The sequence below is a fragment of the Oncorhynchus nerka genome, unplaced genomic scaffold, assembly GCF_034236695.1.
Source record: "Oncorhynchus nerka isolate Pitt River unplaced genomic scaffold, Oner_Uvic_2.0 unplaced_scaffold_1059, whole genome shotgun sequence".
In the NCBI taxonomy this organism is placed as follows: Eukaryota; Metazoa; Chordata; class Actinopteri; order Salmoniformes; family Salmonidae; genus Oncorhynchus; species Oncorhynchus nerka.
In genome coordinates, this window is record NW_027040253.1 from 25055 (window position 1) to 96130 (window position 71076).

The 71076-nt window shown below is 46.1% G+C and overlaps 1 protein-coding gene across 1 annotated transcript; it reads left to right on the forward strand.

Moving 5' to 3' along the window:
- The first annotated feature begins 24787 nt into the window (after window positions 1-24787).
- On the forward strand, window positions 24788-60610 carry LOC115115683 (FH1/FH2 domain-containing protein 3-like). Its single transcript, XM_065016272.1, is given in 24 exon segments — window positions 24788-24934; window positions 27250-27361; window positions 28519-28613; window positions 28833-28976; window positions 29220-29476; window positions 36289-36426; window positions 36428-36454; window positions 36638-36772; window positions 37539-37589; window positions 38749-38954; window positions 39932-40531; window positions 40812-41523; window positions 41525-41548; window positions 41550-41742; window positions 44340-44498; window positions 47570-47752; window positions 48380-48499; window positions 49631-49792; window positions 50391-50581; window positions 51427-51619; window positions 55630-55652; window positions 55654-55823; window positions 56373-56540; window positions 57002-60610. Coding segments are annotated over 24 exon segments (4227 nt in total). The 5' UTR covers window positions 24788-24853; the 3' UTR covers window positions 57085-60610.
- The last annotated feature ends 10466 nt before the right edge of the window (window positions 60611-71076 follow it).

Sequence of the window (71076 nt, forward strand, 5' to 3'; positions counted from 1 at the left end):
CAGTTGGGGGTGGTAATCCACATAAAGGCAGCTGGGGATGGTAATCCACATAAAGGCAGTTGGGGATGGTAATCCACATAAAGGCAGTTGGGGGTTAGTAATCCACATGAAGGCAGTTGGGGGTGGTAATCCACATAAAGGCAGTTGGGGGTGGCAATCCACATAAAGGCAGTTGGGGATGGTAATCCACATAAAGGCAGTTGTGGGTGGTAATCCACATAAAGGCAGTTGGGGGTGGCAATCCACATAAAGGCAGTTGTGGGTGGTAATCCACATAAAGGCAGTTGTGGGTGGTAATCCACATAAAGGCAGTTGTGGGTGGTAATCCACATAAAGGCAGTTGGGGGTGGCAATCCACATAAAGGCAGTTGGGGATGGTAATCCACATAAAGCCAGTTGTGAGTGGTAATCCATATAAATGCAGTTGGGGGTGGTAATCCACATAAAGGCAGTTGGGGGTGGTAATCCACATAAATGCAGTTGGGGGTGGCAATCCACATAAAGGCAGTTGGGGATGGTAATCCACATAAAGGCAGTTGTGGGTGGTAATCCACATAAAGGCAGTTGGGGGAGGTAATCCACATAAAGGCAGTTGGGGTGGTAATCCACATAAAGGCAGTTGGGGGTGGTAATCCACATAAATTCAGTTGTATATGAACTACAGCAAAGATTAAAGCAGCACGGCGGGCTGTCTAGCTCCCACCTGTCCTTTCTCTGGATTGGTGGATGAATCTCATTATTCCTTTTGGAATATTCAATGAGGGTTCTTGACGTCAACCACCTGTATTCAATGGAGATAGATGCTATGCTACTAGCCTCATGCCATGAATATGCATTGCCATCTCTAGATAACTCCGATATAAAGTGTTTTTTCTCGAAGTTGCTGGAATGTCATCTGTCCTACAGTACTTATACCAGTACACCCATAACAACTTAAGCATTAAAAAACTTATATTTGATCAAATAAACCTCACATAGCAAATAAGCCATACATTTTTTTGTTGACCAAATTCGAGTCTCTCATTGACCTCCATACAAAAAAACTTTTTGGGTGGAAGAAACCATAAAAAACACCACCTGCTAGAGGGGGACAGATTTTCCACCGAGTTGGACCTCTCTTCCTCTCTGTCTATAGTCTCCCCCACCTCCCCTTTGTCAGACCCCCCACGCTCCCTTCCCCTCAACCCCACACACCAGCAGACAGCCAGCATCTGAACCCAATTCAACCTCGCCTGGCTGTTGACCTATATATTCTGACTGCTAATATGTTATTTTATTGTTATTTTATGGTTACAAATTTATTTTAATCTATTTGTTACTTTTCTTACTTGTTAACTGCATTGTTGGGTACGGGCTCGTTAAGTAAGCATTTCACGGTAAAGTCTAACATTTGATTTGACTTGTTGTAGAACATTGTTTTCAACTCTACATGTGGCAAATAAAATAACATTTGATTTGATTTGCTGCTGCAGACAATTCGGGGGCTGCGCAGCACAAGGCCAGAACATTGTTTTCAACCTCTAGTGTATTTCAATAAGACAAGGGGCTGCTGCAGACTAGTTTATTCAAGGGGGCTGCTGCAGACTAGTTTATTCAAGGGGGCTGCTGCAGACTAGTTTCTTCAAGGGGGCTGCTGCAGACTAGTTTATTGAATGTCTTCCATACAGTACGTAGACACATTTTGGCCGCTGATCATAGTATCTGAACTAATCATACTTGGAGAAAGATATACTTTATTTTGATATCAAGTTGATTTTACCGCCCCTCATGTCAGATAGTCTCTCACTTTTGTGTTTTTGTGATTCATGTGCTAAATGAAGAGGAAAACAACTTGACCAGGTAAACAGGCAGTCGGGCAACTGCACGGCATATTAGCAGTAGGTTGTTGTACTCTCCATGCTGCCTAGCAGTCGACTGTTTCCTGGGTAGGATATCAGCATATGGCGGTCGATCCAGAGCCAATCACACCACTTTTCTCAGAAGAGCTGTAAGAATTTACCATAGCTCATCTTTCAGTTCATTTTACAAGGATAGTGCATTTCATGCCATTTCTATTCTCCAATGACTTCAAATTTGGAATGGGCCAAGTACTGTACATCAGTTAGGCGCACTCCAGCAGCTCAAATGTCTTAGCCTTACTCATTTACTTTCCATTACCAGACAACTTTCCAATGCAGGACTTACTTCAATAGAGAGAGAATGCTTATCATAGTCCCAATGATTCCCTTTGCCTGTGTGTTGAACCGCAGTAACGTTGAGGTGTGTGCTAGAGCCTGGCTGTCTGTTCAGACAGCACCCTCTGCCTGTTGTACAGCACCTCTCAGTAAGACCCTGAGACGGCCAGACCTGGCTCAACAGAGCTCTGGAACAGTTTCCACGGTTTCCATCCTTCACTTCATGCTGTTAGTTCATTTTGTTTGTTTGCTTGTTTGTGTGTCTTTTGGGGATATACAGACTGATTGAATTTGTGCCTGTATAGACCTAACCGTAAATTACCATAAAATACTGGCAGGGCGTCTGAGAATGGGGAGCATGCACTCCCCCTAGCTCCCTGTTGATTTATACTGTAGGTGTTGGCAGCTAGCTAGATTTGTGCTAGCTTTGTGTAACCTCTGTGCTAGCTTTGTGTTAGCTCTGTGTTAACTATGTGTTAGCTCTGTGCTAGCTTTGTGTTAGGTCTGTGCTAGTTTTGTGTTAGCTCTGTGCTAGCTTTGTGTTGGGTCTGTGCTCTCCTTTTCGTAGCTCTGTGCTAGCTTTCCGTTAGCTCTGTGCTAGCTCTGAACTGGCTGAGGCAACATGGCTATAATGGCTTCAGTGATCAGTAGGAGGGCTGCTGATTGACTAAATCTAATGAAGAGGTCCCAGTGAATTTATGGCACTGGAGCAGAACATTTAAAGGGGATTTAATTGGTCCAAGTAATAAAGCTGTCTCATTACAAGGAGAGATTCTAAATTCAAACCCAATCGGAGAAGGAGACGAGGGAGAGAAAGAGGGATAGCAGACATGCAGCAAAGGGAAATCTGTCCTCTCAAATGTCCACTAACTTACTGGGCCCAGTAGGGAAAAACCTCACACATCATCTAGAGTAAAAAGAGCCCAAGTGGAAGGCAGTCTTGGTATTTCTCTCAGCCAGCCTTCACTCCCAGATAGCCTAGTATAAGAAACCCTCAGCTCTGTAACTGTAATAAAAACCCTGGCTTAAGCACTTCTGGCAAAGCCTGCGTTCTCCGGTATGGGCCGGGACATTGCAGAGCCGTGAGTGCAGTGTACAATGCAGGGTTAATGAAGAGCAGAATCAGATAAGAGACTGTTACAAGTTGTATTGTAATGGATAACGATTTGGCCAGAAACCCAAAAAGCCCTTCTAAAATAAATGTTGCTTGCTGACAGACAGTTTGAAAGTTTGGCTGACCCAGTTTTTGGTGAAATGTGAAATGTAAATGAATCCAAGCAGCCAAAGAGGGGTTGACTGGAGGGTGGGAGGGGGAAGAAGGATTTTTTGTGGGAGGATTGGTTGAGGGGGGGAGGGGGGGCTCTGCGCAGTAAGAGTGGACTTTTCAAGTCAGGCCCCTCACGTTTATTGTCGTCACCTTAACCCTGGAATGGATCTTACCTCTTCTCTGGTGGTAGAGAGGCACTTCCTGGACATTCCTGGGGCTTTGGAGTGTAATTGCTGCGGTTAAAGGAGTGGGAGAAGCCTGAAAACTAGGCTTCCTCCAGACCTCAGTGGCTAGACTCCCCCTGCCTCTGGATCTCTCTCTCTCTCTCTCTCTCTCTCTCTCAAGGCCAGAGCTGTGGTTCTCAGGGACCAACCCAACTTTCTCTCTTTCTCTCTCTCCTTGTCTCTCTCTCATCACAGGGACCAACCCAACTCTCTCTCTTTCTCTCTCTCCTTGTCTCTCTCTCTCGTCATAGGGACCAACCCAACTCTCTCTCTTTCTCTCTCTCTCCTTGTCTCTCTCTCTCACGTCACAGGGACCAACCCAAGTGTCTGTCTCTGTCTCCTTTCTTATACCCTTATCATACTATTGTGCCGACCCAAACCGTCCTGGATGGCTTATTGAAACCCCACCTCTTTCAGGAATACCTAGGATAGGATAAAGTAATCCTTCTCACCCCCTTGAAAGATTTAGATGCACTATTGTAAAGTGGCTGTTCCACTGGATGTCTTAAGGTGAACGCACCAATTTGTAAGTCGCTCTGGATAAGAGCGTCTGCTAAATGACTTAAATGTAAATGTAAATGTTATTCACTATTGTGCCGACCCAAACCGTACTGGATGGATTATTCACTATTGTGCCGACCCAAACCGTACTGGATGGCTTATTCACTATTGTGCCGACCCAAACCGTACTGGATGGCTTATTCACTATTGTGCCGACCCAAACCGTACTGGATGGCTTATTCACTATTGTGCCGACCCAAACCGTACTGGATGGCTTATTCACTATTGTGCCGACCCAAACCGTACTGGATGGCTTATTCACTATTGTGCCGACCCAAACCGTACTGGATGGCTTATTCACTATTGTGCCGACCCAAACCGTACTGGATGGCTTATTCACTATTGTGCCGACCCAAACCGTACTGGATGGCTTATTCACTATTGTGCCGACCCAAACCGTACTGGATGGCTTATTCACTATTGTGCCGACCCAAACCGTACTGGATGGATTATTCACTATTGTGCCGACCCAAACCGTACTGGATGGCTTATTCACTATTGTGCCGACCCAAACCGTACTGGATGGCTTATTCACTATTGTGCCGACCCAAACCGTACTGGATGGCTTATTCACTATTGTGCCGACCCAAACCGTACCGGATGGCTTATTCACTATTGTGCCGACCCAAACCGTACTGGATGGCTTATTCACTATTGTGCCGACCCAAACCGTACTGGATGGCTTATTCACTATTGTGCCGACCCAAACCGTACTGGATGGCTTATTCACTATTGTGCCGACCCAAACCGTACTGGATGGCTTATTCACTATTGTGCCGACCCAAACCGTCCTGGATGGCTTATTCACTATTGTGCCGACCCAAACCGTACTGGATGGCTTATTCACTATTGTGCCGACCCAAACCGTACTGGATGGCTTATTCACTATTGTGCCGACCCAAACCGTACTGGATGGCTTATTCACTATTGTGCCGACCCAAACCGTACTGGATGGCTTATTTTATTTCCTTTCTAGCACGGTTCCAGCACAATGGTTAAAGTGTAACCAGGCTAGTGCAGTATAGCTCGACTTGGCTCGCCTTAGTAGTCTCCTTCCCCCCCTCTGGCTCTGTGCTTCTCCTACAGGTCAATGCACCTCAAGCACCGGCAGTCACAGCCTCTGAGAGAGACTAAGTTGATTGAAAGATCTATAGTGAGAGACTGAAGACCAGATGCCAGGGCTTGCTCATTGAACACTTCCCCAAAAAAATCTGTTCCATTCCGGGTACACATAATGTAAACATTTTTTTCACTCTCTCTCTCTTTCCCCAACGCCTTCCATCCATTTAAATTCTAATCACAGCTCTTTGAAGGCATGCTGTTGTCTGCCAGCCTCTCATTACTTGATCATCCACATGCAGGGAGGGCAGGCCGGGGGACCGAACTGAACTGAGCAATGTTATTGTTGTCCTTTGTGTGAGGCGCTGCAGAACTATAGACCTGCTCTTGATTACTAGCGATGAAGGCCCACATTTTTGGCATGACATCAGTGTCTGAGGCAGGCAGGCAGAAGGAAGGGAAGGAGCCTTGGTCTGTACAGGCTCAGGCCTCACATGCTCTTCTAATTACTCTCTCCTGGAGTTATTGATGGGTGTCTGCTTCAGTATTACAGAACAAAGACCAGACTCTGGATCAGAGGTTCACCTCTACAGCTCCACTCTGCTCCTCATGTCTGGATCAGGAGGTTCACCTCTATAGCTCCACTCTGTTCCTCATGTCTGGATCAGGAGGTTCACCTCTACAGCTCCACTCTGCTCCTCATGTCTGGATCAGAGGTTCACCTCTACAGCTCCACTCTGCTCCTCATGTCTGGATCAGGAGGTTCACCTCTATAGCTCCACTCTGTTCCACTCTGCTCCTCATGTCTGGACCAGGAGGTTCACCTCTATAGCTCCACTCTGCTCCTCATGTCTGGATCAGGAGGTTCACCTCTATAGCTCCACTCTGCTCCTCATGTCTGGATCAGGAGGTTCACCTCTATAGCTCCACTCTGCTCCTCATGTCTGGATCAGGAGATTCACCTCTATAGCTCCACTCTGCTCCTCATGTCTGGATCAGGAGGTTCACCTCTATAGCTCCACTCTGCTCCTCATGTCTGGACCAGGAGGTTCACCTCTATAGCTCCACTCTGCTCCTCATGTCTGGATCAGGAGGTTCACCTCTAAAGCTCCACTCTGCTCCTCATGTCTGGACTAGGAGGTTCACCTCTATAGCTCCACTCTGCTCCTCATGTCTGGACCAGGAGGTTCACCTCTATAGCTCCACTCTGCTCCTCATGTCTGGATCAGGAGGTTCACCTCTATAGCTCCACTCTGCTCCTCATGTCTGGATCAGGAGGTTCACCTCTATAGCTCCACTCTGCACCTCATGTCTGGATCAGGAGGTTCACCTCTATAGCTCCACTCTGCTCCTCATGTCTGGATCAGGAGATTCACCTCTATAGCTCCACTCTGCTCCTCATGTCTGGATCAGGAGGTTCACCTCTATAGCTCCACTCTGCTCCTCATGTCTGGATCAGGAGGTTCACCTCTATAGCTCCACTCTGCTCCTCATGTCTGGATCAGGAGGTTCACCTCTAAAGCTCCACTCTGCTCCTCATGTCTGGATCAGGAGGTTCACCTCTATAGCTCTACTCTGCTCCTCATGTCTGGACCAGGAGGTTCACCTCTATAGCTCCACTCTGCTCCTCATGTCTGGATCAGGAGGTTCACCTCTATAGCTCCACTCTGCTCTTCATGTCTGGATCAGGAGGTTCACCTCTATAGCTCCACTCTGCTCCTCATGTCTGGATCAGGAGGTTCACCTCTATAGCTCCACTCTGCTCCTCATGTCTGGATCAGGAGGTTCACCTCTATAGCTCCACTCTGCTCCTCATGTCTGGATCAGGAGGTTCACCTCTATAGCTCCACTCTGCTCCTCATGTCTGGATCAGGAGGTTCACCTCTATAGCTCCACTTTGCTCCTCATGTCTGGATCAGGAGGTTCACCTCTATAGCTCCACTCTGCTCCTCATGTCTGGATCAGGAGGTTCACCTCTATAGCTCCACTCTTCTCCTCATGTCTGGATCAGGAGGTTCACCTCTATAGCTCCACTCTGCTCCTCATGTCTGGATCAGGAGGTTCACCTCTATAGCTCCACTCTGCTCCTCATGTCTGGATCAGGAGGTTCACCTCCACAGCTCCACTCTTCTCCTCATGTCTGGATCAGGAGGTTCACCTCTATAGCTCCACTCTGCTCCTCATGTCTGGATCAGGAGGTTCACCTCTATAGCTCCACTCTGCTCCTCATGTCTGGATCAGGAGGTTCACCTCTACAGCTCCACTCTGCTCCTCATGTCTGGATCAGGAGGTTCACCTCTATAGCTCCACTCTGCTCCTCATGTCTGGATCAGGAGGTTCACCTCTATAGCTCCACTCTGCTCCTCATGTCTGGACTAGGAGGTTCACCTCTATATCTCCACTCTGCTCCTCATGTCTGGACCAGGAGGTTCACCTCTACAGCTCCACTCTGCTCCTCATGTCTGGATCAGGAGGTTCACCTCTACAGCTCCACTCTGCTCCTCATGCCGGTAACGATCACACAGTACACGTTACAGTACAATACGCAGGGCCAGTGATGTTGAACGCTCAGCAGGACATAACGTTATGGAACGTTCAGATAGAAATACATTATATAGAACATGTCTTTCTAACATGTAGAATAAGTTATCAGGTCCGCTCTATTCTTGACATTTCTATCTGCAATGTTCCACATTTGCTTTTTAAGTTGCGTGGGAGTTGACCTGGAATGGGAAGTGGGCCATTATGAAATGATTATGATCACAACAACAATAGCCACCACAGCTGCAATATGCAAGCAACTTTTTTTGTGGTATCTTTTCCAGGCCTGTTTCATGGGTAATTGATTCACAATGATGTGGAAATAATGTTCAGTTGCTGGGACTTCTCAGGTGATTGCTGATTTGATGTTTCCTAAAACCATTTCCCAGCAGTCTCTTAATGTAGCTGCTACACCTAGATTAGTCCTTTACATGATGTTTTCTCCATGAATCTTTCAGCTTTTCTACTGATTGTTGCTACTCTGAAACATCAATAAGGTGTGTACTGTCATTAAAGACCACATTAATGTTCTGTATCCACAGGCGTAAAGAGCCTCATTAGAGACCAGTCACTTCTAAACTAGCTGTCGTTAATGGACATTCCTGTGAATGTACTGGTAGTTCAGTCGATGGGTACTGTGTTCTGGTCTGCACAGGTGTGCTGCACAGATAAGACATTTAGAATAACATTGTGGGTCAAAGGTCAGCTACCAACTTAAAATACCCATGTGGCCTAAGAGGAACCAAGCTAAGGTCATGACCATTATCAATCATTTGAAGTCAATGTGTGGTTATCTTCGTAGGCTTTAGAGCTCTTGTGTTTGCTTTGCAGTGGGACCCATTACGTTCATTGGAGGGATCGGTGGTTAGAACTGGAAGACGGATGGAACCAGTTTCCTCGTTGAGAACACAACCATGCAACATATGTAACCTGACACCAAATTCTTGGTATGGAGAGAGAGAAATCAAAGTTTGACATGTTTCGCATCGTTGGGCGGCTCGTTCATTCTCACTTTATAATCCACTTCTCACAAGCCGCACAGATCCCTTGTGACAACACATACTGTAGGAATTCGTTACAAAGTCACGCTGGTTGAACAGCTGTATATTAACTCATTACTCTCGTCACTCCTCTGTCAGCACCACTGTCATAGCAGAGAGGGTGAGTCGCAGGAGAGGGCGGCAGGTCCTCGCTTCAGTCTCCTCTAACCCGGGAGGGTTAATCACGTTTTAGTAAGCACACTCTGATGTGGTCTGCTTTGATACGGCAGGCACTCTGTCTGTCTGTGTGTCTGTGTGTCTGTCCGTCTGTCTGTCTGTCTGTCTGTCTGTCTGTCTGTCTGTCTGTCTGTCTGTCTGTCTGTCTGTCTGTCTGTCTGTCTGTCTGTCTGTCTGTCTGTCTGTCTGTCTGTCCGTCCGTACATTTGCTCACTCTTCTGGCTTTGACACACTTCTGAAAATACAACCCTCTTCTACACACACACACACACACACACACACACACACACACACACACACACACACACACACACACACACACACTTCTATTGTTCCAGTGGAGAGAGAGGTGGAGTGTGAGGAATGTTCTATCCTGACATGTTGTGAGTAAATAGGCCTGATTGGTTAGCAGCAGCAACAGTGGATGGACAGAGAGACAGACAGACAGACAGACTGACAGACAGACAGACTGCGTGTAAAATGGAACCCTATTCCCTACATACCGCACTACTAGGGCCCAAAGGGCTCTAGTCAAGAGTAGTGCACTATGCAGGGCATAGGGTGCCATTTGGGACATAGCCAAAGAGACAAACAGTACAGCTGCACCTGGGAATCTTGGACCCAAACGGAGCAGGCAGCACATTCATCATGTGTCCTACCCCCACGCATGGGATGGGATAGACAGACTGGGAAACATACAACAGTAGCCACCTGGGTCTGGTCTGCAGACCTCTCCTTGTAGTTCCACTGAAACAGTTTCCGTTTTGACTCCTCACAATGACAAACTGGCACACAGCACTGTGCTCTGAGGCAGACCTGGGTTCAAATAGTCTTTATTTTTTCTCTTTCTGATACTCTGCTCCAGTGACATGGACTATGGAAAAGTACTTGCGGATGAATATGAAAATCTGAGTATTCCAAAATGATTTTACATTGATCAGAAATAAATGTCCCGAAACACACATGCATGACAAGTATTCTTCCTCATTTGAACTTTCTCTTTCATGGCTTTCCAGAATGTTCTCCTCTGTCAGCAACCAGACTCACACAGACTGACAGACAGACACAACTAGTTGTCCTGCCTTAGATGCATGATGTATGTTTATACTGGGTGTTTTCACCCCCTGTTTATCTTCTATCTCAACATACAGTTACAGAGAGAGCAACTGGTGCTCTGCCCGGTAGAGTGGTGTAAAGTGGTGCTGGTCCCGGTGGTGTGGAGTGGTATAAAGTGGTGCTGGTCCCGGTGGTGTGGAGTGGTGTAAAGTGGTGCTGGTCCCGGTGGTGTGGAGTGGTGTAAAGTGGTGCTGGTCCCGGTGGTGTGGAGTGGTGTAAAGTGGTGCTGGTCCCGGTGTTCTGTAGTGGTGTAAAGTGGTGTTGGTCCCGGTGGTGTGGAGTGGTGTAAAGTGGTGCTGGTCACAGTGTTCTGTAGTGGTGTAAAGTGGTGCTGGTCCCGGTGGTGAGGAGTGGTGTAAAGTGGTGCTGGTCCCGGTGGTCTGTAGTGGTGTAAAGTGGTGCTGGCCCCAGTGGTGTGGAGTGGTGTAAAGTGGTGCTGGTCACGGTGTTCTGTAGTGGTGTAAAGTGGTGCTGGTCCCAGTGTTCTGTAGTGGTGTAAAGCGGTGCTGGTCCCGGTGGTCTTTAGTGGTGGAAAGTGGTGCTGGTCCCAGTGGTGTAAAGTGATGCTGGTCCCAGTGGTCTGTAGTGGTGTAAAGTGGTGCTGGTCCCGGTGTTCTGTAGTGGTGTAAAGTGGTGCTGGTCCCGGTGTTCTGTAGTGGTGTAAAGTGGTGCTGGTCCCGGTGTTCTGTAGTGGTGTAAAGTGATGCTGGTCCCGGTGGTCTGTAGTGGTGTAAAGTGGTGCTGGTCCCGGTGTTCTGTAGTGGTGTAAAGTGGTGCTGGTCCCGGTGTTCTGTAGTGGTGTAAAGTGATGCTGGTCCCGGTGGTCTGTAGTGGTGTAAAGTGGTGCTGGTCCCGGTGGTCTGTAGTGGTGTAAAGTGGTGCTGGTCCCGGTGTTCTGTAGTGGTGTAAAGTGGTGCTGGTCCCGGTGTTCTGTAGTGGTGTAAAGTGATGCTGGTCCCGGTGGTCTGTAGTGGTGTAAAGTGGTGCTGGTCCCGGTGTTCTGTAGTGGTGTAAAGTGGTGCTGGTCCCGGTGTTCTGTAGTGGTGTAAAGTAATGCTGGTCCCAGTGGTCTGTAGTGGTGTAAAGTGGTGCTGGTCCCGGTGGTGTGTAGTGGTGCAAAGTGGTGCTGGCCCCGGTGGTGGATAGTGGTGTAAAGCGGTGCTGGCCCCAGTGGTGTGGAGTGATGTAAAGTGGTGCTGGTCCCGGTGGTCTGTAGTGGTGTAAAGTGGTGCTGGTCCCGGTGGTCTTTAGTGGTATAAAGTGGTGCTGGTCCCGGTGGTGTAAAGTGGTGCTGAAACTTAAGAAGGGGAAGCATCGACATAGCGCACATAGATCTACTGCTTCTTAGACTCATTTCTATGTGAATTTGTCAGGGTCGCCCCAAAAAGTTACACACTGCAGCTTCAAATATTAACTCACAGAGCATTTCACTCTTAGCCTATAACAAACCAAACCCCTAAAAAAGGGAAGCTTTTTTGTGCTTTGCTCCATCTGATCCTATCCACGGCTATTTGTTACCCTCTTTTCTCATCCTTTCCCCCCTTTTCTGTTTCCCTCCTCAACGTACGGAAGCCCAGGGTGCATTTTTAGTGCCCTCCCATAGAGGTCCCTCAGCTCCTGTTATGACCCTTATTTATGTATCCTGTTACAAATGGAAGTCGTGTCAGGGTCCGGTGAGCAAGGCTGCTCAAATATTTCCCTTTCAGTTGTGACTGTCTGACAAATTGAGGGATGACTGGACTGGACAGACACTTCTTCTTCACTGAATGTTGTGTTTTGTTTGAGGCCCATGTCTGTCTGAAAACTCTGGACCTGCTTGGTTGATTTACTGCAAAGTGGGGGTAGAGTAATGTCTCTGTCCCTGACCACTCTCTCACACCAGCTGTGTGTGTGTGTGTGTGTGTGTGTGTGTGTGTGTGTGTGTGTGTGTGTGTGTGTGTGTGTGTGTGCGCGTGCGCGCGTGTGCGTGTGTGTGTAAGAGTCAACTCTCATACCCAAGGTCCTGAGCTTAGTGACAAGCTTGGAGGGCACTATGGTGTTAAAACCTGAGCTGTAATCGACGCAACGGTTAACACGCTTGAAGGTTTTACTCACGTTAGCTACAGAGATCGGGAGCCCGCAGTACTCATGAGCAGCGGGGGCACGCGTTGACGGCTCCGTGTTGCTTTTCTCAAAGCGGGTGAAAAAGGTGTTTAGCTTGTCTGGGAGTGAGGCGTCAGTGTCTCGGACTTGGCTGGTTTAGCCTTTATAATCTGCGATTTTCTGAGGTCCCTGCCTAATGCATCTCATGTCTGAGCCGTTGAATTGCGACCCTGTACTGTCTTTTCTTTCTCTGAGTCATTACAATAAATCAAACCGCAGCAAATGAGCAGTTCACCTTCAACATCCATGAGGCCACTCTACTAAAAAAGGTGAGAGAGGAAAAAGGGAAATAAATGGAGGTAATCCAGTGGATGTTGTGAGAGGCACTGGTTACGTCCCAAACGGCACCCTATTCCATAATTAGTGCTTTACATTTTTCCAGGGCCCATAGGGCGCAAGGTTTTAAACTAGCTCTTCACTGTAAAAACCTGCCCTCCACAGACAGCACTGTAGTGTCAAGTAGTAAATACCAAACTAGTGCTACCGAGGCCTGCACCAGCGCCCACTCCAACCTCCAAGAAACTGGGAGAGACCAAAGAACGAGGGTAGGAGAGAAGGAAGGAGAGAGATGTTTAGTATTCATTATCATTGCTTTCATATCTGAAGCCCAGATCCATTGTAATATAGACTATATTATAGCATTCTGGTGTGGAATAGAGAGGACAAGACTGTATGTCTCTGTGTCAACTATGACATGGCAATATCATATTAGAGTTGGGGCTGTGGGCAAGGCCATCATAGTCATCATTTACATCACATTCAAGAGAGAGAGAGAGAGAGAGAGAGAGAGAGAGAGAGAGCAGAGACAGGTTGCGAGCACTCTAGCACGTCATACCATACGTGCCAAAAATTAACAAGTGACCAGAAAGGGATTCTGTGCTCTGTCTGGTTAACCAGACAAAAATATGCGTTTTTAAATAATTTCACATTTATTAAAATAAACCTTGTTTAGTATTATACAGTATATCCTGAATAGCCGCAATGTAAATTAAACAATAATGAGGGTTCCAATGACGACCAATCATATAGGAAGACCTACAGGTATATAGCTATAACTACAACTAGACACTGAGTGTACAAAACATTAGGAACACCTGCTTTTTCCATGACATAGACTAACCAGGTGATTCCAGGTGAAAGATATGATCCCTTATTGATGTCACCTGTTAAATCCACTTCAAGCAGTGTAGCTGAAGGGGAGGAGGCAGGTAAAAAACAAACATTTAAGCCTGAAGACAATTGAGACATGGATTGTGTATGTTTTCCATTCAGAGTTTGAATGGGCAAGACAAAAGATGAACGGGGTATGGTAGTAGGTGCCAGGCTTACCGATTTGAGTGTTTCAAGAGCTGCAACACTGCTGGGTTTTTCATGCTCAACAGTTTCCCATGTGGATCAAGAATGGTCCATCACCCAAAGGACATCCAGCCAACATGACACAACTGTGGGATGCATTGTAGTCAACATGGACCAGCATCCCCGTGGAAAGCTTTCGACACCGTGTAGTCCATGCCCAACTAATTGAGGCTGTTCTGAGGAGCAAAAGGGGGTGCAACTCAATATTAGGTAGATGTTCATAAGGTTTTGTACTCTCGTTAGCCAGGACTATTGACTGTGAATTAAGGTTGGTTCTACGGAAGCAGCTTCATATTTCATATGCTAGGCTCCCCATTATATAACAGGGCACCTCTGGGAGTGTGTGAATATTTTTGTGTGTGTGTTTTTGTTACATTTACATTTACATTTAAGTCATTTAGCAGACGCTCTTATCCAGAGCGACTTACAAATTGGTGCATTCACCTTATGACATCCAGTGGAACAGTAGTGCATCTAAATCTTTTAAGGGGGGGTGAGAGGGATTACTTTATCCTATCCTAGGTATTCCTTAAAGAGGTGGGGTTTCAGGTGTCTCCGGAAGGTGGTGATTGACTCCGCTGTCCTGGCGTCGTGAGGGAGTTTGTTCCACCATTGGGGGGCCAGAGCAGCGAACAGTTTTGACTGGGCTGAGCGGGAACTGTACTTCCTCAGTGGTAGGGAGGCGAGCAGGCCAGAGGTGGATGAACGCAGTGCCCTTGTTTGGGTGTAGGGCCTGATCAGAGCCTGGAGGTACTGAGGTGCCGTTCCCCTCACAGCTCCGTAGGCAAGCACCATGGTCTTGTAGCGGATGCGAGCTTCAACTGGAAGCCAGTGGAGAGAGCGGAGGAGCGGGGTGACGTGAGAGAACTTGGGAAGGTTGAACACCAGACGGGCTGCGGCGTTCTGGATGAGTTGTAGGGGTTTAATGGCACAGGCAGGGAGCCCAGCCAACAGCGAGTTGCAGTAATCCAGACGGGAGATGACGAGTGCCTGGATTAGGACCTGCGCCGCTTCCTGTGTGAGGCAGGGTCGTACTCTGCGGATGTTGTAGAGCATGAACCTACAGGAACGGGCCTGTTGATTGTGTGATTGTATTGATTGTGTGATTAGTGATTCATTAAAATACAAATAAAAATACAAACATTAAAATCAACCCTGTTACGTGAACTGAACTTGTGTTTTTGTTTTGTGAAATTATTCCTTCAAAATGTTTTAACAATAAATAAAACAATTGTGATGCTTGCACACAATTCGTTTTTATTTCACCTTTATTTATTTTGCCCTACCTGCTACACAACACGCTTCCATTCTCTACCTGCCACACAACACGCTTCCATTCTCTACCTGCCACACGCTTCCATTCCCTACCTGCCACACGCTTCCATTCTCTACCTGCCACACAACACGCTTCCATTCCCTACCTGCCACACAACACGCTTCCATTCTCTACCTGCCACACAACACGCTTCCATTCTCTACCTGCCACACGCTTCCATTCCCTACCTGCCACACAACACGCTTCCATTCTCTACCTGCCACACAACACGCTTCCATTCTCTACCTGCCACACAACACGCTTCCATTCCCTACCTGCCACACAACACGCTTCCATTCTCTACCTGCCACACAACACGCTTCCATTCTCTACCTGCCACACAACACGCTTCCATTTCCTACCTGCCACAAAACACGCTTCCATTCTGTACCTGCCACACGCTTCCATTCCCTACCTGCCACACAACACGCTTCCATTCCCTACCTGCCACACAACACGCTTCCATTCTCTACCTGCCACACAACACGCTTCCATTCTCTACCTGCCACACGCTTCCATTCCCTACCTGCCACACAACACGCTTCCATTCTCTACCTGCCACACAACACGCTTCCATTCTCTACCTGCCACACAACACGCTTCCATTCCCTACCTGCCACACAACACGCTTCCATTCTCTACCTGCCACACAACACGCTTCCATTCTCTACCTGCCACACAACACGCTTCCATTTCCTACCTGCCACAAAACACGCTTCCATTCTGTACCTGCCACACGCTTCCATTCCCTACCTGCCACACAACACGCTTCCATTCCCTACCTGCCACACAACACGCTTCCATTCCCTACCTGCAACACAACACGCTTCCATTCTCTACCTGCCACACAACACGCTTCCATTCCCTACCTGCCACACAACACGCTTCCATTCCCTACCTGCCACACAACACGCTTCCATTCCCTACCTGCCACACGCTTCCATTCTCTACCTGCAACACGCTTCCATTCCCTACCTGTCACACAACACGCTTCCATTCCCTACCTGCCACACAACACGCTTCCATTCCCTACCTGCCACACGGTTCCATTCCCTACCTGCCACACAACACGCTTCCATTCTCTACCTGCCACACAACACGCTTCCATTCCCTACCTGCCACACGCTTCCATTCCCTACCTGCCACACGCTTCCATTCCCTACCTGCAACACAACACGCTTCCATTCCCTACCTGCCACACAACACGCTTCCATTGCCTACCTGCCACACAACACGCTTCCATTCTCTACCTGCAACACGCTTCCATTCTCTACCTGCCACACAACACGCTTCCATTCTCTACCTGCCACACAAAACGCTTCCATTCTCTACCTGCCACACAACACGCTTCCATTCTCTACCTGCCACACAACACGCTTCCATTCTCTACCTGCCACACGCTTCCATTCCCTACCTGCCACACAACACACTTCCATTCTCTACCTGCCACACAACACGCTTCCATTCCCTACCTGCCACACGCTTCCATTCTCTACCTGCAACACGCTTCCATTCCCTACCTGTCACACAACACGCTTCCATTCCCTACCTGTCACACAACACGCTTCCATTCCCTACCTGCCACACAACACGCTTCCATTCCCTACCTGCCACACAACACGCTTCCATTCCCTACCTGCCACACAACACGCTTCCATTTCCTACCTGCCACACAACACGCTTCCATTCCCTACCTGCCACACAACACGCTTCCATTCTCTACCTGCCACACAACACGCTTCCATTCCCTACCTGCCACACAACACGCTTCCATTCCCTACCTGCCACACAACACGCTTCCATTCCCTACCTGCCACACAACACGCTTCCATTCTCTACCTGCCACACAACACGCTTCCATTCCCTACCTGCCACACAACACGCTTCCATTCCCTACCTGCCACACAACACGCTTCCATTCACTACCTGCCACACGCTTCCATTCTCTACCTGCCACACAACACGCTTCCATTCTCTACCTGCCACACAACACGCTTCCATTCTCTACCTGCCACACAACACGCTTCCATTCTCTACCTGCCACACAACACGCTTCCATTCCCTACCTGCCACACGCTTCCATTCCCTACCTGCCACACAACACGCTTCCATTGTCTACCTGCCACACGCTTCCATTCCCTACCTGCCACACGCTTCCATTCCCTACCTGTCACACAACACGCTTCCATTCCCTACCTGTCACACAACACGCTTCCATTCCCTACCTGCCACACAACACGCTTCCATTCCCTACCTGCCACACAACACACTTCCATTCTCTACCTGCCACACAACACGCTTCCATTCCCTACCTGCCACACAACACGCTTCCATTCTCTACCTGCCACACAACACGCTTCCATTCTCTACCTGCCACACAACACGCTTCCATTCCCTACCTGCCACACAACACGCTTCCATTCCCTACCTGCCACACAACACGCTTCCATTCTCTACCTGCCACACGCTTCCATTCTCTACCTGCCACACGCTTCCATTCCCTACCTGCCACACAACACGCTTCCATTCCCTACCTGCCACACAACACGCTTCCATTCTCTACCTGCCACACAACACGCTTCCATTCTCTACCTGCCACACAACACGCTTCCATTCTCTACCTGCCACACAACACGCTTCCATTCTCTACCTGCCACACAACACGCTTCCATTCTCTACCTGCCACACAACACGCTTCCATTCTCTACCTGCAACACGCTTCCATTCTCTACCTGCCACACAACACGCTTCCATTCTCTACCTGCCACACAACACGCTTCCATTCCCTACCTGCAACACGCTTCCATTCCCTACCTGCAACACGCTTCCATTCCCTACCTGCCACACAACACGCTTCCATTCCCTACCTGCCACACAACACGCTTCCATTCCCTACCTGCAACACGCTTCCATTCCCTACCTGCCACACAACACGCTTCCATTCTCTACCTGCCACACAACACGCTTCCATTCCCTACCTGCAACACGCTTCCATTCTCTACCTGCCACACAACACGCTTCCTTTCTCTACCTGCCACACAACACGCTTCCATTCCCTACCTGCCACACAACACTCTTCCATTCTCTACCTGCCACACAACACGCTTCCATTCTCTACCTGCCACACAACACGCTTCCATTCTCTACCTGCCACACAACACGCTTCCATTCTCTACCTGCCACACAACACGCTTCCATTCTCTACCTGCCACACAACACGCTTCCATTCCCTACCTGCAACACGCTTCCATTCTCTACCTGCCACACAACATGCTTCCATTCTCTACCTGCCACACAACACGCTTCCATTCCCTACCTGCCACACAACACGCTTCCATTCCCTACCTGCCACACAACATGCTTCCATTCTCTACCTGCCACACAACATGCTTCCATTCCCTACCTGCCACACAACATGCTTCCATTCTCTACCTGCCACACGCTTCCATTCTCTACCTGCCACACAACACGCCCATTCCCTACCTGCAACACAACACGCTTCCATTCCCTACCTGCCACACGCCCATTCTCTACCTGCAACACGCTTCCATTCCCTACCTGTCACACAACACGCTTCCATTCCCTACCTGCCACACAACACGCTTCCATTCCCTACCTGCAACACGCTTCCATTCCCTACCTGCCACACAACACGCTTCCATTCTCTACCTGCCACACAACACGCTTCCTTTTTCTACCTGCCACACAACACGCTTCCATTCCCTACCTGCCACACAACACTCTTCCATTCTCTACCTGCCACACAACACGCTTCCATTCTCTACCTGCCACACAACACGCTTCCATTCTCTACCTGCCACACAACACGCTTCCATTCTCTACCTGCCACACAACACGCTTCCATTCTCTACCTGCCACACAACACGCTTCCATTCCCTACCTGCAACACGCTTCCATTCTCTACCTGCCACACAACATGCTTCCATTCTCTACCTGCCACACAACACGCTTCCATTCTCTACCTGCCACACAACACGCTTCCATTCTCTACCTGCCACACAACACGCTTCCATTCCCTACCTGCAACACGCTTCCATTCCCTACCTGCAACACGCTTCCATTCTCTACCTGCCACACAACACGCTTCCATTCTCTACCTGCCACACAACACGCTTCCATTCTCTACCTGCCACACAACACGCTTCCATTCTCTACCTGCCACACAACACGCTTCCATTCTCTACCTGCCACACAACACGCTTCCATTCTCTACCTGCCACACAACACGCTTCCATTCTCTACCTGCCACACAACACGCTTCCATTCCCTACCTGCAACACGCTTCCATTCTCTACCTGCCACACAACATGCTTCCATTCTCTACCTGCCACACAACACGCTTCCATTCCCTACCTGCCACACAACACGCTTCCATTCCCTACCTGCCACACAACATGCTTCCATTCTCTACCTGCCACACAACATGCTTCCATTCCCTACCTGCCACACAACATGCTTCCATTCTCTACCTGCCACACGCTTCCATTCTCTACCTGCCACACACCACGCTTCCATTCCCTACCTGCAACACAACACGCTTCCATTCCCTACCTGCCACACGCTTCCATTCTCTACCTGCAACACGCTTCCATTCCCTACCTGTCACACAACACGCTTCCATTCCCTACCTGCCACACAACACGCTTCCATTCCCTACCTGCAACACGCTTCCATTCCCTACCTGCCACACAACACGCTTCCATTCTCTACCTGCCACACAACACGCTTCCTTTTTCTACCTGCCACACAACACGCTTCCATTCCCTACCTGCCACACAACACTCTTCCATTCTCTACCTGCCACACAACACGCTTCCATTCTCTACCTGCCACACAACACGCTTCCATTCTCTACCTGCCACACAACACGCTTCCATTCTCTACCTGCCACACAACACGCTTCCATTCCCTACCTGCAACACGCTTCCATTCTCTACCTGCCACACAACACGCTTCCATTCTCTACCTGCCACACAACACGCTTCCATTCTCTACCTGCCACACAACACGCTTCCATTCTCTACCTGCCACACAACACGCTTCCATTCCCTACCTGCAACACGCTTCCATTCCCTACCTGCAACACGCTTCCATTCTCTACCTGCCACACAACACGCTTCCATTCTCTACCTGCCACACAACACGCTTCCATTCTCTACCTGCCACACAACACGCTTCCATTCCCTACCTGCAACACGCTTCCATTCTCTACCTGCCACACAACATGCTTCCATTCTCTACCTGCCACACAACACGCTTCCATTCCCTACCTGCCACACAACATGCTTCCATTCTCTACCTGCCACACAACATGCTTCCATTCCCTACCTGCCACACAACATGCTTCCATTCCCTACCTGCCACACAACATGCTTCCATTCTCTACCTGCCACACGCTTCCATTCTCTACCTGCCACACAACACGCTTCCATTCCCTACCTGCAACACAACACGCTTCCATTCCCTACCTGCCACACGCTTCCATTCTCTACCTGCAACACGCTTCCATTCCCTACCTGTCACACAACACGCTTCCATTCCCTACCTGCCACACAACACGCTTCCATTCCCTACCTGCCACACGCTTCCATTCCCTACCTGCCACACGCTTCCATTCCCTACCTGCCACACAACATGCTTCCATTCTCTACCTGCCACACAACATGCTTCCATTCCCTACCTGCCACACAACACGCTTCCATTCTCTACCTGCCACACAACACGCTTCCATTCTCTACCTGCCACACAACACGCTTCCATTCCCTACCTGCCACACGCTTCCATTCTCTACCTGCAACACGCTCCATTCCTACCTGTCACACAACACGCTTCCATTCCCTACCTGCCACACAACACGCCCATTCCCTACCTGCCACACGCTTCCATTCCCTACCTGCCACACAACACGCCCATTCCCTACCTGCCACACAACACGCCCATTCTCTACCTGCCACACAACACGCTCCATTCTCTACCTGCCACACAACACGCTTCCATTCCCTACCTGCCACACAACACGCTTCCATTCCCTACCTGCAACACGCTTCCATTCTCTACCTGCCACACAACATGCTTCCATTCTCTACCTGCCACACAACACGCATGTTTCTATGTCAGTGTGTGTGTGTGTGTGTGTGTGTGTGTGTGTGTGTGTGTGTGTGTGTGTGTGTGTGTGTGTGTGTGTGTGTGTGTGTGTGTGTGTGTGTGTGTAAGAGTCAACTCTCAACAACAACAACAGGGCATCATTATTATAAGGTGATATTTGATGATGGTGATGATGATGGTGTACTACAATCTGGTACAACACGGTCAGTATGTGGTGGAAGCCTGTCAATCTCTCCCACAGATAAACCATCTCCACAGGTTGTCTTATCCAAGCATGGCTGGAATGTGTCTTATCTAAGCCTGGCTAGAATATGTCTTATCTAAATGGCTGGAATGTGTCTTATCTAAGCATGGCTAGAATGTGTCTTATTTAAGCATGGCTGGAATGGATCTTATCCAAGCATGGCTAGAATATGTCTTATCTAAATGGCTGGAATGTGTCTTATCTAAGCATGGCTAGAATGTATCTCATCTAAGCATGGCTAGAATGTATCTTATCCAAGCATGGCTAGAATGTATCTTATCAAAGCATGGCTAGAATGTATCTTATCCAAGCATGGCTAGAATGTATCTTATCCAAGCATGGCTAGAATGTATCTTATCCAAGCATGGCTAGAATGTATCTTATCCAAGCATGGCTAGAATGTATCTTATCTAAGCCTGGCTGGAATGTATCTTAGCCAAGCATGGCTAGAATGTATCTTATCAAAGCATGGCTAGAATGTATCTTATCCAAGCATGACTGGAATGTTTCTTATCCAAGCATGGTTAGAATGTATCTTATCCAAGCCTGGCTGGAATGTATCTTAGCCAAGCATGGCTGGAATGTGTCTTATCTAAGCCTGGCTGGAATGTGTCTTATCTAAGCCTGGCTGGAATGTGTCTTATCCAAGCATGACTGGAATGTTTCTTATCCAAAGATGGTTAAAATGTATCTTATCCATGCATGGCTAGAATGTATCTTATCCATGCATGGCTGGAATGTATCTTATCCAAGCATGGCTAGAATGTATCTTATCCAAGCATGGTTAGAATGTATCTTATCCAAGCATGGCTAGAATGTATCTTATCTAAGCATGGCTAGAATGTATCTTATCCATGCATGGCTAGAATGTGTCTTATCCAGGCATGGCTAGAATGTGTCTTATCCAGGCATGGCTAGAATGTATCCTTTCCAAGCATGGCTAGAATGTATCTTATCCAGGCATGGCTAGAATGTATCTTATCCAGGCATGGCTAGAATGTGTCTTATCCAGGCATGGCTAGAATGTGTCTTATACAGGCATGGCTAGAATGTATCCTTTCCAAGCATGGCTAGAATGTATCTTATCCAGGCATGGCTAGAATGTGTCTTATCCAGGCATGGCTAGAATGTGTCTTAACCAGGCATGGCTAGAATGTATCCTTTCCAGGCATTGCTAGAATGTATCCTTTCCAAGCATGGCTAGAATGTATCTTATCCATGCATGGCTAGAATGTGTCTTATCCAGGCATGGCTAGAATGTGTCTTATCCAGGCATGGCTAGAATGTATCCTTTCCAAGCATGGCTAGAATGTATCTTATCCAGGCATGGCTAGAATGTGTCTTATCCAGGCATGGCTAGAATGTGTCTTATCCAGGCATGGCTAGAATGTGTCTTATCCAGGCATGGCTAGAATGTATCCTTTCCAGGCATGGCTAGAATGTATCCTTTCCAAGCATGGCTAGAATGTGTCTTATCCAGGCATGGCTAGAATGTATCCTTTCCAGGCATGGCTAGAATGTATCCTTTCCAAGCATGGCTAGAATGTGTTCCATTCTCCTAATATTCAGTGGTATTATTTTGTGTCGATCAACAAGTCGTTGTTTAAGTCAACTGGGCTCTGTTAATTATAGTAACACTTAGCAACCACCTATAGATACAGAACCCTCCATCACACAGACAGTTAGACACAGCAGATGAGAACAACCCAGTCAAAGAAAGAACACACTTATTCAGTATATCTCTCTGTTGTCATCTGGCGTTGGTTCAACTGTAGATCATGTCTGTCATTATTTGGAAGGTCATTATTCTGACTTCATAGCAATCTGAAATGAATGGATATCTTCACCTTGTGTTCATATCAGATGTTGTTGAACTTTCTGCTCATACAGTGTTGGTAACTTTGCATGCATGGGGGAATGTGTCTGTCTCCTCATAGTGTATGTCTACAGTGCAGCTGGAGCTGGGTCAGAGGCATTCCAACATTAGTGACAATCTGGTTAGCATTATCTACATGTCAAGGAAAGGAAAGATCCCTTGTCTGCCACTATTGATGTTCTGTAGTTCCGTCTCTCCCTCCCTCACTTTTCATCCCTCTCTCATTTCACTCATATGACTTGGTTTGGATTTGGTATGATGGGAAGTGGGGATTTTTCTTAATGTCTGGTCCAGTGTTGTGTTTCTATGGTGATGTCCTTGCTGTCGCTCTCCTAAAGAGTTAGTTGTCTCTTCCTAATTGGTCCAGTGTTGTGTTTCTATGGTGATGTCCTTGTTGTCGCTCTCCTAAAGAGTTAGTTATCTCTTCCTAACTGGTCCAGTGTTGTGTTTCTATAGTGATGTCCTTGCTGTCGCTCTCCTAAAGAGTTAGTGATCTCTTCCTAACTGGTCCAGTGTTGTGTTTCTATGGTGATGTCCTTGTGTCGCTCTCCTAAAGAGTTAGTTATCTCTTCCTAACTGGTCCAGTGTTGTGTTTCTATGGTGATGTCCTTGTGTCGCTCTCCTAAAGAGTTAGTTATCTCTTCCTAATTGGTCCAGTGTTGTGTTTCTATGGCGATGTCCTTGTGTCGCTCTCCTAAAGAGTTAGTTATCTCTTCCTAATTGGTCCAGTGTTGTGTTTCTATGGTGATGTCCTTGCTGTCGCTCTCCTAAAGAGTTAGTTATCTCTTCCTAACTGGTCCAGTGTTGTATTTCTATGGTGATGTCCTTGCTGTCGCTCTCCTAAATCTCTTCCTAATTGGTCCAGTGTTGTGTTTCTATGGTGATGTCCTTGTGTCGCTCTCCTAAAGAGTTAGTTATCTCTTCCTAACTGGTCCAGTGTTGTGTTTCTATGGTGATGTCCTTGTGTCGCTCTCCTAAAGAGTTAGTTATCTCTTCCTAATTGGTCCAGCATACTGTTCCTCACATGAGTCACTCTCTTTAGAGGCTTATAGAATTCTAAAGAGTATAGGGAACATCAGTGAGGAGGCTTTTCCCACTCTTGGGGGTAATGTGCAGGACAGATGGATATGGGTCTGTGCAGTCAGTCTTATGGCAAACAGAAGAGAATAACATAACTGGAATGGCAGATGTGTGTCTAACCTAGATAGAGGAGAGGGGAGGGAGAGCCACAGCACTGCCTGCCATGGCACAGACAGAACTAGCCCCATCTTTCATTTGTTCCCTGGTATTTTTATGACAACTCATCAGGTTCATGTGCAACGGGCCCATTCTTGTAACCAAACACAGAGCTGCAGAAACAAGCGTCTCTCTATCTTTCTCTTCAATCCCTCTTTCCCTCTTTCCCTTTCTCTCTCTCTCTCTCTCTCTCTCTCTCTCTCTCTCTCTCCTTCTCTCACTTTCTCTGTCCTCTCTTTCTCTCTCGTCCACTCTCGCTCTGTCCTTTCTATCTCTGTCTTTCTCTCTCTCTCCCTCTTTCTCCTCTGGGAGAGAGTGTCTCTGCATTTCCTCGCCCACTCTCTCTCAATTCAATTCAACTCTTCCTCTCTCTGTCTCTCTCCAGCTCTGGGACAGATCATGCTGTATGTGGATGGAATGAACGGCCTCATAAGTCACAACGAAACCGTCCAATGGCTTTACACACTCGTTGGATCCAAGGTACAGTACGAAGTTACCAAAGGAAATATCATTGTACTTTTGCATTTGACCATATAACAACTGTAAAACATGCATCCATCCTCTGATGGCCAGGTCAATCGATTTTCTCCCCCAATCCCTCTCTCTCTGTCCCCTCTCTCTCTCTCTCTCTCTCTCTCTCTCTCTCCCCCTCTCTCTCTCTCTCTGCCCCCCTCTCTCTCTCTCTGCCCCCTCCTCTCTCTCTGCCCCCCCCTCTCTCTCTCTCTGCCCCCCTCTCTCTCTCTCTCTCTCTTCCTCTCTCTCTCTCTCTTTCCCTCTTTCTCTCTCTCTCTCTCTTTTTCTCTCTCTCTGTCCCCCCTCTCTCTCTCTTTCTCTCTTTCTCTCCTTTCTCTCTCTCTCTCTCTCTCTCTTTGTCTCTCTTTCTTTGTCTCTCTGTCTTCTCTCACTTTCTCTGTCCTCTCTTTCTCTCTCGTCCACTCTCTCTCTGTCCTTTCTATCTCTGTCTTTCTCTCTCTCTCTCCCTCTTTCTCCTCTGGGAGAGAGTGTCTCTGCATTTCCTGCTCTAACCGATTCTTCTCTCCTCTGCTCCTTCTTCCTGGCCAAGTGTAACACACAGCATGGTTTTGATCATGTCCCGATCAGGCATTCACTTTATTACACACAGATCTTCACATCCCTTCCTTTTTTTCTCTGTTTCTCTGTCTTTCCTTCTCTTTTCTGGCTTTACATTCTGACTGTACCATGCCTTGGCATTATTCACCCCTACAAGTACAACCCCTATTCCCTTATTTCCTATACATCCTCTATCAGGCCATTATCTCAACAGCTCAGGGCTGTCAGAGCAGGAAAACCTCTTATCGGGCACTATGTAATGACACATTTAAACCCTATCAGTGGTTAACATGCATGCTGCACCTCGTTGGTCACATTTAAACCCTATCAGTGGTTAACATGCTGCACCTCGTTGGTCACATTTAAACCCTATCAGTGGTTAACATGCTGCACCTCGTTGGTCACATTTAAACCCTATCAGTGGTTAACATGCTGCACCTCGTTGGTGACATTTAAACCCTATCAGTGGTTAACATGTTGCACCTCATTGGTCACATTTAAACCCTATCAGTGGTTAACATGCTGCACCTCGTTGGTCACATTTAAACCCTATCAGTGGTTAACATGCTGCACCTCATTGGTCACATTTAAACCCTATCAATGGTTAACATGTTGCACCTCATTGGTCACATTTAAACCCTATCAGTGGTTAACATGCTGCACCTCGTTGGTGACATTTAAACCCTATCAGTGGTTAACATGCTGCACCTCATTGGTCACATTTAAACCCTATCAGTGGTTAACATGCTGCACCTCGTTGGTCACATTTAAACCCTATCAGTGGTTAACATGCTGCACCTCGTTGGTCACATTTAAACCCTATCAGTGGTTAACATGCATGCTGCACCTCGTTGGTCACATTTAAACCCTATCAGTGGTTAACATGCTGCACCTCGTTGGTCACATTTAAACCCTATCAGTGGTTAACATGCATGCTGTACCTCGTTGGTCACATTTAAACCCTATCAGTGGTTAACATGCTGCACCTCGTTGGTCACATTTAAACCCTATCAGTGGTTAACATGCATGCTGTACCTCGTTGGTCACATTTAAACCCTATCAGTGGTTAACATGCTGCACCTCGTTGGTCACATTTAAACCCTATCAGTGGTTAACATGCTGCACCTCGTTGGTCACATTTAAACCCTATCAGTGGTTAACATGCATGCTGCACCTCGTTGGTCACATTTAAACCCTATCAGTGGTTAACATGTTGCACCTCGTTGGTCACATTTAAACCCTATCAGTGGTTAACATGCTGCACCTCGTTGGTCACATTTAAACCCTATCAGTGGTTAACATGCATGCTGCACCTCGTTGGTCACATTTAAACCCTATCAGTGGTTAACATGTTGCACCTCGTTGGTCACATTTAAACCCTATCAGTGGTTAACATGCTGCACCTCGTTGGTCACATTTAAACCCTATCAGTGGTTAACATGCATGCTGTACCTCGTTGGTCACATTTAAACCCTATCAGTGGTTAACATGCTGCACCTCGTTGGTCACATTTAAACATATCAGAATGAGATTGATATGGTCCCTGGGTGCATTTAAACCTATTTTAACTGCTGCTGCTCTGCTGTGTGTGTGTGTGCACCTGTGTGTGTGTGTGTGTGTGTGTGTGTGTGTGTGTGTGTGTGTGTGTGTGTGTGTGTGTGTGTGTGTGTGTGTGTGTGTGTGTGTGTGTGTGTGTGTGTGTGTGTGTGTGTGTGTGTGTGTAGTTCCGTCTGGTAGTGAAGACAGCTCTGAAACTGTTACTGGTGTTTGTGGAGTACACTGAACCCAACACTGCCCTGCTCATCCATGCTGTCAACACCGTGGACACCAAGAGAGGTAGGAGAGACCAGACCACTACCCTACACACACACATTGTAGACACCGCGGGAGGTAAGTGTGTGGGTTTATTGAAAAAGACTGTAACTCTCTCCTCTGGTGGGGTTCAGTTACCTGCCTCTGTAAAAGCCCATCACTCCTGTGGCTGTGTAACGAGAGAGAACCAGATACCAGGAGCTCTGGGTAAGACTGAGACGGTCCATGACCCCACTGTCTGACTGCAGCGCTGCCTCATGTTCACACACACACACACACACACACACACACACACACACACACACACACACACACACACACACACACACACACACACACTACTACCCTGGAAACTGTTCAGGACACTTGAGCTGCCTACAACTAGTCCAGTTTCAGCTTCTATTAGTCTAATATCACATGATCTACTCCTGATATCATTACTGGTTCAGCTTCTATTAGTCTAATATCACATGATTTACTCCTGATATCATTACAGTTTCAGCTACTATTAGTCTAATATTACACAATCTACTCCTGATATCATTACTGTTTCAGCTTCTATTAGTCTATCACATGATCTACTCCTGATATCATTACAGTTTCAACTTCTATTAGTCTAATATTACACAATCTACTCCTGATATCATTACTGTTTCAGCTTCTATTAGTCTATCACATGATCTACTCCTGATATCATTACTGTTTCAACATCTATTAGTCTAATATCACATGATTTACTCCTGATATCATTACTGTTTCAGCTTATATTCGTCTAATATCACATGATCTACTCCTGATATCATTACAGTTTCAGCAACTATTAGTCTAATATCACATGATCTACTCCTGATATCATTACTGTTTCAACTTCTATTAGTCTAATATCACATGATCTACTCCTAATATCATTACTGTTTCAACTTCTATTAGTCTAATATCACATGATCTACTCCTGATATCATTACTGTTTCAACTTCTATTAGTCTAATATCACATGATTTACTCCTGATATCATAACTGTTTCAACTTATATTAGTTTAATATCACATGATCTACTCCTGATATCCATATGGTTCTGTTCAAAGTGTATTTTCTCTATATATATGGTTTATTTGAATGCAGAGCATAGGTGGATTGTGGTACCTTTGGACCGACTGTGTGGTGCATGCTTTGTGGTGCAGGCTGTAAGCTGTGGTCCAATGCCATGGAGATTCTGGAGGAGAAGGATGGGGTGGACACAGAGCTGCTGGTGTATGCCATGACCCTCATCAACAAGGTCGGTCTCTCTTCATTCCTCTCTCTCTCCATCTCTTTTTCTCTCTCTCTCTCTCTACATATTTTTCTCTCTCTACATTTCACTCGCATCTCTTTGTCTTCTATTTCTTTCACTCTTTCTACATCTCTCTCTCTCGAATTACATCTATTTCTACATCTCTCTCTTTTACAACTCTCTCTCTCTCTCTCCCAAATGATGACATTTGTGTGTGTGTTTCAGACTCTAGTGGGCCTGCCTGACCAGGACTCATTCTATGACGTGGTGGACTGTTTGGAGGAGCAGGGCATGGAGGCCATGTCTCAGAGACACCGTAGCAGGAAGGGAACAGACCTGGACCTCATGGAGCAGTTTAACATCTACGAGGTACCTCCACCTCCTCGGCTTAGTGGAATTCACTTCCTGGCTTAGTCACTTAACTAGTTTGTTGTAGAAACACTAGCAGAGCACTATAGGTACAAAACATGGTCAAATATACAAATAAATACTTGACCAGCTTGATTTAGTTTGTCCTCAATGGGACCAATGGAATAGTCCTAAGTGTTGACCCATGTCTGCTTGGGAACTCATGTCCCCTGCTAGTCTAACTGTTCTCTGTTGTGCCTCCAGACTGCTCTGCGCCATGAGGACGGGGACGACGAGAGCCAGCCACCTACCGTGGGTCGGAAGAACCGGCGGCGTGCCAGCGTGGGGGGCACCAACGACCGGCGAGGCCTGGAGAGGAGACGCAGCCGGAGACACTCCCTCCAGAACGGGAGAGGACTCACCTCAGCCCCCGCTTCTCCCAGCAGCCCTCACTCTCACGGAGGACACAACGGTAGCTTCCTGCCCTTCGGAGGCCAGGGCATTGACGACGTCAGCGAAAGGTGAGTTGGAGAGTGGGTGATGGGTGGGGCAAACAGGAGAAGGGGAAGGGCAGAGGTAGAAAGTGTGAATGCGTTAAAGGGAGAAGCATATCCCTGCCCTGCTTCTGTTAGTAACTGAAACTTGCCAATATGATCTTAAATGGTCAGCTGAAGTGGTTCGGTTTATTTTTACTTCACTACCCAGAGAAGTCAGCTGTGAGGAATTGGAAAACACACAGATGATTCTGGATCCACGATACAGTTCAGAACAGGAAAGGTTTTGACTGCCAGTGTTTTATTACGTTATAGTCTGGGACAGATGTGTGTGTTCCAACCAGAGTCAATATGAATGAAGAACGTCATTATATAGTAATAAAAGAGAGACAGAGCACGGGCTACTGTTTCAAAGTGACGTTTAGATTCATCTTCAGACTGTCAACGTTTTGTGAGCTCGTGGAGCTGCTGAAGGAAATGGAACCTTCTGTAAACAGTGATAGGAATTATTAGGAGTTATTATTCATTATTAGGAGTTATTATTGGTTATTACTGTGCTTGTGTCCTAAATGACACCCTATTACCTATGTAGTGCACTACTTTTGGCAGTAAAGGTACCATTTGGGATGCATCCCTGTATGTGTCCTATCTGTCACAAGTCATGTTTCCCTTTGAGGGAGTGTTTGTTGAATTTCAACCAACACTGCAATAGTTTTCCTTCAATAATGTTAATGTGTACACAACCACTAGGAATTCACACTTAACTAAAGCAAAATAATAATGCCTATTGAAATTTAAATACTGCAATATCTCATTTACATAAGTATTCACACCCCTGAGTCAATATTTTGTAGACGCACCTTTGGCTGCGATTTCAGCTGTGAGTCTTTCTGGGTCTCTAAGAGCTTTGCACACCTGGATTGTGTAACACTTACCCATTATTCTATTCAAAATTCTTCAAGCTTTGTCAAATTGGTTGTTAATTATTGCTAGACAACAATTTTCAGGTCTTGCAATAGATTTTCAAACAGAGTTGTAAGTCTAAACTGTAGCTGGGCCACTCAGGAGTATCCACTGTCTTCTTGCTAAGCAACTCCAATGTAGATGTGGCCTTGTGTTTTAGGTTATTGTCCTTCTGAAAGGTGAATTCATCTCCCAGGGTCTGGTGATCAGCAGACTGAACTAAGTTTTCCTCTAGGATTTAGCTCCATTCCATTTATTTGTTATCCTGAAAAATGATTATAAGCATACCCATAACATGATGCAGCCACCACTATGCTTAAAAATATGGAGAGTGGTACAATGTGTTGTATTAGATTTGCCCCAAACATAAAACTTTGTATTCAGGACAAATAGGGAATTGCTTTGCCACATTTTTTGCAGTACTACTTTAGTGCCGTGTTGCAAAAAGATGCATGTTTTGGAATATTTTGATTCTGTACAGGCTTCCTTTTCACTCTTTCAATTAGGTTAGTATTGTGGAGTAACTACAATGTTGTTGATCCATCCTCATTTTCCTCCTATCACAGCCATTAAACTCTGTAAGTGTTTTAAAGTCGCCATTGGCCTCATACTTTGTAGTGACTGTGTGTATTGATACACCACCCAAAGTGTAATTAATAACCACCATACTCAAAGGGATATTCAATGTCTGCTTTTTTATTTTGACCTATCGACCAATAGGTGCGAGGCATTGGAAAACCTCCCTGGTCTTTGTGGTTAAACAGGTTTTTCAAATTCACTGCTCTACTTAGGGACCTTACAAATAATTGTATGTGTGGGTTACAGAGATGAGGTAGTCATTCAAAAATGATGTTGAACACTATTATTGCACACAGAGCAACGTATTATGTGATTTATTCAGCAAATCTTTACTCCTGAACTTATTTCAGCCATAACAAAGGGGTTGAATACTTATTGACTCAAGACATTTCAGCTCGTCATTTTTAATCAAATTGTTAAAAATAAAAAATATTCAACAAAATGTGGAAAAAGTCAAGGGGTGGGAATACTTTCTGAAGGCACAGTGTGATGGCTACCATTCACCCTGCCACACACAGCATCATACTGTCCACCATTAGTAACTAGCATTTCTGGTAGCATTTCTGGTAGCGCTCCAGTTCGGTTCTGGAGATAGTTCAATTGAACCCAGAGGGTTATATGATACAGACTCCCACCAGTCCAGTCCACCACACACAGGAAATTCAGACCGCCTTTGAAGATCAGTGTTTTCGATATCGGTAATGAAACACAGGCGGGTGGGTCAGAGGAAACCTGACAGCACAATGGCCCTAGAAAGACTCTCGTATGCATATGATGTATGCGACAATCCTTTATCAATTAAAACCCTCCAGATATGACCACACAGTCACAGCCTAGTCAATGGTTGCGTCTCAAGTGACACCACTCTCCTACATTGTGCACTACTTCTGACCAAAGTCCATATGGCTCTAGTCAAAAGTAATGCACTATATAGGGAATAGGGTGCCATTTGGGATGTACACTATGATCACTGGTCCGGGGACCATTACTGGTCCCTAAGATGTTACAGGCTGGTCCAGAGCTGCTGGTGTGTGCCAGATGGTTAGCTGACATTGATTTAGTCAGTTCTCATGCTGTTTTTAATGTTATCAAACAGTGTATGTAATGAATGAAATGAGGACATACTAACTAAAAGCTATGAACCTCTTTGAACTATACTGCCTTGTGGACCCATGTTTACCTCCCTGGTCAGTTTTGACAGGGTGCTGTGTGTACTGCATTCTGTCTGGCACTTCTTTCTCTCTTTTTCTGGACACTTTTCTACTCTGTTTTGTTCATGTTGTCTGTTGCATTTCTCCTCCTTTTCCTCTTTCTACTCTTTCCCGTCTATTTTCTCCCTCCCCTCCCCTCCATCCATTCCTCCACCCCTCCTTTTCAGAGAGGAGGAAGAGGAGGAGGAGGAAGAGGAGGAGGAGGATGAGGATGAGGAAGATGATGAGAGTCATGATATCACAGAGACCACTAGAAAGGGCTTCCACAGGTATTTCAGGAAAACAGGTTTTCCCCCAAATAGAACCTCTTCTTCCATATCTTTCTTTCAGTCTTGTCCTCCATCCATCTCTCCCTTCCTGGACGATGTATAGTGTTGTTAACAGTGTATGGGTGTGTCAAAGAAAGCATATCTGTTATTGTAAATGTGTAATGTATTCCCCTTGGATATACCCCACCCCCTTTGTCCTCCCCTTTGCTCTGTTACTCTGTTGTTTTAGCATGGCGCCCGTGCAGGCAGTAGAGGACTCCTCTAGCTTGTGTTCTCCTTTTCACTGTATGGTCAACCTCATCCCTGACGCCTCAGCCGCCTCAGAGAGAGAGAGAGAGAGAGAGTGTGGCCATGGCCAGCCCTATGGCCCCTGTGTCCACCCCCCCTAGAAACACTGGCTCTAACCCCCAGGAGGGCTTGCTCCCTCACAATCCACTTGGCTGAGAAGCTACCGTACTGAATGTCTTTTGTACAAGGGGTATAGACATAGTGTTCATGTCTACCGTGTCAGACAGATTCTGTGTTGTCCAGTCATATTTGCTTTCCGTGGCCTACGAGGCACTTGTAGATGGTCTCCCTCATGCATGTTATGTATGCTTTAACTTGTGTCCAGTTGAACACATCTTTAGCTTGCCTCGCCATTCCTTTGACCTTTAAAGGCCCAGTGCAGTAAAACATTTGATTTTCCTGTGTTGTATATATATTTCCACACTATGAGGTTGGAATAATACTATGAAATTGTGAAAATAAGAAAATAGCCTTTTAGTTTAAGAACTGATTTAAAAGAGCCTGAAATCTCCGCCTGTTTTGATGGGATGGAGTTCTGGCCTGCCTGGTGACATCACCACGGTAGATGAGTTTCAGAAATGAAACAACACATGTACATTTAACCATTCGTTAGAAAAATGACAATGCATAGTCTTGGCATTAGGGCTCTGCTCCTTCAGGCCAGCGAATGGAAGTAGAGTGTGAATCCAATTGGTGCAATATCTCCTAATGTGATCAGCTGATGTCACCACACTGGGGTTTCCCTTCTGAACCGGCTCCACAGACCAATAAGAGAGAGATTTACAAACCTCTCTGCCAATAACAGCTAGTTTTCAGTTTTCCTCCATACTCAAACCACTCCCAGATAGTCCTAGCTAAATTCGTGCTTGAGAAATTGCTCTTTCCTAAGAAGCTATTTTTGTTTCTTTTTGACCATTTGAGCTGAAAGAAAATCACTGTGAGGTACTTAATGTTAATGTTTATCCAGAAATGATTTGATATTGAGATAAAAACTTCTGCATTGGGCCTTTTAAAGATAGTTTAACACCAGATGCCCAGTAGGCTGCTACATTTCCCTGTCCACTGTGTTGTATTTTATGTTGCTTCTATCATCCATCCCGGATGGCACGCATACACAGGGGGAAAAGAAAGAGAAGAATTTGAACAAAGACGTATCGTTTCCTTGACTGAGTCAGCTGGTAGATGTGCAACTCCAGTTGAGAACACTACGTTTTCCTGACATTTACTGCTCATCTGTCTTTCATTGTGGCGTTGCACCACAGTTAAACCCAGACATGCCTAGAAAATAAAATTCAAAAATGAAAATGCACCATGACTCACGTTTGAGTGTCTCTTAGATGTCTGTAATGTTGTGTGGAGCTGCAGCAACAGAGATAGGATGGAAAGTAGTGTTGCCATATTGTGAACAGACCAGGCCAGAAGTGCCTCAGTGTGTAGGCCTACAGTAGAGCACTCCCTACCTCCTATCCCATATCATCCTAGTCCATATCATCCTAGTCTTAAGTAGAGGTCTTTCAACTGTGGGCTTTATGGGAATTTAAAAAAGGTTTGATTGTTTTTAAAGAGTATGTAGAGTCCGTGTCGGTGGGGGGAGGGGCAGAAATATTCTCTTGCTTCTTGGAATCACCATGTATCTTGCTACAATCCTTCAGTCAATCGTTCTCCAGACTTCAGTTTCCTTTGTGTTTAACCCTTGCATGCTTCTTTCCTTCATTACAATTTGTACTTGACTGTCCCTCTCCTCTGTCTCTCCTCACTGTTTCCCTTCAGCAGCCAAACAGCTGTATTGTATACATCTAGAGCACCCAGCTGTATTGTATACATCTAGTTAGTGCTGGAAGGTAAGACTTATAGCCTTATAGGTAAGACTTAGCCTCCAGGTTAATACTAGTCTTATAGGTAAGACTTAGCCTCCAGGTTAATACTAGTCTTATAGCTAAGACCTAGCCTCCAGGTTAATACTAGTCTTATAGGTAAGACCTAGCCTCCAGGTTAACACTAGTCTTATAGGTAAGACTTAGCCTCCAGGTTAATACTAGTCGTATAGTCTTATAGGTAAGACTTAGCCTCCAGGTTAATACTAGTCTTATAGGTAAGACTTAGCCTCCAGGTTAACACTAGTCTTATAGTCTTATAGGTAAGACTTAGCCTCCAGGTTAACACTAGTCTTATAGGTAAGACTTAGCCTCCAGGTTAACACTAGTCTTATAGGTAAGACTTAGCCTCCAGGTTAATACTAGTCGTATAGTCTTATAGGTAAGACTTAGCCTCCAGGTTAACACTAGTCTCATAGGTAAGACTTAGCCTCCAGGTTAATACTAGTCATATAGTCTTATAAGTAAGACTTAGCCTCCAGGTTAACACTAGTCGTATAGTATTATAGGTAAGACCTAGCCTCCAGGTTAACACTAGTCTTATAGTCTTGTAGGTAAGACTTAGCCTCCAGGTTAACACTAGTCTTATAGTCTTATAGGTAAGACCTAGCCTCTGCTATCTTAGGGCATCTATTTAGATACTGTACACTCAAGGGTGGTTGAGGGGAATTCAGTTCCATTTAGTGAAACAAATTCTACATGAAAGTCATTTGTACATTTCTAAATGCTATTTTTAGCTGTATTCCTAGTGATTGGACAGTGGTGACCTGGACACCCTGGAGATTTAAATGATGTGTCAGTGCTTTCCAGCTGTATGAAACACACCATGACATGGCAGTGAACCCTGCTGCTGCATGCTGAGCACCTCTTGGAATGCAACGCTCCCTGCTTCACTATCTCAGTCAACAGAGCCATTAAGAAGCACCTTAAAAAGCAGCAGGGTTGTTTAGAGGTCAGCTCTGCTCTTGAGTACAGTCATTTCCTCCCTTAAGTTGAATCCCACTCAAGTCCCGTTGCTCTTGGCTGTGTGCTTGTCTTGGGTGTCTGGCGACTGCCTTTCAGGACCTCCACAGGCAGAGGCAGTGTCCCAAAGCATACCCTATCCATCATATTTCATGTTTAAAAACATATATTTAGCCAGGCAAGTCAGGTAAGAACAAATTCTTATTTACAATGACAGCCAACCAGGGAAAGGTGGGTTAACTACTTGTTCAGGGCAGAACGACAGATTTTTACCTTGTCAGCTCAGGTATTTGTTCCAGCAACCTTTGGGGTTACTGGCCCAACACTCTAACCTCTAGGATACCTGCTGCCCCATATATAGTGCAATACCTTTGACCAGAGCCCATAGTGCACTATTTTATTTATTTTCCCTTTATTTAACCAGGCAAGTCAATTAAGAACAAATTCTTATTTTCAATGACGGCCTAGGAACAGTGGGTTAACTGCCTGTTCAGGGGCAGAACGACAGATTTGTACCTTGTCAGCTCGGGGGTTTGAACTTGCAACCTTCCGGTTACTAGTCCAACGCTCTAACCACTAGGCTACCCCGCCGCCCCACTATATTGGGAATAGGGTGCCATTTGAGGCACACATCCTTAGTGTTGGGAATTCTAACCGTGAATAACAATGTTTCCTCCTCCTGTTGTTTCCAGCCGACACATAGGCCACGTCATGGCTCTCCCTGGCAGGTCCCAGGGTGTAGCCAGCGCCCCCACCACCCCTGTACACCGCTCCCAGGGTGTAGCCAGCGCCCCCACCACCCCTGTACACCGCACCTTGCCACCTCAGGGCACCACAGCTGGACTCCAAGTCTGACAGGTCAGCACTCAACCAATCAATGAATCAATCCATGAAACAAGCCACCTCTGTGTATGAGTTCCAGACACGGATTTAAATATAATTTATTTTCTTTCAAATAATTTAGGTGCGCTTGTTTTAGCTTGCCCAGCGTAGTAGGACCAATGGAATAGTAATATGGTCTTCCTCTGTTGGGTTACCCAGACCTTCTCTGGGGAGCTTGTTGTCTTCCTCCTACAGACAACACCAGGAGTCTCTGACTGCAGAGAGAGAGAGGAGGAGACAAGAGAGGGAGGAACGACTGCAGAAAATCGAGAGGGAGGAGAGGACCCGCTTCAAGTGAGTCCCAACCTGCATCATAGATGGAATTGTCCTTTTGACATTTACATTGCAGTTCAGTTCCCTCATTAAAAGTCCCAAACCAATTCACCAGAATCAAACACAGAACTACTTTGTCCACAGCTTTATACACTTATCTGTAAGGTGACCGGCTGGAGTGATGGAGTTTTGTCTGGGATGAATAAGAGTCTGAGCTTTGTTCCACAATATATCAGATGAGTTGGAGATGTTTAGAAACTGGACATACTTGTCTGTCTGTCTGTTTATTATGGTCATCAGTCAGGGACATGCTGTGAGTCTAAGGAGGAGATACATGGTCTGCATCCCAAATGGAGCTCTACTAGGTAAGACCTAGCCTCTGCTATCTGGTCAAAAGTAGGGCACTTATTATGGGATAGGGTGCAATTTGGGGTGCAGCCATGGATATGTTGGTTCGGCAGAAAACAAAGTCCTGCTGGCCTGCCTTTTACTTGTTTTCTATGGCCATATAAAGACCTGGATGTCAGACAGCCCTGGAAAGCTCCTCTGGTCTGTGTGTCTCTGTCATGTCAGACTATTTCTCTCCCACAGTATCTACAACTATTCACACTGTCCCATTGGTTAACTAAGGATGTCTTTTAAAAAGGTACTATAGAATGTGAATGAAAACAAATATGAATTTATATGCACAATAAGATATAGATCTCACATTCTTTTCACATACTGTCTCTCCCTCTCTCTCTCTCTTTCTCTCTCTCTCACACTCACTTACTTGGAACATTATCAGTCGGGATTACATGGACAAGAGGGAAGAGACAAGACCGGCCAGAGAAGAGAGGTATGTTGTCTACTTTCATTTCTAATATACAAATAGACACAGTGCTCTCTAGCAATGTGGATTCTATAATCATTCAGATAGACACAGTGCTTTATATCAATGTAGATTCTAGAATCATTCAGATAGACACTGTGCTCTATATAAATGTAGATTCTAGAATTATTCAGATAGACACTGTACTCTATATCAATGTAGATTTTAGAATCATTCAGATAAACACAGTGCTCTATATCAATGTAGATTCTAGAATCATTCAGATAGACACGGTGCTCTATATCAATGTAGATTCTAGAATCATTCAGCTAGACACTGTGCTCTATATCAATGTAGATTCTAGAATCATTCAGCTAGACACTGTACTCTATATCAATGTAGATTTTAGAATCATTCAGATAAACACAGTGCTCTATATCAATGTAGATTCTAGAATCATTCAGCTAGACACTGTGCTCTATATCAATGTAGATTCTAGAATCATTCAGATAGACACTGTTCTCTATTTCAATCTAGATCCTAGAATCATTCTCCTGTAATAAGTACAACATAAAGACTCTGACATGAGGGAGTAATATGCCTTGAAACCTTTTTGAGGAGAATTGTTAGCAGATGTAGAACAAGTCAGGCTCAGCCTCTGGGCTGAAATATAGGTGTCAGGCCCCCTCTAAACCTGCTGCTGCATTAAGACATCTACAACTGAATGGGACGAGGGGTGGAATTGGCTTTAAGTCATGGATACGGTCCAGATAAGGTAGGCTATGCATGTGTAATGTACCACCTTCCAGACATATGTATGATCAGTGTTATTTAAAACAGGAATCCTAGGTTATGTGTGTGACGTCTAAATCAAGATGAAACACTGTTATCAGACCCATCTGTGGAGAAGTCGCTGAAGGATACTGTAGGTATCTTCAACATTTATGTGTCAATTAAGCACCTGGAGAAATCCGAGAAGCATCACAGAGTCCCAGACATTTGGCCACTGTTTCAGAAAAGGAAGTGTGAGGGAACTGAATACAGTATATTACTGGTAGGGGGTGGCAGTAGCCTCGAGGTTAGAGAAATCTTCTCCTACCCCCATGAGATAGATAAGATATAACAATAGACCTAAACAGGTGAAGTAAAATCCTTTTGAATAATATTCTGGGACTCCCTCTTCCAGATATAAGTGTGTTGAGAGGCTCGCAGCAGAGGAGTATGAGAAAGAGAGAGAGCGCACGAGAGCGCCACCCAGGGGGCGCACAGAGATCACCCTGAGCCTGAGCCCCACCCCCTCCAGTCGCTCCGCCTCCCCCGCTGTGCCACGCCCTCCTCCATCGCCTCCGGAAGACGCTGGCACCATTCCATCCCAGACATCCCAGACGCAGGGTAAATAACCTTTTCCAAACGTTTAACTAACATTAAAGCTCCCATCTCAGATTCAGAGTAACATAACGTTCTCCAAACATTTAACAATCATTACCGGTCCAGAGAAGTTTTATGTATTTGTTCCCGGGTCTGAATTAACACAAGGAGGGTGATTCACTCACACTTTGGAATTAGAGTCAGCTGCACTAATGATGGCTGTATGTTGTCTGTTGGGGGGGAAATCATCAGGACTTGATAAGAAAAGGATTTCATTCTTGTTTTTCTGTGTGCTTCAGAATGAGGTGTCTGTAAGTGTATGTTGCTAAATCCCAAATATGTTCTGGGATGGGATGGACATTACTTTAGCTGCCTGTGGGAAAATGCTTTGCATGATAGTTTGAAATGTAGTGAGTGGCTAGCTTTTAGGTCCCAGGCATACCCCAGTGATTTGTATGTGATTGTAGTGTGGTTTTGGCTGTGGTAGCGCCAGCCGCTAGGGCGTGGAACTCTTAATATGGGGTTCCATTCACATTCTACAGTAGGAGCCAGGAAGAGGTGTGGTGGACTGTGGACTACAGCACTGACCATAGAGGGACAAGCCTTTCAATACCTCACAGACTCAGTTATGATGATACATGAATGAATATCATGAGAACTAGATGTTGCTAGTCTGGGGTGGTTATTCTAACCCACCAAAATGGGACAATGGGATCAAATGAGATGTCGAATCTAATTTCGAAACACATTGTCATCATAGCTGTTAATTCATTTCCTGTAACATTCAATGAAGTATGAATTGACATGCTAAACGACTTGTGCTCCAGACCAAAATCTAGACAATTTATAATTTTAATTCATTCAATGTCACAGAGCAATTTTATGGTATTTACATTATAAACAAGATCATTTAAAAATGATATCAGACAATATTGAAAAGGCACACAATCGAAACCCTTACAGGAGCGTTCTGTTTTGTTTGGTCCTGTTTTCTCTACCAGGAAGTGAAGTAGACGTAGAGCCAAGCCGTGACCTTCAGACTAGAACTACAAGTCCAGCGCCAGAGTTAATAGTATCAGGACCTTCTCCAGAACCCACAGAGCCCCCCTCCCAAACTCCCCCGGCGCCAGCCGAGGAGCAGGCAGAGACAGAGACGCAGACAGAGAAGCAGGAAGTAGCTGAAGTTGAGTCCAAGCAGGAAGTACTAGAGCTAGTGGAGTTAGCGGTAGATGAACAGACACAGGGTAAAGAGCAAGAAGAAAGTGAGGAGGAGGAGGAGGGTAAGGAGGAAGAGAGACAGTCAGGGAATGAGGTAGAGGGAGAAGATAAGGTAGAAGAGGAGGTAGAGGTAGAGGGAGAAGAGGTGGAGATAGAAGATGTAGAAGTGGTAGAGATAGAGGTGGAGGAGGAGGGAGAGAGGGGGCAGGCTGCGTCGGAGGAGAGGGAGGTGGAGGAGAGGCTGGTCCTCCTCAGTGAGAAGGAGAGGCAGAACGAGGAAGTGAATGAGAAGGATAACTGTTCTGCCTCCAGTATCTCCTCAGCCAGTAGCACTCTGGAGAGAGAGGAGAGGGAGGAGAAAGTCAACAGCAACCTTGAACCAGGTACCAGCTGCCCATCAGAAGGAAATGCAGACTTTAGGACACTTGGCCTTTTATGACTTAACATATGGCTTGTGATTTGTGCCCATACTGTAAATGGAACACTTGCTAATATTCCGTATGCTGTACATCAGTAGGCAGACATTGAAGTTCAACTCATGTCAGAACATTTCATTCCGCCCATATTCTCATTTCAGTTTCTGATATACAGATCTGCTCTCTATTCTGTTCTGAAGGCTAGTAATCCATTCCACCCTTCCTCCTTGTGTTTGTCCACCTCTAGGCCAGTGCATTAAGGAGGAAGACGTGAACGGGCAGTGCAGCAAAATCCTCAACAGCAAGCGCTTCATGCTGGACATGCTCTATGCCCAGAACAAGACCGCTGCCGACGAGGACGAAGAGAAGGCGGGAGAGACGGAACAGACGGAGAAATGCAAAGAGGGGATGGAGACGTCATCGTTAGAGGGTCAGGACGGGTCGTCGGTGGCCAGCTTAGCCAGTCGTATCTCTACACTGGAGGCCAGCAGGCAGGCCTGCGAGGAGAACGTCAAGAAGATGGAGGTGCAACACCTGGAGAACCAGGGGAGCGTCAGGGCCGTGGCCGAGAAATTTGGAGACCTTGTTAAAAGCCTTGTGTCGCCTCACGAGCTGGAGGCATTGGAGAAGCAGCAGCAGGGGCACCTTCAACCTGATAAAGACAAAGCTCCTCCGGCCCCGTCCTCCTCTCCCCTACCTCCTAAGAAGGAGTCAGATTATATCTGGGACCAGCTGATGGCAGCCCCCAGGGAGCTGCGGATTAAAGAGATGGACTTTACAGACCTGGCAGACGAGGATGATCTGGACATCTTAGACGTGGACAGTGTGCTGATGGGCTCCAGTGACCTGATGATCCCTCCCCTCCCCCTGTCTCTCCACCCTGCCCCCTCCCCTCCCCTGGGCCTGTTCGGCTGCCCCCCGCCCCTTCATGCCCCCGGACCCACCCAGCCCTACCCGGGTCCCCCAGCTGAGCCGAGGGACAGGGGCCCCCTCTGTTCCAAAAGAAGAAGAAGACTATCCGTCTCTTCTGGAACGAGGTAAGGCCCATGGACGGCCAGTACAGGAACCACAAGCGTTGTAGAGAGTCTCTCTGGTCCAAACTGGAGCCGGTCAAAGTGGACACGTCCAAGCTGGAACACCTGTTTGAAACCAAGTCCAAGGAGCTGCCTGTTACCAAGGTACCTTTGTTGACTGGTTTGGTTCTGCATATTTATACATATAGGAAATGTATGTGGGTTTTCTCAAGAAATTCATTTGTGAAATGATGTCACCTAAAGCATTTAGGGGCAGGTTCCCGGACACAGATTAAGACTAGTCCAGGAAACAGCCCCATAGATGTTTCCAACTTGTCCTCTTCCTCCAGAGCACATAGGTTTAGACATCAGGTGTGGATCTACTAACTACACCTTCTGTTCTGTATACACTCAGCAGAACAGCACTAACCAGCTTCACCGTGGTGGTAAAGACTGACCTGCATGTTGTCTGTTCTGTATACACTCAGCAGAACAGCACTAACCAGCTTCACCGTGGTGGTAAAGACTGACCTGCATGTTGTCTGTTCTGTATACACTCAGCAGAACAGCACTAACCAGCTTCACCGTGGTGGTAAAGACTGACCTGCATGTTGTCTGTTCTGTATACACAGCACTAACAGCAGAACAGCACTAACCAGCAGAACAAAGCACTAACACCGTGGTGGTAAAGACTGACCTGCATGTTGTCTGTTCTGTATACACTCAGCAGAACAGCACTAACCAGCTTCACCGTGGTGGTAAAGACTGACCTGCATGTTGTCTGTTCTGTATACACTCAGCAGAACAGCACTAACCAGCTTCACCGTGTTGGTAAAGACTGACCTGCATGTTGTCTGTTCTGTATACACTCAGCAGAACAGCACTAACCAGCTTCACCGTGGTGGTAAAGACTGACCTGCATGTTGTCTGTTCTGTATACACTCAGCAGAACAGCACTAACCAGCTTCACCGTGGTGGTAAAGACTGACCTGCATGTTGTCTGTTCTGTATACACTCAGCAGAACAGCACTAACCAGCTTCACCGTGGTGGTAAAGACACTGACCTGCATGTTGTCTGTTCTGTATACACTCAGCAGAACAGCACTAACCAGCTTCACCGTGGTGGTAAAGACTGACCTGCATGTTGTCTGTTCTGTATACACTCAGCAGAACAGCACTAACCAGCTTCACCGTGGTGGTAAAGACTGACCTGCATGTTGTCTGTTCTGTATACACTCAGCAGAACAGCACTAACCAGCTTCACCGTGGTGGTAAAGACTGACTGTTCTGCATGTTGTCCTGTTCTGTTCTGTATACACTCAGCAGAACAGCACTAACCAGCTTCACCGTGGTGGTAAAGACTGACCTGCATGTTGTCTGTTCTGTATACACTCAGCAGAACAGCACTAACCAGCTTCACCGTGGTGGTAAAGACTGACCTGCATGTTGTCTGTTCTGTATACACTCAGCAGAACAGCACTAACCAGCTTCACCGTGGTGGTAAAGACTGACCTGCATGTTGTCTGTTCTGTATACACTCAGCAGAACAGCACTAACCAGCTTCACCGTGGTGGTAAAGACTGACCTGCATGTTGTCTGTTCTGTATACACTCAGCAGAACAGCACTAACCAGCTTCACCGTGGTGGTAAAGACTGACCTGCATGTTGTCTGTTCTGTTGCAGAACAGCACTCTCAAAGCTGATAGTTTCCTCTATGTTTTCTCTTCATAATTAGTTTCTTTCTGTGTGTGGGTTTGTGTTTTGGTTTTGTCCGTTGAGCCTGTTGGGCTGGAACAGCCCCAGCTTCACCGTGGTAAAGACTTCAGGCTTCATTCATCCACAGCATCAAAGTAGTGCCATTTATAGGGAATGTTGTCTGTTCTGGTGCCATTTATAGGGAACAGGGTGCCATTTATAGGGAACAGGGTGCCATTTATAGGGAACAGGGTGCCATTTATAGGGAACAGGGTGCCATTTATAGGGAACAGGGTGCCATTTGGGGCGTAACCCTGCTGTCCATGGTGACGTTCTGACTACGTCCCGCACCACCATCTCCTGCTTCAAACTATTGAAGAATGCTGTGCAGGATTTAAACCAGACTGTCTTAAATGTACTGTAGGTCAACCCTGTCGTCCCGACCTGCTAGTAGACAGAATGATGGAATGTGATGGATTCCCTCTAGTATCTTGTCAACATCATCAAAGGTGCAGCCTGTCTTCTATAAAGTTTTCTCCGTCACTTTAAACTCCACTGACTCTGAGATGGTTCAAAACTGAAAGCAGGAGGGATATATATAAATATAGATGTAGCTAGATATAGTGTAGAGAGGCCCTCCGCACAGGGAGGTCAGATCTACTATAAAAGGTCATGTACAGTATTACAGTCACACAGTTTTGGTCCTTGGCCCTGATCCATTGTGATTGAGACACTCTAGTTCTGAACGTTTCAACATTTGATCCCACCGTCGTTTGTTAATGATGTATTTTTATGTTGAAAGTTTTATGGAATCCCTGGACTGATTTTATGTATAATGCATTTGCAAAAATGTCTAAAAACCTGTTTTCGCTTTGTCATTATGGGGTTTTCTGTGTAGATTGATGAGGAAAATGTTTTATTTAATGCATTTTAGAATAAGGCTGTAATGTAATAAAATGTGTAAAAAGTGAAGGGGTCTGAATACCTTTCTGAATGTGCTGTATAGTATAATACCAGTATTTTATTGTTGTTCATTTAATGTCCTGTTTCTGTGCATCTCTACTCAGAAAACAGCAGTGGATGGGAAACGACAAGAGATTATTGTCCTGGACTCCAAACGGAGCAATGCCATCAACATCGGGCTGACCGTCCTCCCCCCCCCCCGCACCATCAAGACAGCCATCCTCAACTTCGACGAGTACGCTTTGAACAAGGAGGGGATCGAGGTAAGCTGCATGTGACATGGTATATTGAAATGATTGGGCTATTATTATTATATATCCTAGTCAGTTATCGATGTGTATCTCTAGCAAAGTCACCGTAGCCATTATCTCTTGAGTGTGAATCTGTGATGTCTAGTAATCTCAATGAAAGCATGTTGGAAAAGCATGTGTCTGTACAGTCAATACTGAAAACACTGCTTATTTACTTTAAGTCCAAAATAAACTTGGTTTCACTTAAAACCTGCACACAAAAAATACATATGTTTCCAATGTATTTCCACAACCAACTTTTCACTCCAAAAAACTTTATTTTTTCAATGAGTTGGGACTGGCTGTGGTCAGTGTGGACATGACATGTGGTTTCTCAGCTGGAAGCCTGGAATCTTAGCTTATCTCATATAATTCATTATTGGTACGTACCATTAAAAAAGTTAGCTACACATGCATATTTTAAGATGGTTTTCTAACCATAATATAGACCTTTGGAGGACTTCAGATGGTGTAAATAATGATTAACGTTGCATCTCCTGTCTTATATAATCTGCTGTACTCTTCCATCTTTTCCATGGGAACGTTCTTATTTAGAGGAGAGGAGCAGTGTAATGTACTGCTCCACCTTCTACGTCTATTTCTCACAGACAGACAGCAGCAGAAAGGTAGAACATTCAGATGTCTGACAAGGTTGGAGGCCAAGGAAGGAATTATTATTTTTCCAATAGCAAATATGTTCGTTGATAATAAAAAATAACTGGAAAATTAGAAACATTCCGTCTCTCCCACCACTCATCTCTATCTCCATCCCTCCCTTTCCTCTTCTCCTTCAACTCCCCCTTTCCTCTCCCATCTCTATCTCCATCCCTCCCTTTCCTCTTCTTCTTCAACTCCCCCTTTCCTCTCCCATCTCTATCTCCATCCCTCCCTTTCCTCTTCTCCTTCAACTCCCCCTTTCCTCTCCCATCTCTATCTCCATCCCTCCCTTTCCTCTTTTCTCCTTCAACTCCCCCTTTCCTCTCCCATCTCTATCTCCATCCCTCCCTTTCCTCTTCTCCATCTCTATCTTCAACTCCCCCTTTCCTCTCCCATCTCTATCTCCATCCCTCCCTTTCCTCTTCTCCTTCAACTCCCCTTTCCTCTCCCATCTCTATCTCCATCCCTCCCTTTCCTCTTCTCCTTCAACTCCCCTTTCCTCTCCCATCTCCATATCTCCATCCCTCCCTTTCTCTCTTTCTCCCCCTTTCTTCAACTCCCCCTCCCCTTCCTCTCCCATCTCTATCTCCATCCCTCCTCTTTCCTCAACTTCTCCCCATTCAACTCCCTTTCCTCTTCTCCTTCTCCCCTTTCCTCTCCCATCTCTATCTCCATCCCTCCCTTTCCTCTTCTCCTTCAACTCCCCCTTTCCTCTCCCATCTCTATCTCCATCCCTCCCTTTCCTCTTCTCCTTCAACTCCCTTTCCTCTCCCATCTCTATCTCTTCTCCCTCCCTTTCTCTTCTCCTTCAACTCCCCCTTTCCTCTCCCATCTCTTATCTCCATCCCTCCTTTCCTCTTCTCCTTCAACTCCCCCTTTCCTCTCCCATCTCCACGTCCAGCCTCCCTTTCTTCTCCTCCTTCAAATCCCCTTTCCTCTTCTCCTTCAACTCCCCCTTTCCTCTCCTCCCATCTCTATCTCCATCCCTCCTTTCCCCCTTTCCTCAACTCCCCTTTCCTCCTCCTCAACTCCCCCTTTCCTCTCCCATCTCTCCTTCATCCCTCCATCCCTCCCTTTCCTCTCCTCCTTCAACTCCCCTTTCCTCTCCCATCTCCACGTCCAGCCTCCCTTTCTTCTTCTCCTTCAACTCCCCTTTCCTCTTCTCCTCCTTCAACTCCCCCTTTCCTCTCCCATCTCCACTTCTCCTTCAACTCCCCTTTTCTTCTCCTCCTTCAAATCCCCTCCCTTCTTTCCTCTTTCTCCTTCAACTCCCCCTTTCCTCTCCTCCTTCAACTCCCCTTTCCTCTTCTCCTTCAACTCCCCTTTCCTCTCCTCCTTCAACTCCCCTTTCCTCTCCTCCTTCAACTCCCCTTTCCTCTCCTCCTTCAACTCCCCTTTCCTCTCCCATCTCCACGTCCAGCCTCCCTTCTTCCCTCCTTTCTTCTCCCCTTCAACTCCCCCTTTCCTCTTCTCCTTCAACTCCCCCCTTCCTCCTTTCCTCTCCTCCTCTTCAACTCCCCCTTTCCTCTTCTCCTTCTTCAACTCCCCCCCTTTCCTCTCCCATCTCCACGTCCAGCCTCCCTTTCTTCTCCCTCCTTCAACTCCCCTTTCCTCTTCTCCTTCAACTCCCTCTTTCCTCTCCCATCTCCATGTCCAGCCTCCCTTTCTTCTCCTCCTTCAACTCCCCCTTTCCTCTTCTCCTTCAACTCCCCCTTTCCTCTCCTCCTTCAACTCCCCTTTCCTTTCTTCTCCTCCTTCCTTCAACTCCCCTTTCTTCTTTTCTCCTTCAACTCCCCTTCCTCCTTCTCTCCTTCAACTCCCCCTTTCTTCTCCTCCTTCAACTCCCCCTTTCTTCTCCTCCTTCAACTCCCCCTTTCCTCTTCCCTTCAACTCCCCTTTCCTCTCCGCCTTCAACTCCCCTTTCTTCTCCTCCTTCAACTCCCCCCTTTCCTCTTCTCCTTCAACTCCCCATTTCTTCTCCTCCTTCAACTCCCCCTTTCCTCTTCTCCTTCAACTCCCCTTTCCTCTCCCATCTCCACGTCCAGCCTCCCTTTCTTCTCCTCCTTCAAATCCCCCTTTCCTCTTCTCCTTCAACTCCCCTTTCCTCTTCCTTCAACTCCCCCCTTTCTTCTCCTCCTTCAACTCCCCTTTCTTCTCCTCCTTCAACTCCCCCTTTCCTCTCCTCCTTCAACTCCCCCTTTCCTCTCCTCCTTCAACTCCACCTTTCCTCTCCTCCTTCAAATCCCTCCTTTCCTCTCCTCCTTCAACTCTGGTCCAGCCTCTCAACCTAATGTGTGTGTCTGTGTATCTGAGGGGTTGGTACAGCAGCAGACACATTTATGTCTCGTATGGATTCATGAAGTCTTCTTCTTGTCCTCCTTTCCTAGAAAATCCTGACGATGATCCCGACGGAGGAGGAGAAGCAGAGAATCCAGGATGCTCAGCTGGTGAACCCTGACGTCCCCCTGGGATCAGCAGAGCAGTTCCTCCTCACCCTGTCCTCCATCACGGAGCTGTCCGCCCGGCTGCAGCTCTGGGCCTTCAAGATGGACTACGAGGTCACAGAGAAGGTCAGAGCACCACCAGCTTTCTGTCATCCCTGCTCCAATTCCTATAAATGGAGTCATGTGCTTCCTCACACTTCCTACGTGTACACCATCATCATCATCGTCAGATTGTGCAGAAAAGAGAGAACTGTGAATATGGATTGGCTTGTCGTAGTTCACATACCAAGGTGTCGTAGTTAAGGAAATAGGTGTCGTAGTTCAGGAAATAGATGTTGATTTCCATATAGCACCTGACTCCTCTATGGCTCCTCCTTATTGTTGAACGTACGGGTTCAACGAGGAACAACATGATTATTCCTGGATGTTGTTTCTAGTTGCAGTCTTAAAGTAATAATCTGGTGACAGACGGTTACCATCTGTCCAACACACACGCAGAGAATCATCTTACAGTAACTAGAGAAATAGTCCCAAACAAATCACTTTAACATTTAACCTTCAAATAAATCTCTCTGACATTTAACAATCATAAAGTATTCTCAGCTGGTTCCTGTAATGACTAGCTTCAGTTTAAAAGGCCGTATTTGATGTGTGTGCCACTCTCTCTCCCTCTCCCCCTCTCTCTCTCTCTCTCTCTCTCTCTCTCTCTCTCTCTCTCTCTCTCTCTCTCTCTCTCTCTCCTCTGTTTTACAGGAAGTGGCAGAGCCTCTGCAGGACCTTAAGGAAGGGATGGACCAACTGGAGAAGAACAAGACGCTGCGTTACATCCTGTCCACGCTGCTGGCTATAGGCAACTTCCTTAACGGATCCAACGTGAGTAACATTACAGAAGTCTGGCCTGGGGCTGGAGGAAGACAAGAGATGAGCTCTCTCTCTCCCCTCTCTCTCTCTCTCTCTCTCTCTCCCCTCTCCCTCACCCTCTCACCCTCTCCCCCTCTCTCTCTCTCTCACCCTCTCCCCTCCCCCTCTCCCTCTCTCTCTCTCTCTCCCCTCTCTCTCTCTCTCTCTCTCCCTCTCTTTTTCTCTCCTCTCTCTCTTTCTCTTTCTCCCTCTCCCTCCTTCTCTCCCTCCTTCCCTCTGTGCCCCCTGCTAAGCACTGCCATATTGACTTGGCAAAGACAACAGTGTGCACTATGTTTGTAGAGGAATGTGCTGTATGCTGTCCGTCTGTCTGTCTGTGCACCAGACACTAGCTAGCCCACTACAGCAGTGTATCTGAAAAGGGAAGGCCTCTGCTCAGCGATGCACCCAACCTGACGCTGTCTGTCTATTGGAATGAAAGAGAGGCATAAAGAGAGAAAGGGAGACAGAGAGGGTATGAGTGTGTGTGTGTTTTGCCTGCGTGTGTGCATGCCGTGCTTGTGTGTCTCAAAGGTTTAGGATATGAGAGCCAAACATGCAAGTCAGAAAACATGAGGCATCAAGCAAGTAGTTCAGCTAAATAATGTCTGTGTTTATATTTGACGGTAAACCATTTAAAATGGGCAACGGAACAAAGCAACCCTAGTTAGGATGATGTCTTTCTGGAGATGTTTTTTATTCTCCTTTTTAGGTAGTGTGTGTGTGTGTGTGTGTGTGTGTGTGTGTTTAGGTAGCTCTGCTCTTGCTAACTAACAATTGGTAGGTCTGCAGTTGATTGTGGTTTGTGATAATCACTGACTAATGAAGCTGAATTACTGGTTGACCACTCGATAGAAACCCTTTCTCTTTGTACAAGATCTCGCTGTCCAACATAAAAATACCGATGTTCTGTAATCTTGTTGTGGTGCATATTGGTGACTCATGCTAAAGCGGAAATTTACTGCAATTTGGGCCTCATTTGGGCCTCATTTTGGGAGTCTGATGTTAATAGCATAGACTTGTGTCTGTTGTAGTTACATAATGGGTGTGCTTCTTTTGTGTGTGTGTGTGTGTGTGTGCGTGCGTGCGTGTTTATGTATCCAGGCGAAGGGCTTTGAGCTGGGTTACCTGGAGAAGGTTCCGGAGGTAAAGGACACGGTTCATAAGCAGTCTCTACTGCACCATGCCTGTTCCATTGTGGTGGAGAAGTTTCCAGACAGCTCAGACCTGTACTCTGAGATAGGAGCCATCACCCGCTCGGCTAAGGTACGCCTGTGATTGCCTTAGTATAAAGGACTCATGGAAATGATATTTATCCTTGTAATCCATTTCTTGCTATCAAGCAAAACCTATAGCTAGATTCAATCTGATCACCCCATTTCGACTATGTACCTTTTTGCAATGTTTCTGTGGAGACCACATTCACGGTATTTTATTTTTTTATTTTACCTTTATTTAACCAGGCAAGTCAGTTAAGAACAAATTCTTATTTTCAATGACGGCCTAGGAACAGCGGGTTAACTGCCTGTTCAGGGGCAGAACGGTAAATGCTGCATATGTGGGCTCAATCGGAAATGACCTTTAAATTGATGTTGCGCTACAACACGATGATCTGCAGTCTGGATTGAACCTAGGCCCTAATCAATAATGATTGTCAGAAATCATTTGATGTCCATGTAAGCAGCTTTAGGTGTTACTCATTAATTAGGACGGTTGCTTGTATCAGATCCAAAATGCCATCTCCTGCCATTGTGTAGCTTGAGCAAGGCATTAAGTCTAACCTCTAAACTCATCCAGGGGCAACACATTTCCTGTCAACAACGGACAATAAAGTAAACTTCTTCTCTGCCACCTTGTTTCTCAGGTGGACTTCGACCAGCTCCAAGACAACCTGAGCCAGATGGAGCGACGCTGCAAAGCATCGTGGGACCACCTCAAGGTCATCGCCAAGCACGAGATGAAGCCTGCGCTCAAACAGAAGATGTCTGACTTCCTAAAGGACTGTGCAGAGAGAATCATCATCTTGAAGATAGTCCATCGGAGAATTATCAACCGGTATGATTATAGTGAAGGGTCTTCTGATGCATTCTTTTACCTCGTTGAAATACCATCCAACGTAGCTGTTTCTCCAGAGAGAGATAACGGTGTGATATCTGACGCCATCTGTTTCTCCAGAGAGAGATAACGGTGTGATATCTGACGCCATCTGTTTCTCCAGAGAGAGATAACGGTGTGATATCTGACGCCATCTGTTTCTCCAGAGAGAGATAACGGTGTGATATCTGACACTATCTGTTTCTCCAGAGAGAGATAACGGTGTGATATCTGACGCCGTCTGTTTCTCCAGAGAGAGATAACGGTGTGATATCTGACGCCATCTGTTTCTCCAGAGAGAGATAACGGTGTGATATCTGACGCCATCTGTTTCTAACCAGATCTGAGAGATAACGGTGTGAGTGTGATAACTGATATCCACTCTGTTTCTCCAGAGAGAGATAACAGTGTGATATCTGACACTATCTGTTTCTCCAGAGAGAGATAACAGTGTGATATCTGACACTATCTGTTTCTCCAGAGAGAGATAACAGTGTGATATCTGACACTATCTGTTTCTCCAGTAACAGTTCTGACACTATCTGAGAGAGAGATAACAGTGTGATATCTGACGCCATCTGTTTCTCCAGAGAGAGATAACAGTGTTATATCTGACACTATCTGTTTCTATCTGTTTCTCCAGAGAGAGATAACGGTGTGATATCTGACGCCGTCTGTTTCTCCAGAGAGAGATAACGGTGTGATATCTGACGCCGTCTGTTTCTCCATAGAGAGATAACGGTGTGATATCTGACGCCGTAAACTACAATGTGATGCCATCATGTTTTTCTCTCTACGTGTTGCAGGTTCCATGCCTTCCTGTTGTTCCTGGGCCATCCAGCGTACGCTGTGCGGGAGGTCAGCATCCACCGCTTCAGTAAGATCCTCAGTGAGTTTGCCCTGGAGTACCGGACCACACGGGAACGCGTCCTGCAACAGAAACAGAAGAGGGCCAACCACAGAGAGAGGAACAAGACCAGAGGAAAGATGATCACAGATGTGAGTGTTGTTGTTCACTTAACAGGCCTGCTCATGGGAAGTGGCTCAAATGGTGCCCTACTCCCTATATAGTGGACTACCTTTGACCAGGGCTCTGCTAAAAAATGGTGTACTATAAAGGGAATAGGGTAGCATTTGGGACGCAGACCTTGTATATTTAAGCACTTTTAGTCTCTTGCCCCATCTGGTCTATTTTTCCTTTGTAGGCTTCTCCTGTCTTCTCCTGTGTTCTCCTGTCTTCTCCTGTGTTCTTATGTATTCTCCTGTGTTCTTATGTATTCTCCTGTCTTCTCCTGTGTTCTCCTGTTTTCTCCTGTCTTCTCCTGTCTTCTCCTGTCTTCTCCTGTGTTATCCTGTATTCTCCTGTCTTCTCCTGTGTTCTCCTGTGTTCTTATGTCTTCTCCTGTGTTCTCCTGTATTCTCCTGTATTCTCTTGTCTTCTCCTGTCTTCTCCTGTGTTCTCCTGTGTTCTTATGTGTTCTCCTGTGTTCTCCTGTCTTCTCCCCTGTCTTCTCCTGTGTTCTGTTCCTGTATTCTCTTGTCTTCTCCTGTGTCCTCCTGTATTATCTTGTCTTTCCTGTGTTCTCCTGTGTTCCCCTGAGATTCTCTTGTCTTCTCCGGTGTTCTTAACTTCCATGTATTCTCCTGTGTTCTCCTGTCTTCTCCTGTGTTCTTATGTCCTACTGGTCACCTGTATTCTCTTTTGTCTTCTCCTGTGTTCTCCTGTGTTCCCTGTATTCTCTTGTCTTCTCTGTGTATCCTGTTCTCCCAGCAGTATTATCTTGTCTTCTCCTGTGTTCCCCTCCTTCTACCCTTGTCTTTCCTGTGTTCTCCTGTGTTCCCCTGTACTCTTGTCTTCTCCTCCTATTCTCCTCCCTGTGTTCTCCTGATGATGAAACTCTCTCCAGTGTTCTCCTGTGTCTCCTGTATTCTCTTGTCTTCTCCTGTATTTCCTGTCTTCCCTGTTCATTCTCCTGTAGCACCTTGTTCAATCACTGTGTGAAATATTCTCCTGTGTTCCCTGTATTATCTTGTCTCCTCCTGTGTTCTCCTGTGTTCCCAGGGATTCTCTTGTCTTCACACCTGTGGTCTCCTGTGGACCCCTGGACAAGACTCTTGTCTTCTCAGCGTTCTTATGATTCTCTTGTCTTTTCCTGTGTTCTCTTCACCTGAGACTCTCAATTTCTTTCTTGAACTTCCTTTGATCCTCAGGCGCCATCCAGCTCACTCTCAAACACACAGTGGCCTTTTCTGGTCACCTCAGACATTTCATTCATTTCCAATGACATCAATAGTTGGTGACACATCCAGTACAGTGATTGGTTACTGTAACAGTAATCAGTGATCTGTTTATTTTTCCTATGTAGTCCTATTCTAAAACAGCAGAACTTCATCCCCTCTCCCCATATTTCCTGCTCCTCCTCCTTCTACCCATTTCCTCCTCCTGATTTTGAATGCCCCACCTGTCCACCAACATTGCTCCTCCTTGTTGTTATTGAGTCCCTGTGTGATTGATTCCTGATAGAATGTACTCTACTAACAGCCATTTAAAAACATCCTACTAGATGGAGATTTAGCAGCACTACAGGGCCTTACTGTACTTGGTAGGGTTCACCTCCAAATTGCACCCTAATTCAATCACTGTATAGAAATATTCCAACCTTTGGGATGTCCCTGACTAGGTAGACAATGTTTAACTATCCCCTACAGTAGTAGTTATCAGCTAGGTATTGACAGGGAGGAGGGGAACCAGCACAGTTGTGTGGTCGTTATCAGACCCAATGGTATGTTTAGTGGAACCAGCTACAAAGGACAAGACGTGTGTTAATAGTCAGACTAGGTATTGACAGTATGTTTAGAGGAACCAGCTACAGAAGTAGTTATCATTCTCATTCTTCCTTTGTCAGAGGTCATATTTCTGCTCTTTCTGTTTGACTATGTTTAGAGGAACCAGCTACATCTCATAACATCTCCTTTTGACTATGTTTAGAGGAACCAGCTACAGTAGTAGTTATCTTCTAGGTATTGACAGTATGTTTAGAGGAACCAGCTAAGTAGTAGTTATCAGACTAGGTATTGACAGTATGTTTAGAGGAACCAGGTACAGTAGTAGTTATCAGTGGTATTGATTTTTAGAGGAACCAGTAGTAGTAATGTCTAGGTATTGACAGTTGTTTAGAGGAAAAGCCAGTAGTTATCAGACTAGGTATTGACAGTATGTTTAGAGGAACCAGGTTGTGTGTCAGTGTATTTTTGCTGTAGTTTGAGATGGTATTGACAGTGTGTTTAGAGGAACCAACATTACTAGTTATCAGACTAGGTATTGACAGTGTGTTTAGAGGAACCAGCTACAGTAGTATGTAACTCTACTAACAGTGTCATTTAAAAAAACAGCTACTAGATAGTAGTTATTTACTAGGTATTGACAGTGTTTAGAGAATACTAGAGTAGTAGTTATCAGACTAGGTATTGACAGTGTGTTCTAGTGCATTAGTATAGGGTATTGACAGTGTGTTTAGAGGAACCAGTAGTTATCAGACTAGGTATTGACAGTATGTTTAGAGGAACCAGCTACAGTAGTAGTTATCAGACTAGGTATTGACAGTATGTTTAGAGGAACCAGCTAGTTAGTTATCAGACTAGGTATTGACAGTATGTTTAGAGGAACCAGCTACAGTAGTAGTTATCAGACTAGGTATTGACAGTGTGTTTAAAGGAACCAGCTACAGTAGTAGTTATCAGACTAGGTATTGACAGTATGTTTAGAGGAACCAGCTACAGTAGTAGTTATCAGACTAGGTATTGACAGTATGTTTAGAGGAACCAGTAGTTATCAGACTAGGTATTGACAGTGTGTTTAGAGGAACCAGCTACAGTAGTAGTTATCAGACTAGGTATTGACAGTGTGTTTAGAGGAACCAGCTACAGTAGTAGTTATCAGACTAGGTAGAATAATACAGATCCAGGAGATACATCTCAGATGGATAGTAAAACAAGGACATTTCAGACAAGGCTTACGGGTTAGAAATAGGGGTTTGAGGTTAGGTTAAGGTTTAGGGTTAGGGAAAATAGGATAAGGCTATGGAAGTTCTGTTCACTGCAAGTCTACAGACAAGGGAAGCAGGGTAGGCCAAACTCAAACCAGACCGACCCCAGGGGGTCAGAATCCACAGACAAGCACATCCTGATAGAACCTAATCCTGGGTAGTAGACCTCATGAGAACCAGAGATTCATCTCTTAAATGCCACCCTATTCCTTATATAGTATAGTATAGTATAGTGTAGTTCTTTTGACCAGAGTAATGGTCTAAAATAGTGCACTATAAAAGGAATGGGGTTCCATTTGGGATGAAGCCTCACTCTGCTGACCAGGATCAGCTTACACAGCTCTGTTTGTTCTATAATGGAACCAAGATGGCCATCAACAGGGAAGAAATCAGAAGGTTTCAATACAGATGGTTAGGTTTTACTTCACTGTATGTGATGTAAAGGTTCATAAGACGGTCGTCACATAGTGCTGATAACTTAGGTCTAAGTAATGTTAACTTATGACTAATAAGTTATGACAAAGACCTGTGGTGAATGTTTTTTTGACAGTGTGTTTTTGTGGGGGGTGGGAGGTGTTGTTGGTTTGTTTGTTTGTTGTTTGTTACAGATACTAAATAAATATGGCTTCTGTTTGTGGGATACCATTTTTAAAAGTGCATGCAGCATCTGACCATTTATATTTAATATATAGCTCCCATGCTGTTGGTCAGGAGACTGTGAAGAACTGTGATTAACCCAGAATGGATTTGTATGTCGTTGTTTTCTAGATGTCTTCTAATTGAGAGCTCTTAATGGTGCCAGAGCATGATGTCTAATTGAGTGCTCTTAATGGTGCCAGAGCATGATGTCTAATTGAGTGCTCTTAATGGTGCCAGAGCATGATGACTAATTGAACCATTTTCATAGATAGATTTAGGAAGTTTCATCTCTAACCAGCTCTCCTCTCCTAATCCACCCCACAGGATGGAAAGTTTGGCGGTAGCGCCCGGGCCTGTAAGCCAGGAGGGCGTGCTGACGCAGGGTCTGCAGTACGCAGAGGATGCAGCGGAGCATGAGAACATGAAGGCAGTGCTGAAGAGCAGCTTGCAGGGCTGCAGTGACAGTGGAGCGTCCACCGTGCCAGGCCTACGTACACGCACCAGAGCCAGCAGGCCAGGTCAGTCTGACAGACCACCACCTTCACACAACTCCTGGCAAAAAGGGAAACTTCTGGACTTTTTACAACGGCCAGCTCTACTACACCTGAGGTTGATTCTGTCTGTCCTTCTCTTCTCTCCTTTTCTCCTTCTCTTCTCTCCTTGTCTTCTCTCCTTCTCTTCTCTCCTTTTCTTCTCTTCTCTCCTTTTCTCCTTCTCTTCTCTTTGTCTTCTCTCCTTCTCTTCTTCTCTTTTCTCTTCTCTTCTCTTCTCTCCTTCTCTTCTCTTTTCCTTCTCTTCTCTCCTTCTCTCCTTTGTCCTTCTACTTCTCTTCTGTTTTCTCTCCTTCTCTTCTCTCCTTGTCTTCTCTACTTCTCTCTCCTTCTCTCCTTCTGTCTCTTCCTTCTTTCTCTCCTTGTCTTCTCTCTTTCTTTTGTTTTCTCTCCTTCTCTTCTCTCCTTGTCTTCTCTCGTTTTTGTCTCTCCTCTCCTTCTGTTCTCTCCTTGTCTTTTCTCCTTGTCTTTTCTCTTGTCTTCTCTTCTCTCCTTCTCTCCTTGTCTTCTCTCTAGGCCGTGTGGGTCCTTGGGGCTCATCAGTGATTGAAGACCCACCTAATTGCACAGAGACAGACGCTGCAGATGAGATCATGGAGCGCATCGTCAGGTCAGCCACTCAGGGGCCCAGGACACGGACAGAGCCTCGCGAGAGGAAGAGGTCCAGAGCCAACCGCAAGTCACGTGAGTCAGAGGGCTTTTTTTTACAGTAACAAAATATTTGAAGTAAGAGTTGCCTTTGTTTGACATCAGATTTGCAACTTTTCTTTTTACAGTATCCTTACATTAGCTTTGGATGTGGTGTGGCCAAAGGTTTAACTGCCCTTGACATCTGATTGTGGACTTTCTGTCAGTGTTAATGCACACTATCTTATTTTCCAGCATCACCTGAGTGATACAGTTCAACAACACAGTGCTACAGTAAATACATCCAGTTCTATATAAACCTCTTCATGTCTTCATGTCTCTCTCTCTCTCTCTCTCTCTCTGATCTCTCTCTCTCTCTCTCTCTGTCTCTCTTCTCTCTCTGTCTCTCTCTTTCTCTCTCTCTCTTCTCTCTCTCTCTCTCTCTCTCTCTGTCTCTCTCTTTCTGTCTCTCTCTCTCTCTCTCTCTCTATGTCTCCCTGCCCTCTTCCTCTCTACAGTGAGAAGAACACTGAAAAGCGGTCTGACGCCAGAGGAGGCCAATGCCTTGGGGTTGTCCAGTGGTTCAGAGATGGCTGTGTGACAGGAAGAGAAGTAGAGCTGGATCCGGCAGCACAGCACACACAGACACCTGGGAAACCCTCTTACCGCCTGCCCTTCACTGACCCCTGACCTCTAACCCATGCTCATCCAGCCAGCCAGTCAACCGCTGCACCATAGCTTCGCTTGGTCTTTCCCCTGGTTCAGCTTTATGATGACTGTAGCTCACCTTCCTGTCTGTGGTTTGTGCAGGTAGCTGGTTAAGATGGTAAACAATGTTCAGGAAGAGACCATGAGGAATATGGTCCTCATCCAGGATAATAGATGGTTTTCAGTGGAACAAAGTGGTATTGGTATAGGGACAGTTAAAGGGGTTCAGTGATCCAGCTGACTCAGCTCCATACACACACACTCAGGTAAAGGTCAGCATCCAAACCACTACACTATGCTGCTGTGCCGACTTGAGTGTTTCTTAATGGTGTTGTTCCAATCAGTTGTTTCTCCTAACCTTTGAATATGAGGCTGAGGCCTTTGAGGAACAGCTCACATCCCAACTGTAAGTCTTAATCACTTGATGAAGCCCACAGTGACCACATGACTAGTGGTGAATCTCAGTTGTATTTCCTTGATTCCTTGTGTCTTCTATCCTCACCTGTCTACACAAGGCTTTGGAGGACTAGATCTGAGGTTCGTCCTCCCTAACCTTTTCCTCAATTGAGATTCACCCTATGACTGAAAGATACAAACTGAGACTTTCCTACACAGAAGACATTTAGCCTCAGGACTTCTAAAGGGAGGGACATGCGAGTGCTTGAATCACTGTGGACTTGTGTCTGAACCAAAAAGGCCTCGGAGTTGAATAGTAAAGAAGTTATCATTGACGCTAAAGAAGTTAGCATTGATGCTAAATATGTTAGCATTGATGCTAAATAAGTTAGCATTGATGTTAAAGACGTTAGCATTGATGTTATCTATCCCCACTTATGATGAGCATGTGTGTTGGGCTTGGTGTCAGATAGTATTTTTAGTTTGAACAATTTTTGTTTAGATAAAAAATGTCTGTGTCCACAGGCTGTTTTGTTCTACTATACTACTGTGGTAGTTTTGTGGGTTTTAAAATACTTTAATGCGTGAGAAAAAGGTGCTCAGAGAAGGAATATTTGCACTGGATGTAGAAGTTGGATATTTAGAGGAAAGGAAGGGGAAATCCTTGACACACACTGATGTACCAATCAGATATCAGATGAATGAAAGAATCCCCCAGACAGAACCAATAATGAAACAGTAGCACAACTGATTATACACTCTAATTTCAGAGGAAAAGTGAACAGATTCCTTTGACTTTTGCAAACTAAAATGTTTCCAATTTTGCATGTTGTTGATTCAGTTGGATTTTATACAGATGGAACAAACTGGAATTCCAAGAGGAGACCATGATGTGTTAAGAGGGAAGGTATCATTTACTACATACAATTGAATTACTGGTTTCCACTTTTAAAAAACACATAGCATATCAGAGTCATCAACTTTGGTGAGAACAGTCTGTGAGCTGACAAGTGTACAGAAGGGACGATGCTACTGGGTCCAGACAGACTGACGTCTGTCAATCACGCGTAGCGAATGTTACAGCTTTAACCTATAGGCCTGCCTACAACATACATGTTCCAGCTTTAGCCTATAGACCTGCCTAGTACCTACAATTACACACGTGTTGCATGCATGACACCAGTGTTACGCAAGCTCCTGCTGTTGTTCGCTGCAAAGCCTTCTTCTATGGTTGAGACATACTTATTGTGGAGTGCTAGAACTGACAGGGAGATACATTTACACTAGTTACATGTACATACTCTCTCTTTACTCTCTGTGTCAAAGAGTTAGGCAACATTTAAGAATTGTTTAAAAAAGTATGAGATTAATAATTGGTTATTATAGAAAAATGATATGAGCTTCAACTGAATGAGTGCCTTTTATAGACAAGTCTATTTATTCAGTAATGTTCAGGGAGATATTTGTTACAGAAAATGTTACTGTGTGTAATGAAAGGACTTCCTCCTTAGGTCAATTCAACAGCTGTGACTTCCTGTTTTCATTCTTTCCTAGATTAATACATTTCAGTACTATGTTCCATGGCTTTATGTCTTGGAAACAGTTCTCCTCTTCCATTTGCGCATTGCAGTTTTATTTCGAATCACAACTAAACTAGGGTTATAGCTAATTGTCTAATGACAATATTTCCATTTTAGCAGTTTTGTCACAAAAAAATGTTCTATAAAAAGATATGAGTTGTTTCCATTTGCCTTAATGTAGAATTAGGGCATATAGTATATCTGAACGTTCCTACACTGTTGACTTTTATTGAGGTGTAGTGGTTACAGTCAGCTAGATAGCTAGTTTTTTAAAGTGCATAATTCCAGTTTACATTTGGAATTGTGTAGAGAGTTGTATGATGATTCTACACAGTCACAAACATTCACTGTGATGGAAACAGCCATTGTCGACTAAACATGAAAGAATATATGCTTGCAGCAACACAAGCCACAACAAAACAGTCACACACCTGCAAGTATATGTCTTTCTCATGGAGAACTTACAATTTGGTATGAAACTATCCAGCACCTTATACACCATTTGTAGCATGCGTCTTTCATTGAGGAAAACCAGAACATTAACAGTGAGAAAGTATATTCTTTCAGCCTTTTTCTCAGATGGTCATTTTGAGTATTGTAACTCTGAGTACATGTAAAATAATGGGGGAAGAATGCTGTAAAATGATGTAAATGTCACAACGATGTGTTTTATGTCTTTCACTTGTTGGTATTTTGTATAGAATAGTGTATTCTAGGTTAAACAAAGCAGTGTTATTCTATGGAAATTGTAATTTAAGTGAAAACCAAACCATGCAGGTTTAAAACAATGTCTACAGATGTGGCGTGTCACGTTATGTTATGGATAAAGGGAGATTCATTTGATTTGAATGCTCAGAGGCTTAGCATTTGTTATGTTTTATTGTTTTTCCTCTGCACATGACTTGAAACACATTAGGATAGACGGAGTGGTCGATAACCACCTAGGACTGGATTCAATCTGTATCGCTGAAGTTCAGCGTTTTAGCGTGATTGAAAATGTTCCTGCATTAGCATAGACTGCATTCATGGTCAACACTGCATATGTCGGCTCCATCTGAAACAATCTGTAACGCTTCAGCCCCTAGTACTCCTATGGAACCTTCAGCAGCCTTTCATTACATTGCACTCAATAAAACATGGAGTGTGTCCCAAATGGCACCCTCTTCCCTATAGAGTGCACTACTTCTTCTTCTTTTTTTTTTACCAGGACCCATAGAGTCCAAAAGTAGTGCACTGTGTAGGGAATAGGGTGCCATTTGGGATGCACCCCATGTTTTCTGTGATTGGCTATATTATCTCCTTCTCCCCCACTGCTGTACTGTAAGTCAGTGTGGGACTTGGACACAAGCACATCCAGACTCAGTGAGCTTTTCTTGCGTCTTCGCCCCTCTAACAACAACTGTATGTATGAACATCTGGCAATAAAAGATCTCTTAAGAAACATTCAGAGACACTGTGTGAATTCTGTTGTGTGAGGGGGAAAAAACATCTGATTCTTTGTTAAATGTGTTCTGGTAATAATCCCAGAGCAACTATTAGTAGTCTGGACCTTTACTGTATCTGATGGAAGTATACTGAATTCATGTCCATCATTTACACTCCTGTCAATGATGTTGCACCTGGAACCCTGTTCCCCTGGTTGCACTGTAGCCTAGAGTTGTCTACACTACATGTGACCAACCTAAAAGTACTTGTTACATTTTGAATGCTTAGCAGGACAGGAAAATGGTCCAATTCACGCACTTAACTAGAGCATCCCTGGTCATCCCTACTACCTCTGATCTGGCAGACTCACTAAACACAAATGCTTTGTTTGTAAATGATGTTGGAGTGGTGCCCCTGGCTATAGGTAAATGATGTCTGAGTGTTGGAGTGGTGCCCCTGGCTATAGGTAAATGATGTCTGAGTGTTGGAGTGTGCCCCTGGCTATAGGTAAATGATGTCTGAGTGTTGGAGTGGTGCCCCTGGCTATAGGTAAATGATGTCTGAGTGTTGGAGTGGTGCCCCTGGCTATAGGTAAATGATGTCTGAGTGTTGGAGTGTGCCCCTGGCTATAGGTAAATGATGTCTGAGTGTTGGAGTGGTGCCCTGAGTGTTGGAGTGGTGCCCTGCTATAGGTAAATGATGTCTGAGTGTTGGAGTGGTGCCCCTGGCTATAGGTAAATGATGTCTGAGTGTTGGAGTGTGCCCTGGCTATAGGTAAATGATGTCTGAGTGTTGGAGTGTGCCCCTGGCTATAGGTAAATGATGTCTGAGTGTTGGAGTGGTGCCCCTGGCTATAGGTAAATGATGTCTGAGTGTTGGAGTGGTGCCCCTGGCTATAGGTAAATGATGTCTGAGTGTTGGAGTGTGCCCCTGGCTATAGGTAAATGATGTCTGAGTGTTGGAGTGGTGCCCCTGGCTATAGGTAAATGATGTCTGAGTGTTGGAGTGGTGCCCCTGGCTATAGGTAAATGATGTCTGAGTGTTGGAGTGTGCCCCTGGCTATAGGTAAATGATGTCTGAGTGTTGGAGTGTGACCCTGGCTATAGGTAAATGATGTCTGAGTGTTGGAGTGGTGCCCCTGGCTATAGGTAAATGATGTCTGAGTGTTGGAGTGTGACCCTGGCTATAGGTAAATGATGTCTGAGTGTTGGAGTGTGACCCTGGCTATAGGTAAATGATGTCTGAGTGTTGGAGTGGTGCCCCTGGCTATAGGTAAATGATGTCTGAGTGTTGGAGTGGTGCCCCTGGCTATAGGTAAATGATGTCTGAGTGTTGGAGTGTGCCCCTGGCTATAGGTAAATGATGTCTGAGTGTTGGAGTGTGCCCCTGGCTATAGGTAAATTATGTCTGAGTGTTGGAGTGGTGCCCCTGGCTATAGGTAAATGATGTCTGAGTGTTGGAGTGTGACCCTGGCTATAGGTAAATGATGTCTGAGTGTTGGAGGGTGACCCTGGCTATAGGTAAATGATGTCTGAGTGTTGGAGTGTGCCCCTGGCTATAGGTAAATGATGTCTGAGTGTTGGAGTGTGACCCTGGCTATAGGTAAATGATGTCTGAGTGTTGGAGTGGTGCCCCTGGCTATAGGTAAATGATGTCTGAGTGTTGGAGTGGTGCCCCTGGCTATAGGTAAATGATGTCTGAGTGTTGGAGTGGTGCCCCTGGCTATAGGTAAATGATGTCTGAGTGTTGGAGTGGTGCCCCTGGCTATAGGTAAATGATGTCTGAGTGTTGGAGTGGTGCCCCTGGCTATAGGTAAATGATGTCTGAGTGTTGGAGTGTGCCCCTGGCTATAGGTAAATGATGTCTGAGTGTTGGAGTGTGCCCCTGGCTAAGGTAAATGATGTCTGAGTGTTGGAGTGGTGCCCCTGGCTATAGGTAAATGATGTCTGAGTGTTGGAGTGTGCCCCTGGCTATAGGTAAATGATGTCTGAGTGTTGGAGTGTGCCCCTGGCTATAGGTAAATGATGTCTGAGTGTTGGAGTGGTGCCCCTGGCTATAGGTAAATGATGTCTGAGTGTTGGAGTGTGCCCCTGGCTATAGGTAAATGATGTCTGAGTGTTGGAGTGGTGCCCCTGGCTATAGGTAAATGATGTCTGAGTGTTGGAGTGGTGCCCCTGGCTATAGGTAAATGATGTCTGAGTGTTGGAGTGGTGCCCCTGGCTATAGGTAAATGATGTCTGAGTGTTGGAGTGTGCCCCTGGCTATAGGTAAATGATGTCTGAGTGTTGGAGTGTGCCCCTGGCTATAGGTAAATGATGTCTGAGTGTTGGAGTGGTGCCCCTGGCTATAGGTAAATGATGTCTGAGTGTTGGAGTGGTGCCCCTGGCTATAGGTAAATGATGTCTGAGTGTTGGAGTGTGCCCCTGGCTATAGGTAAATGATGTCTGAGTGTTGGAGTGTGCCCCTGGCTATAGGTAAATGATGTCTGAGTGTTGGAGTGGTGCCCCTGGCTATAGGTAAATGATGTCTGAGTGTTGGAGTGTGCCCTGGCTATAGGTAAATGATGTCTGAGTGTTGGAGTGTGCCCCTGGCTATAGGTAAATGATGTCTGAGTGTTGGAGTGGTGCCCCTGGTAAATGATGTCTGAGTGTTGGAGTGGTGCCCCTGGCTATAGGTAAATGATGTCTGAGTGTTGGAGTGTGCCCCTGGCTATAGGTAAATGATGTCTGAGTGTTGGAGTGGTGCCCTGGCTATAGGTAAATGATGTCTGAGTGTTGGAGTGGTGCCCCTGGCTATAGGTAAATGATGTCTGAGTGTTGGAGTGGTGCCCCTGGCTATAGGTAAATGATGTCTGAGTGTTGGAGTGGTGCCCTGGCTATAGGTAAATGATGTCTGAGTGTTGGAGTGGTGCCCCTGGCTATAGGTAAATGATGTCTGAGTGTTGGAGTGTGCCCCTGGCTATAGGTAAATGATGTCTGAGTGTTGGAGTGGTGCCCTGGCTATAGGTAAATGATGTCTGAGTGTTGGAGTGTGCCCCTGGCTATAGGTAAATGATGTCTGAGTGTTGGAGTGGATGTGTTGGAGTGGTGCCCTGGCTATAGGTAAATGATGTCTGAGTGTTGGAGTGGTGCCCTGGCTATAGGTAAATGATGTCTGAGTGTTGGAGTGGTGCCCCTGGCTATAGGTAAATGATGTCTGAGTGTTGGAGTGGTGCCCCTGGCTATAGGTAAATGATGTCTGAGTGTTGGAGTGGTGCCCCTGGCTATAGGTAAATGATGTCTGAGTGTTGGAGTGGTGCCCCTGGCTATAGGTAAATGATGTCTGAGTGTTGGAGTGGTGCCCCTGGCTATAGGTAAATGATGTCTGAGTGTTGGAGTGTGCCCTGGCTATAGGTAAATGATGTCTGAGTGTTGGAGCCCCTGGCTATAGGTAAATGATGTCTGATGATGTCTGAGTGTTGGAGTGTGCCCTGGCTATAGGTAAATGATGTCTGAGTGTTGGAGTGTGCCCCTGGCTATAGGTAAATGATGTCTGAGTGTTGGAGTGTGCCCCTGGCTATAGGTAAATGATGTCTGAGTGTTGGAGTGGTGCCCTATAGGTGGCTATAGGTAAATGATGTCTGAGTGTTGGAGTGTGCCCCTGGCTATAGGTAAATGATGTCTGAGTGTTGGAGTGTGCCCTGGCTATAGGTAAATGATGTCTGAGTGTTGGAGTGGTGCCCCTGGCTATAGGTAAATGATGTCTGAGTGTTGGAGTGGTGCCCCTGGCTATAGGTAAATGATGTCTGAGTGTTGGAGTGTGCCCTGGCTATAGGTAAATGATGTCTGAGTGTTGGAGTGTGGCTATAGGTAAATGATGTCTGAGTGTTGGAGTGGTGCCCCTGGCTATAGGTAAATGATGTCTGAGTGTTGGAGTGTGCCCCTGGCTATAGGTAAATGATGTCTGAGTGTTGGAGTGGTGCCCCTGGCTATAGGTAAATGATGTCTGAGTGTTGGAGTGGTGCCCCTGGCTATAGGTAAATGATGTCTGAGTGTTGGAGTGGTGCTGAGTGTTGGAGTGTGCCCCTGGCTATAGGTAAATGATGTCTGAGTGTTGGAGTGGTGCCCTGGCTATAGGTAAATGATGTCTGAGTGTTGGAGTGTGCCCTGGCTATAGGTAAATGATGTCTGAGTGTTGGAGTGGTGCCCTGGCTATAGGTAAATGATGTCTGAGTGTTGGAGTGTGACCCTGGCTATAGGTAAATGATGTCTGAGTGTTGGAGTGTGCCCTGGCTATAGGTAAATGATGTCTGAGTGTTGGAGTGGTGCCCCTGGCTATAGGTAAATGATGTCTGAGTGTTGGAGTGTGCCCCTGGCTATAGGTAAATGATGTCTGAGTGTTGGAGTGGTGCCCTGGCTATAGGTAAATGATGTCTGAGTGTTGGAGTGGTGCCCCTGGCTATAGGTAAATGATGTCTGAGTGTTGGAGTGGTGCCCCTGGCTATAGGTAAATGATGTCTGAGTGTTGGAGTGTGCCCCTGGCTATAGGTAAATGATGTCTGAGTGTTGGAGTGATGTCTGAGTGTTGGAGTGTGCCCCTGGCTATAGGTAAATGATGTCTGAGTGTTGGAGTGGTGCCCCTGGCTATAGGTAAATGATGTCTGAGTGTTGGAGTGGTGCCCCTGGCTATAGGTAAATGATGTCTGAGTGTTGGAGTGTGCCCCTGGCTATAGGTAAATGATGTCTGAGTGTTGGAGTGGTGCCCCTGGCTATAGGTAAATGATGTCTGAGTGTTGGTGGTGCCCCTGGCTAGGTAAATGATGTCTGAGTGTTGGAGTGTGCCCTGGCTATAGGTAAATGATGTCTGAGTGTTGGAGTGGTGCCCCTGGCTATAGGTAAATGATGTCTGAAATAAATGATGTCTGAGTGTTGGAGTGTGCCCCTGGCTATAGGTAAATGATGTCTGAGTGTTGGAGTGGTGCCCCTGGCTATAGGTAAATGATGTCTGAGTGTTGGAGTGGTGCCCTGGCTATAGGTAAATGATGTCTGAGTGTTGGAGTGGTGCCCCTGGCTATAGGTAAATGATGTCTGAGTGTTGGAGTGTGACCCTGGCTATAGGTAAATGATGTCTGAGTGTTGGAGTGTGCCCTGGCTATAGGTAAATGATGTCTGAGTGTTGGAGTGGTGCCCTGGCTATAGGTAAATGATGTCTGAGTGTTGGAGTGGTGCCCCTGGCTATAGGTAAATGATGTCTGAGTGTTGGAGTGTGCCCCTGGCTATAGGTAAATGATGTCTGAGTGTTGGAGTGGTGCCCCTGGCTATAGGTAAATGATGTCTGAGTGTTGGAGTGGTGCCCCTGGCTATAGGTAAATGATGTCTGAGTGTTGGAGTGTGCCCCTGGCTATAGGTAAATGATGTCTGAGTGTTGGAGTGGTGCCCCTGGCTATAGGTAAATGATGTCTGAGTGTTGGAGTGGTGCCCCTGGCTATAGGTAAATGATGTCTGAGTGTTGGAGTGTGCCCCTGGCTATAGGTAAATGATGTCTGAGTGTTGGAGTGTGCCCTGGCTATAGGTAAATGATGTCTGAGTGTTGGAGTGGTGCCCTGGCTATAGGTAAATGATGTCTGAGTGTTGGAGTGGTGCCCCTGGCTATAGGTAAATGATGTCTGAGTGTTGGAGTGTGCCCTGGCTATAGGTAAATGATGTCTGAGTGTTGGAGTGTGACCTGGCTATAGGTAAATGATGTCTGAGTGTTGGAGTGTGCCCCTGGCTATAGGTAAATGATGTCTGAGTGTTGGAGTGGTGCCCTGGCTATAGGTAAATGATGTCTGAGTGTTGGAGTGTGACCCTGGCTATAGGTAAATGATGTCTGAGTGTTGGAGTGTGTGGTAAATGATGTCTGAGTGTTGGAGTGTGACCTGGCTATAGGTAAATGATGTCTGAGTGTTGGAGTGGTGCCCCTGGCTATAGGTAAATGATGTCTGAGTGTTGGAGTGGTGCCCTGGCTATAGGTAAATGATGTCTGAGTGTTGGAGTGTGCCCTGGCTATAGGTAAATGATGTCTGAGTGTTGGAGTGTGACCCCTGGCTATAGGTAAATGATGTCTGAGTGTTGGAGTGTGACCCCTGGCTATAGGTAAATGATGTCTGAGTGTTGGAGTGGTGCCCTGGCTATAGGTAAATGATGTCTGAGTGTTGGAGTGTGACCCTGGCTATAGGTAAATGATGTCTGAGTGTTGGAGGTATAGGTAAATGATGTCTGAGTGTTGGAGTGTGCCCCTGGCTATAGGTAAATGATGTCTGAGTGTTGGAGTGGTGCCCTGGCTATAGGTAAATGATGTCTGAGTGTTGGAGTGTGCCCTGGCTATAGGTAAATGATGTCTGAGTGTTGGAGTGGTGCCCCTGGCTATAGGTAAATGATGTCTGAGTGTTGGAGTGTGCCCCTGGCTATAGGTAAATGATGTCTGAGTGTTGGAGTGGTGCCCCTGGCTATAGGTAAATGATGTCTGAGTGTTGGAGTGGTGCCCCCTGGCTATAGGTAAATGATGTCTGAGTGTTGGAGTGGTGCCCCTGGCTATAGGTAAATGATGTCTGAGTGTTGGAGTGTGCCCCTGGCTATAGGTAAATGATGTCTGAGTGTTGGAGTGGTGCCCCTGGCTATAGGTAAATGATGTCTGAGTGTTGGAGTGGTGCCCCTGGCTATAGGTAAATGATGTCTGAGTGTTGGAGTGTGCCCCTGGCTATAGGTAAATGATGTCTGAGTGTTGGAGTGTGCCCCTGGCTATAGGTAAATGATGTCTGAGTGTTGGAGTGTGCCCTGGCTATAGGTAAATGATGTCTGAGTAAATGATGTGTCTGAGTGTTGGAGTGTGCCCCTGGCTATAGGTAAATGATGTCTGAGTGTTGGAGTGTGCCCCTGGCTATAGGTAAATGATGTCTGAGTGTTGGAGTGTGCCCCTGGCTATAGGTAAATGATGTCTGAGTGTTGGAGTGTGACCCTGGCTATAGGTAAATGATGTCTGAGTGTTGGAGTGTGACCCTGGCTATAGGTAAATGATGTCTGAGTGTTGGAGTGTGACCCTGGCTATAGGTAAATGATGTCTGAGTGTTGGAGTGTGCCCCTGGCTATAGGTAAATGATGTCTGAGTGTTGGAGTGTGACCCTGGCTATAGGTAAATGATGTCTGAGTGTTGGAGTGGTGCCCCTGGCTATAGGTAAATGATGTCTGAGTGTTGGAGTGTGACCCTGGCTATAGGTAAATGATGTCTGAGTGTTGGAGTGTGCCCTGGCTATAGGTAAATGATGTCTGAGTGTTGGAGTGTGCCCCTGGCTATAGGTAAATGATGTCTGAGTGTTGGAGTGTGCCCCTGGCTATAGGTAAATGATGTCTGAGTGTTGGAGTGTGCCCCTGGCTATAGGTAAATGATGTCTGAGTGTTGGAGTGATAGGTAAATGATGTCTGAGTGTTGGAGTGGTGCCCCTGGCTATAGGTAAATGATGTCTGAGTGTTGGAGTGGTGCCCCTGGCTATAGGTAAATGATGTCTGAGTGTTGGAGTGTGCCCTGGCTATAGGTAAATGATGTCTGAGTGTTGGAGTGGTGCCCCTGGCTATAGGTAAATGATGTCTGAGTGTTGGAGTGGTGTAAGGTAAATGATGTCTGAGTGTTGAGTGGTGCCCTGGCTATAGGTAAATGATGTCTGAGTGTTGGAGTGGTGCCCCTGGCTATAGGTAAATGATGTCTGAGTGTTGGAGTGTGCCCACTACTATAGGTAAATGATGTCTGAGTGTTGGAGTGCCCCTGGCTATAGGTAAATGATGTCTGAGTGTTGGAGTGTGCCCCTGGCTATAGGTAAATGATGTCTGAGTGTTGGAGTGGTGCCCTGGCTATAGGTAAATGATGTCTGAGTGTTGGAGTGTACCCTGGCTATAGGTAAATGATGTCTGAGTGTTGGAGGGTGACCCTTGGCTATAGGTAAATGATGTCTGAGTATTTGGATGTACCCTAGCTAGGGTAAATGATGTCTGAGTGTTGGAGTGTGCCCCTGGCTATAGGTAATGATGTCTGAGTGTAGTGACCCAGGCTATAGGTAAATGATGTCTGAGTGTTGGAGTGTTCCCTGGCTATAGGTGGTAAATGATGAGTGTCTGAGTAATGTTGGAGGAGTGCCCCTGGCTATAGGTAAATGATGTCTGAGTGTTGGAGTTGTGCCCTGGCTATAGGTAAATGATGTCTGAGTGTTGGGAGGTGTGACCCTGGCTATAGGTAAATGATGTCTGAGGTTGGAGTAAGCCCCTGGCTGTGGGTAAATGATGTCTGAGTGTTGGAGTGTGCCCCTGGCTATAGGTAAATGATGTCTGAGTGTTGAGCAGCCCTGGCTTTAGGTAAATGATGTCTGAGTGTTGGGAGTGTGACCCTGGCTATAGGTAAATGATGTCTGAGTGTTGGAGTGAATCCTGGCTATAGGTAAATGATGTCTGAGTGTTGAGTGCCCCTGCTATAGGTAAATGATGTCTGAGTGTTGAGTGGTGCCCCTGGCTATAGGTAAATGATGTCTGAGTGTTGGAGTGTGACCCTGGCTATAGGTAAATGATGTCTGAGTGTTGGAGTGGTGCCCTGGCTTATGTGGGTAAATGATGTCTGAGTGTTGGAGTGTGCCCTGGCTATAGGTAAATGATGTCTGAGTGTTGGAGTGTGACCCTAAATGATGTCTGAGTGTTGGAGGGTAAATGATGATGTCTGAGTGTTGGAGTGTGCCCTGGCTAGGTAAATGATGTTGAGTGTTGGGAGGAAAATGTCTATATGATCTGGCTATAGGTAAATGATGTTCTGAGTGTTGGGTGTGCTAGCTGTAGGTAAATGATGTCTGAGTGTTGGAGTGTGCCCTGGCTTTAGGTAAATGATGTCTGAGTGAAGTGTTGGAGTGTAAATGCTGAGGTTGGGGAAACCTGGCTATAGGTAAATGATGTCTGAGTGTTGGAGTGTGCCCTGGCTATAGGTGGTGCCCAAAATGATGTCTGAGTGTTGGAGTGGTGCCCCTGGCTATAGGTAAATGATGTCTGAGTGTTGGAGTGGTGCCCCTGGCTATAGGTAAATGATGTCTGAGTGTTGGAGTGGTGCCCCTGGCTATAGGTAAATGATGTCTGAGTGTTGGAGTGGTGCCCTGGCTATAGGTAAATGATGTCTGAGTGTTGGAGTGTGCCCCTGGCTATAGGTAAATGATGTCTGAGTGTTGGGAGTGTGACCCTGGCTAGGTAAATGATGTCTGAGTGTTGGAGTGTTGACCCTGGGCTGGCGTAGGTAAATGATGTCTGGAGTGTTGGAGTGGTGACCTGGGTATAGGTAAATGATGTCTGAGTGTTGGAGTGTGCCCTGGCTAGGTAAAATGATGTCTGAGTGTTGAGTGGTGCCCCTGGCTATAGGTAAATGATGTCTGAGTGTTGGAGTGGTGACCCTGGCTATAGGTAAATGATGTCTGAGTGTTGAGTGGTGCCCCTGGCTATAGTAAAATGATGTCTGAGTGTTGGAGTGGTGCCTCTGGCTATAGGGTAAATGATGTCTGAGTGTTGGAGTGGTGCCCCTGGCTATAGGTAAATGATGTCTGAGTGTTGGAGTGGTGCCCTGGCTATAGGTAAATGATGTCTGAGGGTTGGGAGTGTGCCCTGGCTATAGGTAAATGATGTCTGAGTGTTGGAGTGTGCCCCTGGCTATAGGTAAATGATGTCTGAGTGTTGGAGTGTGCCCCCTGGCTATAGGTAAATGATGTCTGAGTGTTGGAGTGGTGCCCTGGCTATAGGTAAATGATGTCTGAGTGTTGGAGTGCTATAGGTAAATGATGTCTGAGTTTGGAGCAAATGGCTATAGGTAAAATGATGTCTGAGTGTTGGAGTGTGCCCCTGGCTATAGGTAAATGATGTCTGAGTGTTGGAGTGTGCCCTGGCTTATAGGTAAATTATGTCTGAGTGTTGGAGTGGTGCCCCTGGCTAGGTAAATGATGTCTGAGTGTTGAGTGTGACCCTGGCTATAGGTAAATGATGTCTGAGTGTTGGAGTGGTGCCCCTGGCTATAGGTAAATGATGTCTGAGTGTTGGAGTGGTGCCCTGGCTATAGGTAAATGATGTCTGAGTGTTGGAGTGACCCTTTGGCTACAGGGGTGTACCAAGATGTCTGAGTGTTGGAGTGGTGCCCCTGGCTAGGCGTAGGTAAATGATGTCTGAGTGTTGGAGTGTGCCCTGGCTATAGGTGCAAATGATGTCTGAGTGTTGAGGTGCCCCTTGGCTAGGTAAATGATGTCTGAGTGTTGGAGGGTGCCCTTAGGTAAATGATGTCTGGAGTGTTGATGTGCCCTGGCTGGCTATAGGTAAATGATGTCTGAGTGTTGAGTGGTGCCCTGGCTATAGGTAAATGATGTCTGAGTGTTTTAGGAAGCCCTGGGCTGGCGAAATGATGTCTGAGTGTTGGGAGTGGTGCCCTGGCTATAGGTAAATGATGTCTGAGTGTTGGAGTGT